Genomic DNA, 54,371 nt, shown 5'->3' on the forward strand with positions numbered 1-54,371 from the left:
AAAAGAAAGGATGCAAGAAAAATGATAGACCTTATCCAAAATCAGAATTGAAAAAAGTTGAAACACATCAGTTATAACTAACGGACCGCGTCTACATTTCTACTATGGACATTGCTAAATTTCCAATAATAGTAGCAATCGTAGAACTCAACCATGAATTTCCGAAGGTGGCTGTAATATAATTAGACATTAGTCACATTTTTCAATTTTGCAAGAACGAATACACACGCATCTCTGATGGACACAGGAGTTAACAATGTCATTTCCAGGAATGGATATATCAATGCAACAAGAGTCAGATCATTAAAATATGCAGAACAAATTGAACTAAGTGCACCAAGAGATGATCAATACAGAAGGCGAGATACTGAAAGTCAGGAGGCAAATTTGAATAATAGCAATTTAAAAATACTTCATGGTCCAACTTAACTTTAAAAAAAATTAATCATTTGATCCTTATAGTTTTATTGTAACTCAATCCCTAAATTTTACCTCTTGCAATTCAGTTTCTATAGTTTCAACCATTAAATATCGGTTCATATATTTTAAAAAAAATAAAATTATAAAGATTAAAAATATCTTGAACTTTTAATATTTAAAGATTAATTGGCCAAAAAAAATTAAAGATTAAAAGATTAAAATTATAATATTTTGAACTTTTAATATTTATAATATTTACAATATTAGTAATAAAATATTTATAATATTTTTAAATTTTATTACTAATATTTTAAATTATTAAACCCTTTTAGTCTTTATAAATATTATAAATATTATAAAATTTTATTTTTTAAAAATTTAGGAATCAATATTTAAATGGTTGAAATTATAGTGAGTCAATTGCAAAAGACAAAGTTCAGGGATTGAGTTATAACTTAATTAAAACTATAAAGATTGAGTTACAATGAATCAAAATTTAAAAATTGAGCTACAAGTAGGTTAAAATCATAAGAATTAAATGATTAATTTTTTTCATTTGAATAATACCAATTTAAGAACACTTCATGGTCCAGCTTTGTTTTTCATATAGCAAAAAAAAAAGTAAGGAAAGAAAAAATGACAAGAGGGAATGGAATGTACTGTACTTATAACAAAAACAATAACAGAGAAAGAGGACGAGGGTTTGGTCAAAAAAAAAAAGAGGACGAGGGAAAATTTAAATCAATCGTGCAAAAAGTTGCCATGTCCCCACTGGAGACTCTAGTAGTAGTATTACATAAATGGACTGGACCTTAGACGTAGCTTGAAAAATGAGCCTCTTCCCCATTACTTGGAAATTAAATCTCATAAGGTTACTAGCCTAAATACAAAAGGCATTCTGGCAATGTATTTTCAAAAGAGTTACAGGGAAGGAGAATAAGATATCCCATCAAAGCAAGTGATAAAAAAAAATATAAAGGAAAGAAAAAGAAAGAAAGATGCTAAGGAAATAAAATAATCCAACTCATACGATAGAAATTGCATAGATTGCTTTAATAGACTTGCAAGAAAGAGAGAGAGAGAAACTAATGCAACTCAATGAGCTGCAAAAGTAATAGGAGGTTATATTGTAACCATACACTTCCTAGCTTTGACTTAGATTAAAGAAAAAATGAGAAAATGGACTTTGAAAAAGTGCCTTAGATTCGAAATTCTTAAAATGTGGAAAATAAATTTTAAAATTTAAATTTATAGTAACTTAAACCCTATCATTAACTTTTTATTGACGTCATTATTGTTTACCATGGCGCCCAATCAAATGTTGACATGGTAGTCTCTTATTGATGTGTTATTTGTTAATTAGAGTTACAAACCTTAAACTATTACATGAGGATGACCTAGATATGTGCCACAGCTTACTACAGGTGCGCCACCACTTGTGTTTTTTTGTGCCATACTCCGCAGTGTATTGCATGAATTTTGATAGCAAACTTTATTATCATATGACAGCACCTAAACGAACTTCCAATATGTCCTATTTCTTCATCCGACGTCTAATTGAAGTGATCTAGGTGTCTACAGAGAGCTTTCTCTTCACTCTAACTAATGGCATAAGTTTTACAATCAAATTATATTTCTATCAAAAGTTGGACACTCTTTCCAAAACTTACTCCTTTTTCACAACAACTTACAACTAGGGTTCAAACCATAACACATGTGCCTAAAGCCAACACCTACCCTTACACCTCACTCAATGGACCATTTTAGACTCATGCAACACACCACAGCCATTCCAATACACATATTACACAAACTCATCTCTCAACCCCTTGTTTCACAAAAATAAAAAGGGGGAGATAACTTGTATAAAATCATTAATTTTCATCCAAAACAATCTAAATGTACTTTACCCTACTTGCACTAGTACTTCGGCCTTATTTAGACTTTACAACCACATATCAATAGCTCAGGGTACAAAATACACTAAACATTCTCTCAATCATAATGCAAGTAATCAAAAGAATAGAATGACATCCTAGTTAGCAAATTAACTATCACAATACACATATAAGTAAATTGAGAGGCCTATTGATATGATTTTCACTCGATCCTAGGCCTCTGCTCGTTTTTTCCAATCCTGATACGATTAGCTAGGCCTTATAAAATTAAAGAATAAGGGGTGAGTACAATCACTTAGTAATTAAGGTCAACCTAGCCTACAGTAATAAACTCACTCATTGTGCATAAAATTACATATAGCCTCAGCCACAAAGATAATAATCATGTGATGAAGCATGCAACACATATCATTGGAACATATTGCAATTATGCACTTCTTGGGATCACAACAATAATAACCATGTGCCCCTGCAACATACTGAATCACAATAATAATAACCATGTGACGAGAACTAAATGCATGATCAATGCCAATCTTATACCCCATGTTACATCCAACGTGAAACCAGTGGTTATCAATAGTTGTATCCTTAACTTAGACTAAATCAACCTTCCACTTTGTGAGGAGCTGCCAGGCTAGGATTAACTTACTCACTTATTTACAGCAGTTTCCCTAATACTAACAACCATAGGGTGTCGTACCCTTAATCTAGCCTTCTCATGAAACGATAGAGACTAGTTAGGTTCTAGTCCCTTAAAGAATAAGTAAGACAGTTTTAAATCAACTATGAGACAATGGCTACCTCTCAATTCCAATGGTCGGTGCCAAGGTAAGCTTTCAATTCTAACGATAAGTTGCCACTACCATGCGGATTTACCAATCTACTCCTCTTCTTAGGAAAAACTCTTGTAAATGATCATGTTATACACATATTGACATATACTATGTCATTTTTAACATAATTCAACATATTACATTAACTCACACAATTTTCTTTCAGTCACCTAATTAATCCACTTATCAAAAATCACATACACATCACACTCCACATGCCAAATACCACATATCTCTTATTTTCATAATATCATGTTCTCATCATCATTGCTAGTCAAATATATATATATATATATATAACATGCATATAGTTCTCCATAATGCAAGACAATTCCACACATATACATCATCACATTACCAAAATTTGTATCAATAGTTTTCAAACACCAAACAAGTTCTAAATCACTAAATTCAACAAATAACTAATTATAAACAACTATACAAATTAGATTTTTTCCCAGCTACCTTAAACCTTTGAGAGATTAAATATTTACCCTTAAAACACAACTTCCAAAGCTTGCCAAATAGCTTGAATGGTGCATAAAATTAGATAATTTACAACCAAATACAAGGACATTCATCAATATCCCCTTATGAGTAATTTCCAACATTCAACTCGACATTCTTCCTTTCATCAAAATTATAAATTCACTTATAATTATATCCATTAGGTTTACTAAGTTCTAATAATCCATATTGTCATTACTAAGTTAACAATCACCATTAATAGCCATTAAATACTCCTAACAACCCACATAAATACAAATTTTTAGATATTAATGGCCCTCAATGTCTAACAACTCACAAAACTATTTATATGAATTTAAATACGTTAAACAACTTCCATTATATCTATTTTAGTCAATGGGTTCGGACCCATGGCTCACATGGACTGAAAATCATTATTTCAACTCAAACCTAACTTAAATCCTCATAAAATGGAAGGAAAGGGATGAGGAAGGCATAATATACTTGCCTTGTATGTTATGAAACTCCAAATTGTCCTCAATGGTCTAAGTTCATGCCCTAAAAAAGCAATGGGTGTACTCTTTGTTCCTCCCTCTTCTCTCTTCTATTTTTTCGAACAGACATGAACTGGTTTAAGTAGAACATCTTTTGTTGGTTGCCTCTATGCGTCGTGATGGACATCCCTCACGCCACGACATGTGGCACATAGGACTTTACTTTAGTTCTTTCTCACCTTTTGATGCCTAGATGGCCCGACTTCACTTTGGACTCGCATTTAATGCTGAAATTACAATCAAACACACTAATTAGGCCTCTTTGACCACACAACATATCAATAAACTTACTTACCCTCATTAAGCTTAGTTATTCGAGTTAAATTTCTAGAATGTTACACCATACTAAAGCTAATTTAGTTTATATAATAGTCAATGTTCTATACATAAATAGTAGGAGTAATTTGCTCGAAATTTCAAAGTTTAAGGTCTAGAACTACTCATGTAATAGTATAGGGTTTATGGTGTTAATTAACAAATGCACATCAGCAAGAGACCACCACATCAACATTTAATTAGGGCCCATAAGGAATAGTAACGGTGAACAATAGCAACATTAACAAAAATATAATTCTAGGGTTTAATTTACTATAAATTTAAAAATTTAGAGTTCATTTTGTATATTTTAAGAGTTTATATCCAGGGCACTTTTCATGCAATACTTAAGAGTCTATTTTGCTTATTAACCCTATATAAAAATTAAAACAATATATTTTATTACAAAATGTATGGCAACATACACCATAATTAATTTTACATTATTAAAATGGTAATAAATAATTTTAAAACTGCATAAATAAAAATATTTAAATTTATATTTGGGTAAATAAACAAATTATTTTCTAAATTTTAGATCTAAATGCACCATAGACCTTTAAACATATTTAACGTGCAAATTGTTCTCTCGACTTTTGAAAACAATGTAATTTGAACTCTGTCATTAACAAAGTTAAATTTAATAATTAATTAATCAAAAAATGATCTAAAAAATTACAGAAAATGACTAAAAAATTTTTTAGTTATTTTTTCTAATTTTTTGTATCACTGTCTATAACTTTTGGTCTTTTATTGAAATTTTTAAGTCTTTTTTTTTATAATTTTTGAGGTCATTTCTATAATTTTAACAGTTGAAGTTAAGTTTTGTTAATAGTAGGGACCACATTACATTATTTCAAAAATTAAAGAAATAATTTATATAATAAATGAGTTCAAAATCAATGGTACTACTTGACCTAAATTAGGGGCAAATCATTCCTCTGTCATTTATAAGTTGTTACTCCATTGTTTATTAAAAATTTAAATAATGCAATAAAAATATAAATAACATATTTTATTCTCCCAATACCATGCCTTTTAGAAATTATTTAAAAATTCAAATCTAATTTGGTGATATCTATCTTTATTATATGTTGCATTTTTTTAATAATATGTCATTCACTAGTTTCAAATAATATAAAAAGGTATGGTTGGTCAAAAAAAAAAGGCTATGGAAGTAATTCCCATAAAATTCTTAATGCTTATATTGCTGTGGAATTATAATAAAAAGCTGTGGAATTAATAGCACCTTCATAAAATTAAATTTAATAAACAATATAAAATAAAATGAATGGATTTATAAACTCAAATATTAATATTTTGATTTAAGATATGATATCATTCATTTCTGGTCACAGGCTTTGTACCTTGTCATGTGCATCTTGTTTTGATTGAATTCTTTATTCCTCTTACATGCTTGTAGAAGAAAATTGATGGAGGAAAGAGACTCAGAGCATCAAATTGCCACATGACACTCCAAGAGACGATTATGAATACAAATGGGTTCCATCAGTGCAAGGTACACTCAAAATAAATATTGATGCTTCCTCAATTTAATTTCAAATTTGTTCAACTTGTGGTGGATTAGCGCAAAACCTTGAAAGCGAGTGATTGAGTGGTTTTCTTTGCAATTTGGGCCATCTACTAATTATTATTGGAAAAATCAAAGCTATTAAATATGGTGCAAAACTGCATTTGAGCCTGAATCTTAAACAAGCGGTTATATATTTTGATTCTCTCAATGCCATTCTCTATGTCTATGGAGGTGTTCATACTGATCATCCATATTATGAGGACGTGTCTGAAGTACAAAAAATTGATTGCTAATTATAAGAGTCTTGAGCTTTTTTATGCTCCACGCAAGGCAATGTCTTGTGAATATTTTTTGGCTCGCATGGCTTACAATTCTTTAAGGAGATGTTGTTACTCCTTAATCCCTTAGAGAATGCGAAGATTTACTGCTACTTGGCCATAGTGGGGGTTTGTCTCGCTAATCTTTTGTTTGCTTCTTACGTTATAACTGTATCCCTCTGACTTTGGCTAGCGTTCCTGATGAGAAAAAACTCAAAAAGAATTCCCAATTCCATCACGTTTTCAAAAACGAGACTTTAATAAGAAATAAGAAAATATCATATCCGTGACAAATTTCAAAGATGAGTTGTGTAAGCCGGATTGCTCCGCACTTTTCAACAAAAAGACTTGAAACACAGGTTGAACAGTTCCTGAATGCTTTAACCTCACAATAATTTTTAGAATTTAAATTCACTAAAATTACAGTCAATAAATTTCAGTGAAGTTTGCCCTTTTAAAAAAATAAAAATATTTTATATTTTATAAAAATAAAATGATAAGAATATTAAAAACTTTTTACAGAAATTTACACACCTCAACTGAAGATTCAAATCCTAATTTTTATGCCACTTATATTGCTTGACTTTTTTGTTGACCATACGATTTTGATTATTAGACACGCCACTTCTATTGCTCGACTGGCCCTATGTTTACGCGGTGAGACAGTCACAGAAAACTCCCTTGCTGATAATACTTTTCAATATTTTATAAAAATAATGATCATATCAATAATACTTGTAAATAAAGGCACAGTTCTTCATCATGGCATGTGACAAATATATATTAAATTTTCTATATTCATACATTTAAAAAATACACAAAAATAAAAATTTTTGTGAAATATATTTGAGGGCATTTTACTAACCCCGCACCAAAATTTTTGGTTTTACACTTATTATCTGGATGACAGGGAACTAGAGAAGTCAATCTACAATAGTCAATAATATCGGTTAATAGATTGTTGAACCAAACCATACACATTTTATGTTCCTATTTTAATTTTTTTTTCTGAGTTTGATAAATAAATTACCATATTTATGACTTCTTCAATACTTTCTACGGTGTAGATGGTTTTTATTTTTTTGGTACATTGTTTGACAGGGACATGAGTTTACGCGGCAAGACAGTCACAAATAACTCTGCCTTTGGCATCCGAAAATGTGGCTCCACCAAGAAAAAGTCAAGTCAAATCTGCAATGATAAAGATGTTATTAATGAAATTGATGGGTGCTTTACAAGAACCCCCCCCCCCCCCCGGCTGAAAGAGTTTAAATTTACCTGAAAGCTATAATACTCAGACAAGTTCAATGGCCAGAGCTACTTATTTAGCATTGTTTCAATTTCTGTGTGTTCTTGTCACTCAAGTATATCAAGCCACCAGCCAACCAGAATTTCGATACTATTATTGCAACACCAGCAGTAACACCACAGCAAACAGCACCTACCAGACCAATCTCAATACCATTTTATCAAATCTCACTTCCAACAAACAAATAGATTATGGCTTCTACAATCTCTCTCATGGTAATTACCCAAATACAGTCTACACTGTTGGGTTATGCAGGGGAGATGTTATGTCAGATTTCTGCCATAGCTGCCTTAAAAATGCATCAGTCCTGCTGCCACTTTTATGTCCAGATCAGAAGGAAGCTTTTGGGATGTACGATGAATGCATGTTATCTTACTCAGACACCTCAATATTAGGCAATAAGGTAGATCCTATAGTTACTGTCCATATGTGGAGCGTGAACACTGCAACAAATTGGAACAAGTACAATCAGGTCCTAACAGGATTGCTGCGAAATCTGAGTAGCAGAGCTGCATCTGGTGAGTCAAGTCTAAAGTTTGCTGCAGGAAATGAAGACGGACCTGACCTTCAAAAAATATATGCTGTCGTTCAGTGCACACCTAATTTGAATGGGTCAGAATGCAACAACTGCTTGGTTTGGGCTATCTCGCAAATTCCAAATTGCTGTAATAACAGGCAAGGTGGTAGGGTTATTACGCCAATCTGTAACTTTAGATATGAAAGTAGCAGATTCTATGCAAGTGCAGCTGATGCACCATTATCAGCACCGTCGCCGGAAGAGTCTCCTACTCCTCCTCCTCCTCCTCCTCCTACATCTCCATCAACTCCTCCATCCAACAACACTACATCTCCATCACCTCCTCCATCTGCTGCCACAACGTCCTCAAAAGGTGCTTTCATTAGCAGATAAACCTCCAAAACTTTCCCTTTGTTGAGATTTCCCATTCCAGCCGGGAGGAATGGGTAGTTTTTACTTTAGCAGAAACCTGGAGAATAAGTAAGGCTTCAAAATCAATGTTCTTTGCCATTATCTCTCTCAATGAACAGGGATTTTATTTTTCCAGGAAAAAAATCAGAGATTATCATTGCCATTGTTGTGCCTACTGCCGTCTTGGTTGTGCTGCTTGCGTTTGTTTGGATCTGTGTGAGAGTGAGAAAGCAAGGAAGAAAATTTCCAAGTAAGTACAAGTCAATTATTGCTGACAACTTGACAATGTTGAGCAAAGTCAAAATTTATTAAATTTCTTTTGACTTTTTGAAGCCATTTGTTCTGCTGAACTTAATTACAGCTTTAATTAAATAATATCTAAGGAAAAAGGCTTAAAATCATTTTGCATAGGTGAGACTGAAGCTGATGATTCAATTGAGCATACTGAGTCAATAAGATTCGAATTTGACACCATCGAAGTTGCTACAAATAACTTCTCTGATGCAAATAAGCTCGGACAAGGATGATTTGGACCAGTTTACAAGGTAGACAGATACACCACTAACATTATTATGAACCCATCATCTCCAGTCAAATTCTGATACTTGTTGGCCTACTTTCAGGGAAAGCTCTCCAATGGACAAGAGATTGCAGTAAAAAGGTTGTCTAGGGATTCTGGACAAGGGGACATTGAATTTAAGAATGAAGTACAATTAATGGTCAAGCTTCAACACCGAAATTTAGTTAGACTCCTTGGTTTTTGTTTGAAACAAGAGGAACGGCTTCTAGTATATGAGTTTCTTCCTAATAAAAGTCTCGATCACTTTATATTTGGTAAATTAGACATTCTATTTCTACATGGGAAACAATGTTCATTATCTTTTTTTGCAGACTAAATAAGAAAATATTCTGACTCTACTTTGCATGTTTCTCTTGGACTGAAATATAGATCCTATCAGACGTGAACAATTGAGATGGGAAACGCGCTACACAATTATAAAAGGAATTGCCCGAGGCCTTCTTTACCTTCATGAAGAATCTCAACAACAAATTATTCATCGTGATCTTAAAGCAAGTAATATTCTCTTAGATGCAAGCATGAATCCAAAAATATCAGATTTTGGCATGGCAAAACTATTTGCTATGGATCAAACTCAAGCCAATACGGATAGAGTTGTGGGGACCTAGTAAGTATCAAAACATGGCATGTCTAATTAGTTTCTAAGTGCCCTAGACCAGAAAGAAGAAAAAACTTGAATATGATAGTCAAGAGAAGTGTTACTTATTGTATGTGATCACTTTAACATATAGTGGGTATATGGCACCAGAGTATGCAAGGCATGGACAATTCTCAGTGAAATCTGATATCTTCAGTTTTGGCGTGCTAATTCTAGAGATTGTGAGTGGCCAGAAGAATGGTGGCTTACATAATATGGAGAATGTCGAGCATCTACCAAGTTTGGTATGTTTTCTGCCTTTTCATTATTTATCCTCCTTGTCTTAGAAATTGAGTTTAAGAAATTACTCATTATCGGTCTACATGAAACATAAATTAAGCTTTGGACTAATACTTTCTAAAATTGAGGAACTTGTTGCTTGCAGGCATGGAACAGCTGGAGGAAAGGGACAGCCTCTAACATTATAGATCCCACATTAACAGATGGCTCAAGAAATGAAATAATGAGATGCATTCACGTCGGTTTACTGTGTGCTCAAGAAAAAGCTGCTAAGAGACCAACCATGGCTTCTCTTGTACTTATGCTCAGCAGTCACTCTTTCTCACTTCAAGCGCCCATGAAGCCTGCATTTTTTATGAATGACACAAGTTTATCAGGAAGACAATCTGGGAATTACAGATCTATGTCAACAAGTTCCGGTGAGAAAAAAAGAAAATCTGTAGAATCATTATCAGTAAACGAGGCCTCAATAACTGATATATGTCCTCGATAATTTGAGTTGTAGAGGTGACATTCTTGATCATAATTGCTGGTATATTTGTTATTCCACCAATATAACAGTGCTTTATTTTTAAAAAAAGAAAATCATAGAATTTTCAGTGCATAAACAGGAAAAGATGCAAGTAATGTATTTTAATTCAAAAGTTCTCTGTATTGTAAATAAAGAATTTCATATCATGGGAACAGTGCAGAAATTATCTCTTTGCAGGTTGGGTATACTAAGAACTCCATCCATAACAAACTCTACTAGGTCATCCAGTGAATAAAAACAGTAGTCATTCTGATTATTCAAGGTTAGTTGACTTGCAGAAATTGTCACTGTCACTTTCGTTTGTATGCCATGCCAACAACATTCTGTTATCAAGTGAAGTTGTTATTCATTACCAGATAGACACCCATAATTTAGCAAAGGCACTAATAAGAAACACGCAGTCCTCTGAAAAATTGACAATGGTCTCCAAAATTTCTCCTCTGCCCGAAAACTAATGTCAAAGCAAATGAACGAAACATGAACGCTAAGATAGATGATTGTCATTGGCTCCTCAACAAATCTATCAATGTGTCGTGACCAAAAGGAGACAATCATGAGAGAGAGCTTATCTGAAAGACTAGATTGTTAAATGAGATTTAAGAGAGTTCTTTAAATTTATAAGCCCATTTCATGTGAGAGCATGTATTGCCACCTTGAAATCACAAATTGGATAGCATGCCTAGGTTCTTAGACTAAATGTTTGCTCTGTTTAGGGCCCGCTAAAGCGCCTACACAAGGCCACGATGCTTTGTGCTTTGGAACCGGCGGAGCTTACTCAGATTTGATTTAAAATACCCCAATTTATATTTTTAAAAAAACACAAAGTAAATTTGAATGTTACAACTAAATCAATTCTGGACTGGTTCGGACATGGCACAAATTTGTTTGAGCTCATTTGCATAGCCTGAATAAGTTAAATAAGCTTGGAGCAAAGAAAATTTTCTAAACTTTCAAGTTTGACTTTAAAATTTTTCAAACTTATTTGAGCTGACTCATCAAGTTTGGCTTGAATTACCAATTAATATACTCAGATCCTTTAGTATAGGAATATCGTGGGGAGAACCTTTCTTGCAACATGATGGAAATTTTAAAATAAAAATAAAGTATAATGTAATTTTTAAACCCTCAAATTTAATTTCTATTAATTTAGTTCCTTAAATTCGAATTCAATTCAATCCCTTTAGTTTAAAATGAAAATGAATATAATTATTTAGGTAAAAAGATAGGCTCCGAAGTGTTAAAAAATTAAAAAACAAAAATATATTATAAGAAATTATATTGATAAAAAGCAAACTTTGTTTTCATACAAACAGACAAATTGATATATGAATTTTAATTTTAATTTTATTTTTTAAGTTTTGATTCTGTTATTGGCTTAAAGTCATTATTAATTATGAAATGGTTAAAATATCATTTGATTAGCAAATAGTACATCGAACTATTGCCACAACGAGAGAAAGCTGAGGAGAATAAAAACAAAACAAGACGATTTTAGATGTAGTTTTGGTTTCTTAGCTCATCACAGTTTACGAGGATGAGCATTATGTGATAAAATTTAGACCATCTGAATGGTCCAAATGTAAAGCAGCATTATATATTTTTATTTTATATTTATTTTGATTTAAATTTAATTTTAAGAGATTAATTTAATATTAAAATTTTTATAATTATATATTAATTATTTAAATTAATTAATTTAAACTGTATGGAGTACAACTAAATAATTAATATATATAAATTATAACATTAAATTAGATCCTTTAAATTAAATATAAATTATATTAAACATAAAAAATTTATTAAAACTATTTTATAAATTTTTATTTTAATAAATATAATATATAATACTACCTTAAATTCTGAATGTGATCGGTAAGCAAGCTCAAAGCAACTTCGCTGCAGACAACCCATCCAATGAATGACACCCATCCAATGAAAGACGGTGACAATGGCTATCAAGTGTCCGGAAAAAGTCTACGAGAGAGAAGCAGTACATTTCTCCGTTGAAGTGATGAAAGCTCATTTTTTTCACCCACTCTATATGGAAATTTCTACCATTTCCGTTACCCTCCTTTCTCATCTTCCCTTTCTCGTCGCCGGCACTCCCGATTCCCGAGATAGCCACTGTTTCGATTCCAAAGATTACTACACAAGTACAAGCACCTTCCAAACAAACCTTAATATCCTTCTTTCACAGCTCACTTCCGACGCAAAAATCAACAGCTATCACTTGATCAATATCTCTCACGGCCTAAATCCTGACCGAGTTAATGCGATTGGGCTGTGCAGAGGTGGGGTTACGCAAGACGAATGCCGTAGTTGCCTCAGGAATGCCTCAATTCTTCTCCCAAAGTTGTGTCCAAATCCGAAGGAAGCTACGATACTCAAATTGTTCAATATCAGAGGCGTTGGAATCTGATTCTCTGCTCCATTTGGTATCGCATTACCTCTTCTATGATCCTGTAACTGATGGTTCGCCAAAACCTTCTTCTCCGTCGTCAACCTCACAAGGTATGTACCAGTCAACCTACCCTGCGAAAATTTGGTCCCCTGGCAAGATGACGAGAAGTTTGATGGAGAAAGATTTCTGCTTCGTCAAGTCTGCTTTCATCTCTCTGTTTTCTTGTAATCATCATCTCCACCTCAAATGATAACTTTCTGCTGGGGCTTTCCTTTCCATTTATGAAAGGAAAGGGTGCATTTTTTTCACAGTCAGACATTAAATTAGGCTTCAAAACTTTTGTTCTTGAAGATTTTCTTTTGGCAACCTTTTCTTTTCAGGAAAGAACAAGACATTAATAACAGTTGTCGCTATAGTTGTGCCTTTTCTTGCCTCTATCGTGCTGCTTTATATCGTTTGGGTCTTTGTAAGAGAAAGAATGAACCGAAGAAGACATACTCAAAGTAAGTTTACATATTGATTTTCTTATTGCCCACAATCTAGATGGAAATCAAAGCGTGGTTAAATTTCTTTCAGCTTTTGAAAAGAGATAGAAAGAGGAGGAAAGTAAGACCTACTTGAGGTTCTAATTTCTCCCTCTTCCTCGTCCATTTCATTTGCAATAGCAAATTTCAGTTTTTGTGACCATGAACCTTCGAGAAGTGGGGTTCGCCTTTTCTTTTACACTTGTCTTCCATTTTTTCCTCCTGAACATCTGGGAATTCAAATCCACTATTTATTAGGATCCTGTTTCGAAAGGGAAAATAGAAAGAAGAGAAAGAGTTGAATCTCACTTTTTTATCTCTATTTCATTTATTCTCATGCAAAAGTTAATCTTGGTACATTCTGAACTAAATTTCATTTGAAGAATAGCTTAAATTCCTATTTCTAGGCGAATCTGAAGTTAACAATGCCATTGAACTTGCTGAGTCAATACAATGTGCATTTGAGACCATCGAAGCTGCTACTGATAACTTCTCGGATGAAAACAAGCTTGGACAAGGTGGATTTGGACATGTTTACAAGGTATAGAGAGAGATAAAACTCGCGTTGAGGGGTGTGTGTGTGTCTGTGTTCTCAAGGTTGAATATTGATGTATCCTAGTTGTTGGTCGACTTCAGGGTAGGCTCTCCAATGGACAAGACATTGCAGTAAAAAGATTGTCTACGAATTCTGGGCAAGGACATATTGAGTTCAAGAATGAAGTGTTATTAATGGCCCAACTTCAGCATGGAAATTTAGTAAGACTCGTTGGTTTTTGCTTAACACAAAATGAACGGCTATTAATTTATGAGTTTCTTCCTAATAGAAGTCTTGACTACTTCATATTTGGTGAGTCAATTTTCTTGAGCCAAAAATTCGTTACTTCTTTTCTTTCATACATGACTTTTGTAAATTGTTATGCTAACTATACTTTTAACTAATTTATTTTAACTTGACTGTGTAGATCCTTCTAAACGTTCACAATTAGATTGGGAAACTCGCTTCAAAATAATAGAAGGCATTGCTCGAGGTCTTCTTTACCTTCATGAAGAATCTCAACAACGGATTATTCATCGTGATCTCAAGCCAAGTAACATTCTCTTAGATCTAGAGATGAATCCTAAAATATCTGATTTTGGCATGGCACGACTATTTGCTTCAGATCACACTCAAGTCAATACAAATAGAATAGTAGGAACACGGTAAGTATCAAATTATGGCATGGGTATATAGATTATTATCCATAACAAACAAGAAAGTGTTGAATATGATTGTCAAGGGATATACTAATGATTATATTGATGACAATGACATACAGTGGATACATGGCACCAGAATATGCAAGATACGGACAATTCTCAGTAAAATCAGATGTCTTTAGTTATGGTGTATTGATTCTAGAGATAATAAGTGGCCAAAAGAATTGTAGCTTTCGCTGCAAAGAAAATGTGGAGCATCTACTAAGTTTTGTACGCCTTTCTACCTCATTATCGTGATTTCTCAATGTTACGTTAGAACTATCAGTTTAGAGAATCAGTCATTACATATATAAATTTATGCTTAAGGAATAATTGAAAAGCTTTGAACTAATTAAGCAACTTCATGCAGGCATGGAAAAGCTGGATGAGAGACACTGCCTTTGATATTGTAGACTCCACATTAAAAGATGGTTCAAGAAACGAAATAATGAGATGCATTCACATTGGCTTACTTTGTGTCCAAGAAAAGGCTTCTTGTAGACCAACCATGGCTTCCATTGTTCTTATGCTTAACAGCAACTCTTTTTGTCTTCCATTTCCCATGCAACCTGCATTTTTTATTAATCACAGAAGCTTCCCATCAGATGTCCAACATGTGGAGTATGGTTTTCGTTCAACAAGCTCAGAAAAGCAAGGAAGCAAATATGATGAGACACTATCAGCAAATGAGGTCTCCATAACTGATCTATACCCTCGATGAGGATGTAGCAATTGTTATCAGAGATACTGAAAAGTCAGATCTGGATATATTTATTCAGGATATGGATTTATTTTTTTTCATATCTTTGGGAAATCTTTCTACAATCGGATATATGTTTTTTTGTTTTTTGTTTTATACAATTGAATATATGTAAGAAGGATTTTGTTTATCTGATTATAACAAATTTTATCAAAAGGTTTCAATAATCTAGTTCATGTTAATTGCATCTCTAGTTGAATTTTTCAAGCATGTTACTTGCTTGGTAATTAAATTTTGGAACTTTATTGATATCTTAACATTACTTTTCTTATCAAATTCTATGGTGCCTTCTAGAAGAATTTATTATTTCTCAATGTAAGTCACATAAAAAATTATTAATTAACATTTTCCTCTTTTAACCCCTTGCAAATTACTTGAAGGAAAATTTCATTCTAATTTAATTTTTATATGATTTTTAGAATATTTTGCTTTTCTCTCTCTCGCATTCCAAAACTTTGTTTCCCATGAAAGAGAATGAAGCATATTCCAAAAAAAATTTCTTTATTTTTTAAACTTATATTTTTTTAGTAGTGGTAAATTTAAAATATTTTTAATTTTATGATATACTCCTTTCAACCTTAATTATAAAATATTTTTTAAAAAAATTTCACATACTGATATATTTTATTAAATATATTTAACAAATTTATTTTTTAAAAAATAAAAATGTCTTTTATTTAATAATTTTGAATATACACTTAATAAATAAAGAGAGAGAAAAGATAATATTAAAATAAGTCTATTAAAATGTTTTATATTTTAAAAGATTAATTTTTTTAAAAGTAATTTATAATTTAAGATGGAGAAAATATTTAACAACTTAATTATCTTAATTGAAGGTGTTTATAAAAGATAAAAAATGCTTTTAAAGACCACCCATTCTAAAATCTAAATCAGCAAATTCAAGTCAATGAATTTAGAATGGCAGTGGTCTGGTCCCTCCACTCAGTTCGGAGAAGCTATTTCGTGTCAGAGGCCCCTCCTGATATTTTTCTGAACCAAATGACAAGGAGGTAAAAGTCCATGCACGGACGCGGAAAGCTCATCATGTCCTTTCGTTGACTAAAGGCTCTCGAGTCTTGACTGAAGAGAAGCTCCATCTTCCATTTTAGATAAGGTCTCCTCAGTACCCACAACACATATCACTCAGAGAAGCGCCACCCATCCAATGGCTATTGCTTCTTTCAGACACATTTCCATTCTCTGTCTCTTCCTCATTCTCGTTTCCAGATGCACCAGCCAATCAGATTACCCAGAAGATTACTGCTTCACTTCCTATGGAACCTACGCCCCAAACAGCACCTACCAGTTCAACCTCAATATCCTCCTATCAAAACTAACTTCAAACCCTAACGTCAACTATGGCTTCTACAATCTCTCTTACGGCCAATCCCCTGACACAGTCTACGGAATTGGACTCTGCCGAGGAGATGTTACTCCCAGCACTTGCCGTGCATGCCTCAGAAATTCCACAACCATCACACAATCGTGTGATAAATACACCACCGCAATTGCAATCCATGATGAATGCCTATTGTTCTACTCAGATTACGTGATATTCGGTGTCGTCCCCACTCTTGATTTCACTATCTACAATAGGAGCGTAACGGATAATATAACAGATTGGGAGCAGTACAAGCAAGTTCTGAATGGCTTACTTGGGAGTCTGACACGGCAAGCAGCGTCCGGTGACTCTCGCTGGAAATTCGCAGCCGGGAATACTGATGCAGGATCGAGCAGGAGAAAGATATACGGTGTTGCTCAGTGCATGCCTGATTTGAATGAACCGGAGTGTCGAAATTGCTTGGATGGGGCGATCTCAAGAATCCCAGAATGTTGTAAGGGTAGCACAGGAGGTCGAGTTGTTAAACCGAGCTGCAGCATCAGATTTGAGAGCCACAGGTTCTATGAAATCGCGGCTGATGTACCAATTTCGGTATCAGTATCGGCACCGGCACCGGCGCCGGCGCCGCTGCTTTCTGCTCCTTCCGTCAATATAACGACGTCACAGGGTACTTTTCAACCTTTCTAAAATTACTTTGTTGGTTATTCAAATTTTTGGTTTCTCCTCGTTCGACCTATGTCAAGGTATCATTTCTTGTTAGGCTAAACTGCAACAATATCGGCTAAAAATACTTGGTAGCTTAAAATAAACAAATAAAAATAAAAATATTCATAATATTATTAAAATTGGTATAAAAATTATTAAACTGTTAATTTTATTCTAACGTCATTAATTTTCAATGTTAATTGTTGATTGTGCTTATCACATGTCAATCTTTATTGATGTAGATTAAAAAAGAGAGTAATAATGCCCACAAAATCATCGGCCAGAAACATTAAGTAGTCTAAAATGAGAAAAAGATAAAAACACCGATAATATTGTTGAAATTAGTGCAAAAGTGACAAATATATCAAATCTCTTAAATGTTGACCGTTTAGCTAACACCTAAGCAAAAGTTGACCATTTTTTATTAAAATAGACAAAAAAATATTCCTAAGTGAATTTTTACGAAGGTTGATCGATTATCGTATAAATACTTATAATGTTATTTTTATAGGTGCAATAGTGATCAATTCATTAAAATTCATGTCACATGATTTTTATTTTATCACCATGTATCCCACCCCTTCCCTCCCCACTCATTTTTATTGTTTGTAAAATTTAATATTTAATATAATAAGATAAGTTATACACAATCAAAAATTAAGACTAAGCACACCTCCTACATTGCCTACTTTAAGAACATTGACACATTAAGCAATTTCATTTATGATAGGTTCAAAATTCTCAAATGATTTTTGTCACTGTTACAAAGAAGCAAGCGATTTAACTTGATGTTTGATCAAAATGATATTTTTCACATGATATTCATACAGTGATCGATCAATTTTCATAGAATTTTACCTGGGAATATTTTTTGTTCATGTCAGTGAAAAATGGTCAACTTCTGTTTAGATGTCAACTAAACGATCAATATTTAATGGATTTGATAGATTAGTCACTTTTACACCAACTTTGATAACGTTATGAGTATTTTTATCCTTTTTCTCACTTTATGCTAATAAATGCTTTGGCCAATGACTTCATGGGTATTTTTGCCCCCTTGTTTAGTCAATATCAGTAAAGACTGACACGTGGTAAGCATAATCTGCATTTAACACAAAAAACTAACGACGTTAAAGAAAAGTTAATGATTTAGTCATTTTTATACCAATTCTGATAACGTTATGGATATTTTTGCCATTTTTTTCAATTTAAGCTATTGGATACTCCTGACCAATCACTTAATGAGTATTTTTTACATTAACCCTTTTTTTCTTTTCTCCCCATCCTCTGTTTCTTATCATTGCAATCCATTAATCTAATTAATTATGTATTATTTATAGATTTTGAAGATGCCTAATTTATTAGTAAGTTAATGGAATCTTACTTGAGGAAAGGGTATTTCAATAGTGAATAAAAATATATAAAGACAAGAATACCCTCTAGTATATAATTTTTGTTTAGTTTGGGGCCTAAAAATTTCAAAAGGCTGGTAAAGGACTTTTACTTCTTAATAATCATGTTAAATTATGTACTACTCTTCCTTCTAAAATGTTCCATGTAAAAAGTTAATATTAATTTGAACTCTGGATTATAAATTCAGGGGCCATTTGAACCCCATACTTATAATTAGTATATTTTAAAACTTAAATAATTAAATTTGAGGTATTATCACCCCGTAGTGTCACTTTAGACAGTGTGCTGCCCATCATTTCTGCTTCTCCAAACTTCTAGTCCTCTTTTTCCTTCCATGTCTCACTCTCTTCTCTCCTCCGCCTCCTCCCTCTCTCTTTATAGTTAATATGTTGTTTCTTACAAGGATTCATGCTTCAACTTGGCCACCTTGGAAAGTGTGTTTGAAACATCCCTCAATCATATATCAAATTTATTTCATTTTAGATAATAATATTATTGAAAAAACTCAAAATTTAAAAAATACTTCTATCATGATAGAAAAAATATCTATCATGATATTAACAAGTGAAAGATATTTTTTTAAATACTATCATAATAATGAAAAGGTTTACCATAGTAAAAAAATAGAACCATAAATTAAAAAAATTTACCATGATAAAAAAGAGCTTACTGTGGTTAGGTTTTTTATTAAGAAACAAAATAATAATTTAGAAAATATATCATGGTAGAACTAAAATTTTTTTATAATTAAAACATTTCATAAATATCAACTACCATGACAATAAAATAGTTTTACAAATCCAAGAAAAAATCTACCATGATATTTAAGAACATAATTTAACTAAATAAGAAGTGCTAAAATATGCTCTTATTGAACAAGTCTTTTAAAAAGGATATACAACATTTAAAATAATATATTATAGTTCCCAACAAATTTTAAAATAAACAATTTAAAAATTAAATCATATCGAATTTTCTAAATAATTAAACAATAATCCTTTAAGAGCATGAGGAGTAATCAAAAGTTTCATGACCAATAAATGTAACATAAAATAAATTAAATTCTAAATGTTCATAATAACCAGACTGTCATAAGTTGATATTTTATACATTGCTTCAAAAAAAAAAAATAGAGAGAAACCACATCGGTCAAGGGTGTCAATATGCACCTAATGACTCTCTTGATACTTATTTGGCTAGACCTTTTCCTAAAAACAATAACTATTGGGAATGAGACGCGAGGGTCGTAATAACCAATTTTTGAATGAAACAAAGCATGTAAAGTTGTCACATATATGGATTGCTAAGTGGGAATAAAAATACATTTTAAACAGTTATATATATTCAATTTGTAAATACACTTATATGGTATGACAACTCCTTATCTCTTTCATACCCCATGCTTAATATTCTAGTTCACCTAGTCAAAGATAAATTAATCCAAGCCATTTGTACCATCCTTTGAACCTAATAGGAGTATACCATGTGGTAAGATTTATTCAACACATGACTCTGTGTATCATGTACCAACAAATCATGCAATTAATAACAGTGCCAATGCACATAAATACATCACACATTAAAACTCATGCTTTTCAATATACATTTTACTCTAAACACTTTATCATAAACAATTAATATCCTACTTGGCAACATGTGTTCTCAACACAATAGAGTTTGATCTAACACATGGGTTCTCAATATATATATTTCATAATTCAAAATTCATATAATTAATTACAAAACACATGATATAACATCAAGAAGTGATTGTCTCTACTCTTTGATAGTCAGGTTCCTTGAACACACAAGTGATCATTTATTTTGTCTACAACACAATTACGATAATTAATAGTAACACATATTAATTATAACTAATTACTATACCTAACACTAATCTCTTACTAATCCTAGGATTAGATTAATCAATCTTGTTAACGTAGGAAAATCCCATACAAATAACGAACTGAATAATTCTCACATTAGGCAACGGATCAACGATCTAACTTTTGAAAATGATGAGTTGGATGTTATGAACCAACTGACCAAATTTCAGCTTGAAATTATCAAATGCCAATTTGATACTCATTATCCACAATTGTATTAAATAATAATTTACAACTGATCTTCCAAAATTTAACATGACGCATTTTAAGGGGAAAAATTGGGATAATGAAACTTTTAATTTCTCCATATTGTAGAAAAATTGTTTAACTAATGAGATCAAATAAGAATATGAAATTTTTAGTGAATTAATTGATAAAAATTAAATTTAGAGACTAAATTGATAACTAAGGCAAACTTGAGAGATTGATAGTTTCATTATCCTGAAATATTTAATTATGTAATTTTTTAAGAATATCAAGTATCCAAGGTTCTTAACTAAATTTTTTTTTAAAAAAAAATTATCTCATACTAAAATTAAGTTGAAGTATTGGTCCTAAAATGTCATTCCCCCCATTAATAAATGCCACACGTGGGAGGTCTTTGAGTTTAAAAAATGTAGTAGTTGAGTACTTGTCCTGCAGAATAATTAGGCTCCAAAGCCTAAACATCCAACATGCTTCATTATAGATCTTTTTTTGTTTTTTGGTCCGTTCAATAACCAGGGTTTTCTTTCTCAGGAAAACACAATAAATCACGACTTTTCATTGAGATAACTGCGCCTGTAGTTGGCTTTGTGGTACTGCTTAGCCTTATTGGGATTTATGTTGCACGAGGATGGAAGCTGAGAACAGCTTTTCACAGTAAGTGCACATATCGATCTAATGGTGAGAGTATGCCATGACATTTTTTTTTTTTTGTGATTTTTTAATTAATCAAGTGGGGCCAATCAATATGATGGCCATGAAAAATCCAGGGACAAAAAATTTTATGAGCTGACTAATGACTCTCTCTCTCAAGAAAAATGACGGATAAAAGAAGATAATTGTTGAACTCAATGGCTTAAATTCCTCTCTACCAGATGAACTTGAAGCTGACGCTGAAATTGAGCCTGTTGCATCAATGCAGTTCAGCTTTGACACCATCAAAGTCGCTACAAATTCCTTCTCTGATGCAAATAAGCTTGGTCAAGGTGGATTTGGACCTGTTTATAAGGTTAGGATAACACTGTTATGCCAAGATAAATATCAGTTCTAAGTCCAATCCTAATAAATCTTGGTTCTTGATCAATTTCAGGGTAGGCTCTCCAGTGGACAAAATATTGCCGCCAAAAGGTTGTCTGGGGTTTCTGGGCAGGGAGATACTGAATTTAAGAATGAAGTGCTATTAATGGCTAAGCTTCAACACCGAAATTTAGTTCGCCTGCTTGGTTTTTGCTTGGAAGAAAAAGAGCGACTACTTATCTATGAACTTCTTCCTAATAGAAGCCTTGATCACTTCGTTTTCGGTATGAAATTTTCTTTCAACAAAAATCACCTCAGTTTTTGTCGTGTGAATAAATAAGGAACAATCTTAATAATTGTTTATATGATTATAACTTGACTTGAAACATGTAGATCCTTTTAAGTGTGTGTGTTTGGATTGGGAAGCACGTTTCAAAATTATAGAAGGCATTACCTGTGAACTTAATTATCTTCATGAAAAATCTCAACAACGGATTATTTATCGAAATCTTAAAACAAATAATATTCTATTAGATATAAACATGAATCCTAAAATATTAGATTTTGGAATGGTAAAATTATTTGCCATTGATGAGTCTCAAGCCAAGACAAATCGAATTGTGGGAACCTTGTAAGTTTAACAATATGATGAAGCTACTTGCCATCTAAAGACTCTATCTCTACAGGACTATAACAAAACAAGCATGCTCTTGAATATGATTGTGTTTTAATGTGCAGAGGGTATATGGCACCAAAATATGCAAAGCATGGACGATTCTCTGTAAAATCTGATGTATTTAGTTTTGGTGTACTAATTCTAGAGATTGTAAGAGGACAAAAGAATGGTGGCATCCATGATGAGGAGAATATTGATCACCTTCCAAGCTTTGTATGTTTTCCTTCTTTTCATTATTTATCTCATTTTCTTTTACCATATTAGATTACTTAAAATTTTCTGCAATTGAACAACTTCTTGCAGGCATGGAAAAGCTGGAGGAAAGGGACATCATCTAATATTGTAGATTCCACGTTATCTGACGGTTCAAGAAGCGAAATAATGAGATGCATTCACATTGGCTTACTCTGTGTTCAAGAAAGGGCTGCTAATAGACCAACCATGGCTTCGGTTTTGCTTATGCTTGACAGCGACTCTTTCTCTCTTCCAGAACCCTTACAACCTGCATTTTTTATGAATAACAAAAGTTTATCACACATCAAATCTGAGGAGTACAATTCTGTGTCAGCAAGCTCAAGTGAACAAAATAGTAAAACTGCTGAAATATTATCAGTTGATGAGGCCTCAATAACTAAGCTATATCCTCGCTAAAGGTAAAGGATCTACATTTAATACTCATTATGTGCTCTTTGTTGTGATGAGATATAAGCCGTCCAATTTTTTTTTAAAAAAAAGTGGCAATTATATAAATATCCTTATTTTAGATTTTGTGCATATTAAACTAAAAAGTTAATTAGAATACAACAACAACAACAACAACAAGTCTTTATCCCACTAGGTGGGGTAAAGTTAATTAAAAAGTTAATTAGAATATTAAAAAAAATTAAATTAGATTTATTCCACCCAAAATCAATCTAAACGGTCCAAATTGATGATGAAAACCCCTTGATATGCTCTGTAAATGTAAATGTCAAAGTTAAACCCATGGGCATCAATTACCGGTTTACAACTTGTTTTATAAAGAAAAAAATAATACCCGATGATTGTCCAGATAATTAAAAAGAAAAATTCTTCAATTGCATCAGCATGGAAAGAGTGAGCCTTTTATTTTTATTTTGAACCCAGTGGCTCATGTGTTGTCAATAGGGATTTTGATGGATGATGAAGGATGCGGTAAAGAAATTAACTTTTCTTGCAGGTTTAGGCTGTCAAAGGCTTGAAGCACTCTTAATCCCACAATACCACCATAGGTGGTGGTGTACAAGTTTGAATGCAACTTTGTGAACTTCCAGAATCTTTGTGCCACTTGTATGTTTGCCAACAACAGCGTTTGTGGGTTGACACTTGGTTGATTGAACTTGCAATGAAAAATATTGTCAACTCTAACAGTCACAATCCTCTGACAAATCCCTATCTTCCTAACTCTTTTTGTTACCCCTTATCACTATTCAAGTAATCAAGCATGCCCCAAAAGAAAAATAAAAAATAAAAAATAAACAGCATAATAGCTACTCTCTCATACTTCCTGTACCCTTGTGAACTGCATTTTCTGCATGCTTCTAGTTTATTTTTCGATGTCCATTCTTGGAAGTAAAACTCAGTTGCAACGAGTTCATGTGAATCTGAAAGTATCTTGCGTAACTATCAATTCTAACTTGTAGATAAAGCATGACGGGCGTCATCTTGTAATATCCAGTAGAGAACATATCTTGTACCCCTAAAAGAACCTTCTCAACTGCCAAGCCTTAAAAATTTAATAAAGAAATAATGTTGCTACAAATTGATCTAAAGAAAACAACTGATTTTAGAATCTTCTTTCTAATAAGGATGATTATTGTCCAACCTGCATGGATGGATCTCTAATTAGAGAAATTCTCTCTTGACTCTCAAGTATCTACCTTCTGTTCTTTGCCCCTCCTTCCCTTGAGCCAATCATCATTTTCTCCTTCAAGATAGCTTAAGCTTCGTTTTCCCTCCTCTTCCCATTGGCTCAAGACCTTTCCGTTGGTTGTGTTTAATTGTTTCTGCTGCTCTGTATCCTTCTTTCTTTTGTTTCCTTATCACTCTATTCCCCCATGCACTTACAAATCTCAATTCCTCAATAGAACAAATGGGAAATGAGTGATAATTTAATACCATGTGAGCCAACAGACTATGGGTCAGAAATTAAATTTATAAGAACAAATACTACACTTGATCTTAGCCAAAAGGCCTAGAAGGCATTGATAATTTTATTTTTGTTGTTTCCACCCTTCAAGGACAATCTGGTGGTGTTTGCCCCCAACCAAAGTTCTGACTGCAACCATGTTTTAAAGACCATGCGGTTCACCATATTGATTTTGACCCCGTCAATATCCAAAGGAAATAGTATTTTCCTTTTCCTTTTTCTTTTTATTTTTGGTGGGATAAACAAGGGAAACAGTGATATTAAATATCTGAAATATTAAAATATTAACATATTTCAAAACAGAAGCCAAGAGAAAAGATAATATTAAAATATCTGAGAAGAAGGTCCATTTAGATTGGTTCAGTTCGTATTCAATGAAGCATTGGCTGTTGCATGTACTATAAATAAACACACAACAAACACTTGGGTGTTTCCTAAAGGCAACATGGAGCTGAAAGAAACATACATGCATTCCCTTTACTTCATCTCATTAGTGAAAAGCTTCACATTTATCCCAACAAACTAGCCAGGGAAGCCTAGCGTGAAAATGTTTCACTCCCTAGACTGCAGAATTTTCTTCTGGTTTTATTCTCAGTTTCTTCGTTTATCATCCGCTGTAACTCCCAGATAACCTACCTCAAAGAGGCCTGTAATCATCCATCTAATAGCAGAAATTATGCAAAATTCAAATCTCACTTTCCTCTTGAATTCTTTGTCGTCTAAATCATCCCTTCACAGCTTTTACAAAGGTTTTTCACGTAATCTTTATGGTCTCTACCTCTGCAGGGGTGATGTTTCCCTTCAAACCAGCCAAAACTGCGTCAAAGTTGCAATTCGAGAAATCAAAATCTGGTATGATCAGTGCATGCTCAGATACTCTCAAAGGAAGTTCTTTGGAGTGGCTCAAATTTCGCCAGCAAAATTCATGTGGAATCAGAAAAATAGGACTTCAGTCAGTCAACCCGATGTTGAAGCGCTAGCTCTGATTTACCAACTCATAAAAGAAGCCACAAACACATCTATGCTGTTCAGAGCAAACGGTTCGGAGGTGGTGGCAAATAGTTCTGAGCATCGATATGGGCTTGTGCAGTGCACAAGAGACTTGGACAGTAGTTCATGCAGCTTCTGTTTGTCACAATTGATGGTAGAAGCACAGAAGTTTCCCCGGCAGAAGGCTCGTTGGCACATATTGGGTCCAAGTTGCAATATAAGACATGAAAATTATATCTTCTATCAGCAAATTGGCGGACCAGATATTGCCCCTGTATCACCAATTTACCCGCCAGATGATGCAGGTAGATGTATTTTCTTTTTCCGATGTTTTAGTTTCCTCAGAAATTTGAGTCATCTCTAGACTTGAACTTTCCAAGTTTGAATCTCAGTCCCAAATTCAATTAAAAAAAGCATGAATTTGTGAATACTTACTGTAACTAACCACTTTTTTCTTTAATTTTTAATTAAGAAATGGTTTGCGCTTAGAGTTGGGTCTGATTCCACACCTATACTAACACAATTCTTGTAAGAGCAGGTTCTGCTGAAGGATTCACATCCAAAGTTAGAGCCAGTGTAGTTATGCTTGTCCCGATTGCAATGGCTGCAGCTTTTTTGGGTTTTGCAACTTACGTATGTTTTCACTGGAAAGGAAAACTTAAAGGTATGTGATGAGAAGAATCAAGCCCCTCTGAAGTTTATTTTACTTGAAGTTTGAAGAGAGAAAAAGAGGCGGTGGCCCTTATATCCACCATGTTTGTCCTACATGAGTGGGCCCCATTTCTTTCCTCTCTTCCTCTCTCTGATCCTAAGGCCAAAGGATATGTTACATGATGAGAGTGAGAGCCTGACTATATTTTTCTACTTTTCACGCACTAAATGTTTTATTTATTTGCAGAACTTTCTAACTATTTTTTTAATATCCAGGGGGAGAAACAATTGATGAAATTCTGACACAGAAGTTGGAGAATTCAAAGAAGCCCCACTTTAAAGAGAAAGGAACCGCGAAAGATGAGTACAACAATGGAGAAGTTCAAAACTATCGTTTGAAGACCATTAAGGTCGCAGCAGACTATTTCTCAGAAGAAGCCAAGCTAGGGAAAGGAGGATTTGGACTCGTTTTCAAGGTTGGAGAGCAAACTTTCTTACCTGAGTTTAGCATATTGAGTTCAAGTGCATGATATGGAAGTTGCATTAGAAATGATTAATTTTCATGGAATAAATGGAGTATTCACCTTAATCAACCATCTGCCATCCTGACACTCTAAACATGCACAATTTATCATCCAACTAACTTAACAAGGGAGGCATCCAATTGCATAGATTTAATTACAAACTTTTAAACTGAAAAAATCAAATTGAAATTTGAATCAACCATCAAATTGTATGATAATTATTTTGATAACTCCTCCAGGAATATTTTGCAAACTTTAAAATCAATGATTGTGAATGAACTACACTTTCCTAAGATATATCAGTTCTCATTTTATACGGAAAACTAGCTTTTTTTTCCCCTTCATATTTCTTGATTGTGATTAAACTCTAGTATACATCCAGGGGAAGTTGAGTAATGGCAAGGAGATAGCAGTTAAGAGGCTTTCATTCAAATCAGGGCAAGGCCTTGAAGAGTTCAAGAATGAAGTGACATTGATAGCAAAACTCCAACACAAAAATCTTGTGAGCCTTTTGGGGTTCTGTCTGGAAGAAAATGAAAAGCTTCTGGTCTATGAATACATGCCAAACAATAGCCTTGATACCTTCTTGTTTGGTTTGTTTTTTCTCTCCCTCTTTGATTACACAAATATCTATATCTTCTTCTTATTCATAAGGAGTTTCCTTTTAAGCAGATCCAATAAAACGTCAACGACTAGATTGGTCTAAGAGGAGGAGTATTATAAAGGGAATTGCTAGAGGACTCCTGTATTTGCATGAGGACTCAAGGCTAAAAATTATCCATAGAGATCTAAAAGCAAGCAATGTGTTACTAGATGAAGAGATAAATCCAAAAATATCAAATTTTGGAACCGCTAGAATTTTTGTCAGCAATCAAATTCAAGCTAGTACTGAAAGAGTTATTGGTACATAGTAAGTATTTATGATTCTCACTGCTTCCCTTATAGCCCCCTATGTGACACATGCAATATGATGTTTCTTCATATTGTTCACCATTGCACTGTTCCTTTCAGCAGAATCGATATTAACCTTACACAGAAATTGAATTTGCATAACATTGATACTTTTTCATCGCTAACTTTCTCTATGCTGTAGACTGAATATACCTAAAAGATGTTTACTCTTATTTCCTATCCTTCTTACTTGATAAAGGCTTCCTAAACATTCTACAGTGGATATATGACACCTGAATATGCTTTAGAGGGATTATTTTCCATCAAGTCAGATGTTTACAGCTTTGGTGTCATCATGCTAGAAATTATCAGTGGAAAAAGAAACACCGGCTTCTACCAACCAGAACGTGGTTTGAGTCTTCTCTCCCATGTAAGGCCCCCCTCTTTTGCCCCCATATTTTACATGGAGGCTTTTCATGATAGTGAGATAAGGTTAAAAATTGTAATATAATATTTACGATTCGTGGAAAAGAAAACCTCATTTCGCCTCTGAAAGTTTGAACAGGCATGGCGACTCTGGAATGAAGGCAAGGGACTTGAACTTGTGGAGCGTCACTTGGTCAACACTTGCCCGGATAAGGATGAAGCTTTGAGATGGATCCGCATCGGGCTTCTGTGCGTTCAAAATATTTTTATTTGACTATAAAAAATATTTAAATAAAAAAGACATCAATCTTCAAAATATTATATAAATTAAAAATATTATTTTTAAAAAAATATAACATTTTATAAGGTGAAATGTATAAAATGTATAACATGTAACAAAAAGTAATTTTAATTTTTTACATAATATCATTTAAAAAATTACTTCCTCCATTAAAAAATGTAAGACTTTTTTTAAGAGTTGAATGTTTAAAAATATAAAAGATTTTTAATTTTTTGAGATATAATTATTGTCTTTTTTTTAAAAGTACCCCTATTGACAAATGAATTTATATTTATTGTAGAGTGTTTAATAGGGATAAATATGGGAAGATAAGGTTAGTTTGAAAGTAGATAGTTATTTTATTGGGATGTGAGATTCGGTTAAAAATGTATTATATTTTTGAACGAAGGGAGTATAATAAAATAAAAAATATAAAGATTAAATATTTAAATGTATAAAATGTAAGGCCTTTTTTTAAGGCCTTATTGGGGTGTGACATGTATAAAATATAAAGCATTGAAATGTATAAAATGTATAACATGTAATAAAAAGTAATTTTTATTTTTTACATAATATCATTTAAAAAATTATTTCCTCCATTCAAAAATGTAAGGCCTTTTTTAAAAGTTGAATTTTCAAAAATATAAAGTATTTTTAATCTTTCGAGATATAATCATTATCTTTTTTTTTAAAAGTACCCCTATTGACAAATAAATTTATATTTATTGTAGAGTGTTTAATAGGGGTAAATATGGAAAGATAAGGTTAATTTAAAAGTAGATAGCTATTGTATTAGAGTGTGAAATTCGGTTAAAAATGCCTCATATTTTTGAACGAATGGAGTATAATAAAATAAAAAATATAAAGATTAAATATTTAAATGGAAAAATAGCATCCAAAGACCACCATATGATATTTATATCAAAGAAGGACCAAATGATTTCATATTATCACTACAATTTTTTTGGTCCTTCTTACATATTAATTTCATAAGAAAAAAAACCAAAATGCCCCTCAATTTAAAATAATATGTACAACGCACGTAGAACCTTAAAGAAGGTTACTTTACCCCATTTGTCGGACGAGCTGCCCCCACAATCGTGCCCATGACTCCCCCACATCGATGACTGCAGGAAGCATTTTCTTCTCTAACTTCTGAGGACGAAATGGTTGTTCCTATCTGTGCATGACATTATAAGGGTGATTCTTTGATAACATTATCGGTGGTCGAAGGTTTGGCAGTGGGTCATTGTGAATTGTTGAAGGTGGTTGTTCTCAAGCATTGTTGGAGGTGAACAAAGGTGCTCAGTAAATGATAAGACGGATTTCATTCTTCTGAAGGTATTTATTGTCCTTTATCTCCATCTTAGTCGAAACAACGTAGTTGAGTGATTGGTTGGCATTATTTCGGTCTGCATGCTAAGTTTATGTCATTTATGTGTTTGTTGATCATTGCTTTATGTGCATGATAACAACTTCCATTGGTGGATTAACAAGCTCCCCTCATTGTATTGACAAGATAAGGACAGAGAAATGAAAACTTATACTAGAACAAGTTTTTTTAGAACATTAACAAGTAACCATGTTGAAATAACAAGAACTTTGACTATGATTAACTAGTCCCTTTAGTATATTGACAAGTGTATGATTTTATAACAACTCACAATCATTAATTAACAAGTCCCCTTACTATATTAACAAGTAGGCATAGGGAAATAAGAAGAGTGTTTAGTGTTTTGACAAGTGTTTAACTGAGAAACAACTTCAATTCGTGAATTAACAAGATCTGTTATATTTCTAACAAGTTGAGGGTAGTATATAATGATAAATATTCTGACAAATCCCTTTAGTATTTTGACAATTTAAATTGGTAAATTAACAAGATCCCTTAGATTATTGACAAGAGCAAGGTAGTATGCAATGATAAATATTTTGACAAGTCTCTTTAGCGTTTTGACAAGTTCAATTTATTAATTAAGAAAAAACCTTAGATTATTGACAAGTGATGGGTCGTATACAATGATAAATCTTCTGACAAGTCCTTTTACTACATTGACAAGTAGTCATGGAAAATTAATAAAAGTCTTTACTATTTTGACAAGTGTATGATTGAGTGACAACTTCAATTTGTGAATTAACAAAATCTCTTAAATAATTTACAAGAGCAGGGTATGATATATATAATGATGAATGTCCCGACAAGTGCCTTTACTATTTTGACAAGTAGCCATGAGAAATTAACAAAAGTCTTTACTGTTTTGATAAGTGTATGATTGAGTGACAACTTCAATTCGTGAATTAACAAGATCCCTTAGATTATTTACATTATAAGAGTATTATATATATAATGGTGAATGTTTTGACAAATGCCTTTACTGTTTTGACAAGTTTTCATGGGAAAGTTAACAAGAGTCTTTACTGTTTTGACAAGTGTATAATTGAGTGACAACTTCAATTCATGAATTAACAAGATCCTTTAGATTATTTACATTATAAGAGTATTACACATATAATGGTGAATGTTTTGAGAAATGCCTTTACTGTTTTGACAAGTTTCCACGGGGAAATTAACAAGAGTATTTACTGTTTTGACAAGTGTAGGATTGAGAGAATGGTTGACAAAGAAGGATAGAAGAGGTTGACAATGGATGGTTCTACAGTCATTTTTTCATCTACAAGCTACTATACTTTGCTTGCAGAGCTAGTTTAGAGAGAAGAAAAATAGGGAAAAGCTTCGACCGAGATAGCTTTCAGCTAGGAACACGTTTCCAACATTTGGAGGGGCATTTTGGTCTTTTTTCTTATAAAATTAATATGTAAGAAGGACCAAAGGACTGTAGTGATAATATAAAATCATTTAGTCCTTCTTTGATATAAATATCGTACAGTGATCCTTGGGTGCTATTTTTCCTATTTAAATAAATATATCAAATGGTAGCAAAAGTTACGATCACCAAGATAAATTCAAAAATAGGGTAATAATAATAATATTTTAAATGTTTTTTAGTTTTAAGTAATTAAATTAGTAATTACTGATATTAAAATTTAAAAAGCACCAGGTCCCAAGAAAAGTGGAGTAAGCATGATTTAATAGGATCAGGGGTTAGTAAATGGCGCGGGCTTTGTTTAGTCATCAGTATAAATGGCACAGGCACAGTTTCAAAAATAAATAAATAAATAAAGCTTGAAACTTCTCTCCTCCCCATCTTTTTCCTTCATCGTCTATGTTAGGGCTATGTAAAAGTCTTCTAATTCGGTCCAACTCAGTCCAATTTGAAATAATCTTGTCTTGTTTAATCCTTATAAATACTGGTCTTTTAGATCAAAAAGATTTAAAAAGATCAAATTATTTTTTCGGATTGGACTGGATAGGAGACTAGACATCTGGACCACTTAGTTCAATCCTATCCTATTAATTTATTTAATATAATTATAATTAATTTATTTTTCACAAACACTTCAAGTGTAATTGACGCTAAGAAGATGATTGTATGAAGATTTATTGAGTTTGTTTTTAAATTGTTGTTGTAATTTAGTGTTGTTGAAGTTTGTTGAGTATTATTTTTGTTGAAATTATAAATTTAAATCATTTGGATTGTAACTGAAATTTTTTTCTTGTTGTTGGAAATGATTTTTGATTTATTATGATTATAAGTGATTTTATTATTTTAATTGAGCTTATTAAGTTAAAATGGATTATTACCTCTCATACAGACAAAAAGAAAAAAAATATCTAAGTGAGTATTAAACTAACAGGACCAGTCTCCCAATTCTATAGACCAAGTTTGATCCTATTAATTTTCAGGTTATCACTAAATAAGACCAGACTATAAGTTGTCTAACCCAATCATTTTTATGAAAGAAATCAGATTTTGAGTTAGGTCAAAATTCAATATTATCTAATCTTTTGTGCAACCATAGTCTGTGTGCACTTTGAAACTTTCATCCTCCTTAAAAATAAATTGCAGCGAAAATTGCAGATGGAAGATGTTGACAGCTTTGGTATACAATTTCTTTACTTTTTCAGTTTCTTTCTTCATTATTTTTCCCCTGAATCTTCTCATCTTCTTTTTCCTTTTTTTCCCCTTCCTTCTTCTTCATCCCTCATCTTTTATTCATCCATATTCTTTGTCTCTGTCTTCTAATGATTAGTTTTTTCATTTTAATTTTGTTCCCTACAACCCGATGACTTGATTAACCTAACAGGTTGGCCCTTTTTTCTGGGTTAATCTCGAGTTAATTGAGCTACACTAAATTACTATGATTCTGGATTATTTTCTTGACCAAACTAGCCAAGAGACTTGTTCATCAATTTATCAATTTGACCTGGTGGGCCGGTCTGGGTTTAAATACCATTTATAAGACAATTATAGAAAACTACCTCACTGATAATACTTTTTAATATTTTATAAAAATAATGATCGTATCAATAATACTTGTAACTAAAGGCACAGTTGTTCATCATGGCATGTGATAAATATATATTAAATTTGGGAGAATAATAAAGAAATTATAAAATGATTAATCAATTCAAGTGAAGTGTCAGTTGTCAAATTTTAAGAATTTATCACTCAATAAATTTGTAATTTGTATTTCAAATTTAACATAACAATGTTAAAATTTAAAAAATAAATTACAAATTCATTATAACGCAATTGTAAAATTAAGAGATTGAGTTGTACATTTCTTAAATTTAGCACTTAAGACCTAACTTAAATTAATTGGTCCTTTTGAGACTTCTTCATCATTCTCACATTAAATTTTCTATATTCATATATTTAAAAATACATAAAAAATAAAAAATTTTGTGAAATATATTTCTCATTTATATTTTTATATATTCCTTATATATATATATATATATTATAAGTTCATTTTGGAGGATAATAAAGATCTCGATTGGTAAAAGTTAATTTGAAAATGCTTGGTCTGTGTAGAGGAAATTTTACGAACCGCGCACCAAAATTTTTGGTTTCTACACTTACTATGCGAGGACGACAAGGAACCAGAGAAGTCAATCTACAATAGTCAATAATATCAGTAAATAGATTGTTAAGCCAAACCATACGCATTTTTTGTTCCTATTTTAATTTTAATTTTGTTTCTGAGTTTGATAAATAAATTACCATATTTATGACATGACTTCTTCAGTACTTTTTACGGTGCAGATGTTTTTTATTTTATATTGATGATTAGTATCGATACCAATGATATTGATTTTTTTTTTGGTACATTGCTTGACTGGGACATAAGTTTACGCGGCAAGACAGTCACAAAAGTCAAGTCAAATCTGCAATGATAAAGATGTTATTAATGAAATTGATGCGTGCTTTACAAGAACACCCCCGGGGGGCTGAAAGGGTTTAAATTTACCTGAAAGCTACAATACTCAGACAAATTCAATGACTAGAGCAACTTACTTAGCATTGTTTGAATTTCTGTGTTCTTGTCACCCAAGTACATCAAGCCACCAGCCAACCAAAATTTCGATACTATTATTGCAACACTAGCAGTAACACCACAGCAAATAGCACTTGCTGGACCAATCTCAATACCATTTTATCAAATCTCACTTCCGACAAACAAATAGATTATGGCTTCTACAATCTCTCTTATGGTAATTACCCAAATGCAGTCTACACTGGTGGTTTATGCAGGGGAGATGTTCTGTCCGATTTCTGCCATAGCTGCCTCAAAAATTCATCAGTCCTGCTGCCACTTTTATGTCCAGATCAGAAGCAAGATTTTGGGATGTACGATGAATGCATGTTATCTTACTCAAGACACCTCAATATTAGGCAAGAAGGTAGATCCTATAATTACTGTCTATATGTGGAGCGTGAACACTGCAACAAATTGGAACAAGTACAATCAAGTCCTAACAGGATTGCTGCGAAATATGAGTAGCAGAGCTGCATCAGGTGAGTCAAGTCTAAAGTTTGCTGCAGGAAATGAAGACGGACCTGACCTTCAAAAAATATATGCTGTCGTTCAGTGCACACCTAATTTGAATGAATCAGAATGCAATTGTTGGCTACACCGGCGGCAGAAGTGTACAGCGACACCTGATTGGTTGCTTGAGTCATGCCCGGAAGGACACTGTCCTTAAGAACTATTCCGGCACACCGTCCGACGTCCGACAGTTCCCCAGAATTAAACAAGCACCTCCTCAGTGGAACGAGGGAACAGAACAATGGAGACCAAACGTAAGCACAGACGAACACAGACAGATTTACAGAGGGAGGAAGAGAGAACCGTGAGAACTCAAGAGGCTTGTGTATCGCTCTGTCTACACCCATGGCTATATATAGCCCGAAGGTGGACATGAACGTTGGGGGGTTACCACCGGATTAAAAGCTCGATTACAGTCTCATAAAAATTGTTTAAAAGCTTGTCTGGAAACGTTGAGGTTACACAAACGTATGGAAAACGCATTCAACCTCCTGTCTGGAAACGTTGGGAAGACAAACGTTTAGAAAAATTAATTTGTTTAATGATAAAAAACGTTCTTGGTTTGACTTCAAACTCCAGATAGCCAAAATTTGAGTTTCTCTGGCAAGCCAAAATAATTATTTATTTGTAAAAATAATCCGATAAAAGAAACCCACTACCTCTTGAACTCACGCGCAGGGGGGGCAAATCGGCTGATTTCAACTGCGATTGCCCTGAGTTGGCCTATCTCATGTGCGCGAGGCCACTTCTCTTCCAAGCCCATTTTACTAGCCCACTTCATTCCTTAGTATATATACACTAGGAGAGTCTTTCTTTTAATCAATGTGGGACTTTGATACACACACACTTTTGACACACATACAACAATCCCCCACATGTGTCAAAAGGATCTATGTTCATCTGAGTTATTCACACGGAGGATAATCACTTTGAATTTGGTGTCTGTCGACTTGAACCAAACCTAGACTAATAAAACTTAGCACATAGAAAAGTCGGTGTAACTTCGTTATTGAATCAACAGATCTTGAGCATGTGCTAGAGGTCTTATTAATCGGATTATACCCCCACAGTCTCTGCTATTAACGACAGTTTTGCACGTTATCGGCCATGCGCACGCCTGGTTTTAACAAATGCTCTAGAGATTTTGCCACGATCTCATAGGAGCAGCCTCACTCCACATTTGTATAGGTGTTTTTATCAAGTGTATCTGCAATGAATACACCATCCGTAAGGACTATGAAAATATTAAGAGCTATCGCTCAACCTCTGTTCAATGCATTTTAGCACTTTCTCAAGCCATAGGAAGGGACAAAATTCAGTGCTAGCAGAACTAACAAGTGACTTGTTCTTACCTATTGAATCTTCTTCATGGGATCTCCAATCACAAAGGTTGGGTTGCCATCATCGTTAATTTCAAACAGGCTTAAGTCCCATTCCCCTTGACGTTTCAATAATAAATTTCTTCCCTAGGGGTTTAGTTAACGGATCCGCCAGATTTAACTCTGATCTCACATAATCGATTGAGATGACCCCATCTTTAAGCAGCTGCCTTATAATATTATGTCTCAATCGAATATGTCTACTTTTGCCATTGAAGGTCTTATTTTTAGCCGTTGCTATTGCAGACTGGCTATCACAATGTAAAGACACTGATGGTATGGGCTTTTCACCTATTGGAATACTTGCTAAGAAGTTTTTCAACCACTCAGCTTCAGTCCCAGCCAGCTCCATTGCAATGAACTCAAAATCCCTTGAGGATTTTGTGTTGATCGTCTGTTTTGCAGACTTCCAGGTTATTACACCACCACCAAGAGTGAATATATAACCACTAGTGGATTTTGTCTCTTCTGAATCCAAAATCCAATTAGCATCACTGTATCCTTCCAATACAGCGGGAAATCCACTATACAATATACCATAATTCATGGTACCTCTCAAATATCTCAAGACTCTCACCAGAGCCTCCCAGTGTTTACTGCCTGGACAGTGAGTATATCTACTCAATCTGCCTACAGCATAAGCTATATCAGGCCTAGTAAAGTTCATCAAATGCAACAGACTCCTAATAATCTGTGCATACTCAGATTGAGCAACTGGGTCACCCTTGTGCTTTTTTAATTGCACACTTGAATCATAAGGAGTACTCAAAGGAGCATCTTCAAGATGTCCAAACTTCCTGAGGATTTTCTCAACATAATGTTCTTGGGAAAGCAAGATTTCATTTTCATTCCTTATAATTTTTATACCCAAGATTACCTTGGCTTTACCCATATCTTTTATGTCAAAATTTGAAGAAAGAAAATTTTTTGTTTCATTAACAACACACATACTAGAGCCAAAAATTAGCATATCATCCACATACAAGCATATAATCACACAATCATTATTTACAAACTTTGTATAAACACATATTTCTACTTCAACAGTAGAAAATCTACCAGTTGTCAAAACTTGATCAAGTTTCTCATGCCATTGCTTAGGCGCTTGTTTTAAGCCATATAAAGACTTCACAAGTTTACAAACTTTATTTTCTTGCCCAGGAATCACACATCCTTCAGGCTGTACTATATATATTTCTTCTTCCAAATCGCCATTTAAAAAAGCAGTTTTAACATCCATTTGGTGAACAAAAAGTTTGTAAATTGAAGCCAAAGCAATAAGAACTCTTATAGAAGAGATTCTAGTCACAGGAGAAAATGTGTCAAAATAATCTATATTTTCTTTTTGAGTAAAACCTTTGGCCACAAGCCTTGCTTTATACTTATCAATTAAACTGTCTGAAAAATATTTTTTCTTAAAAATCCATTTACACCCAATAGCCTTAGCTCCTTAGGGCAAATTTGATAAAACTCAAGTTTTATTTTTCCTTAAAGAATCAATTTCAATTTCAATTGCTTCTTTCCAAAATTTGGCATCAGGAGAAGAAATAGCTTCATAAAAATTTAACGGTTCATCTTGTACTAAATAAGTGTAAAAATCATCTCCAAAACTTGTTTCTTTCCTTTGTCTTTTACTTCTCCTTAAAACCAAATCCTCATTTAAATTTTGTTCAAACTCTGAATTCTCAACAGGTTTAGAAACATGCTTAATTTTCTAGGGAAAAATATGTTCAAAAAATTCAACATCCTTAGTCTCAACAATTGTGTTTTGGTCTAAAACATCACTTTTTAAAACTAAAAAATGATACGCTGCACTTTGTTCAGCATATCCAATAAACATACAATTAGAAGTTTTAGAGCCAATTTTCCTCTTTTTAGGATTAGGCAATAAAACTTTTACAAGACACCCCCACACTTTCAAATATTTTAAATTTGGGGTAAACCCTTTCCATAACTCATAAGGTGTTTTCTTTGATTTTTTATGTGGTATCCTATTTTGTAAAAAACATGCAAACAAAATAGCTTCTCCCCACAAGTTATCAAGGGCAGAAGAACTCACAAGTAAAGCATTCATCATTTCTTTTAATGTTCTATTTTTCCTTTCTGCAATACCATTAGACTCGGGAGAATAAGGAGGTGTTATCTCATGTATAATTCCTTCTTTTTCACAAAAATCATTTAACAAAATATATTCTCCTCCTCTATCCGATCTAACCCTTTTAATTCTTTTGTTTAACTAATTCTCAACCTCTGCTTTATATAACAGAAATTTTTCAAAAGCCTCATCTTTGTTTCTTAACAAGTATACTTTAGTATATCTTAAAAATCATCAATAAAAGTGATATAATATTTTTTACCACCTCTAGTCATGGTTTGTTTTAAGTCACCTAAATCTGTGTGAATTAAAGATAGTAATTCAGATTCTCTTTGACTAGAAAAATGAGGTTTTTTACTTTATTTAGTTTCTGCACATACTTCACATTTTTCAAAAATATTGTTTTTAATTTCAGAAAGTAATCCAAGTTGTCGCATCCTATTTATATAACCTTTACTAGCATGACCTAGTCTAGCATGCCACAGGTCAAAGGAATCAACCATATAAATAGGCATATACTCAAAAGATTCAATCTTATTCATTTCATCAACATTCAAAACAAACAGTCCCTGATTACAATACCCTTTGCCTACAAACACATTATTTTTTGTCATTACAATCTTATCAGATTCAAATGACACTTTAACCCCAGCTTTTCCTAAAAGAGGAACTGACACTAAGTTAGCTCTAACTTCAGGCACATGCAGAACATCGTTCAGAGCTAAAGTCTTTCCTGATGTGAGCTTTAAGACCACTTTCTCTTTTCCTTGAACCTTAACAGTTCGGGAATCAGTAAGGTAAATATGGTCTTCCCCTTCCTTTACAGGATTATAGGTGGTAAACATCTCTTGGCTAGCACATATGTGCCTGGTAGCCCCGGAGTCTACCACCTATTTCTTCACATCAGAAATCAAGAGAGCTTGTGACACCACTGCAGCAATGATGTCATCATCACTGTCACCATCTCGTTGTACCAAATTTATATTTGGCTTTCGAGGCTTATCACAAGTTGCTCTCTTCCTACACTGTGCTGCATAGTGTCCTGGTTTGCCACAGACAAAACAGTCTCCTTTCTTTTTAAAAGAGGGGTTAGAAGCATTGGGTTTGTAATCAGATTTTCTATTCCTCTTGTCTTTAGTTTTAGAATCATACCTCTTACTGTGAGGCTTTGTCTCCACTAAGTTGGCTTTAGATGTCATTTCTCTGGTTCGAGCTGCACGTATTGCCTTGCGGTTGATGTCTTCGATGATGATGTGAGTGATTAAGTCAATCAAGGATAGCTGCTTCTGTTTGTGTTTCAGCTGCTGTTTATAGTCAGACCATGATTCTGGCAGCTTCTCAATTAGTATCCCAACAACGAACTCGTCTGGAAGGTTGATGTTTTCAGCATGAAGCTCCTCCAGCAGCTTATGATATTTATTGATTTGCTCCTTCACATCCTTGTTCTCGGTCATCTCCCATTTGTAGTAGTTGCCCACAATGAACTTTTGTTTACCGGCATCCTCAGCAGTGTACTTTGTAACCAGGGACTCCCATATCTTACAAGCTTCCTTGTAGACACAGTAGACATCGAACAAATCATTAGATAAAGTGCTAATGATAGTGTGTCGGCATACCTTATTTGCATGAGTCCATGCAACTCGCTAGGCTTGATCAGTATCAGCAGGAGGCTCGGATTGAGCAAGAGCAGCAGCCACACCATACATGTCAAGGACGGTGAAGACACGTTCTTGCCAGCGTTTGAAGTTCCAGCCATCAAAGACTTCTATCTTCGATATGTCTGGAAACGGCCTTGGTAAAGGGACGGCAACAGCGGCAGGGACGTACTGACCTCCGGCCGAACCACTCGGCACACCTTCAGGAGTGACATTCTCAGCATTGTTGGTCGCCATTGGGTTGAATAGTTCTTAAGATTGTTGGCTACACCGGCAGCAGACGTGTACAGCGACACCTGATTGGTTGCTTGAGTCGTGCCCGGAAGGACACTGTCCTTAAGAACTATTCCGGTACACCGTCTGACGTCCGACAGTTTCCCAGGATTAAACAAGCACTTCCTCAGTGGAACGAGGGAACAAAACAATGGAGACCAAACGTAAGCACAGACAAACACAGACAGATTTACAGAGGGAGGAAGAGAGAACCGCGAGAACTCAAGAGGCTTGTGTATCGCTCTGTCTGAACCCATGGCTATATATAGCTCGAAGGTGGACATGAACGTTGGGGGGTTACCACCGGATTAAAAGCTCGATTACAGTCTCATAAAAATTGTTTAAAAGCTTGTCTGGAAACGTTGGGGTTACACAAACGTATGGAAAACGCATTCAACCTCCTGTCTGGAAACGTTGGGAAGACAAACGTTTAGAAAAATTAATTTGTTTAATGATAAAAAAAACATTCTTGGTTTGACTTCAAACTCCAGACAGCCAAAATTTGAGTTTCTCCGGCAAGCCAAAATAATTATTTATTTGTAAAAATAATCCGGTAAAAGGAACCCACTACCTCTTGAACTCGCGCGCAGGGGGGGCGAATCGGCTGATTTCAACTGCGATTGCCCTGAGTTAGCCTGTCTCATGTGCGCGAGGCCACTTCTTTCCAAACCCATTTTACTAGCCTACTTCATTCCTTAGTATATATACACTAGGAGAGTCTTTCTTTTAATCAATGTGGGACTTTGACACACACACACTTTTGACACACATACAACAGCAACAACTGCTTGGTTTGGGCTATCTCACAAATTCCAAATTGCTGTAATAACAGGCAAGGTGGTAGGATTATTACACCCATCTGTAACTTTAGATATGAGAGTAGCAGATTCTATGCAAGTCAAGCTGATGTGCCATTATCCGCACCGTCGCCGGAAGTGTCCCCTCCTCCTACATCTCCATCAACTCCTCCATCCACTAACACTACATCTTTATCACCTCCTCCATCTGCTGCCACAAACATCCTCAAAAGGTACTTCCATTAGCAGATAGGCCTCCAAAACTTTCCCTTTATTGAGATTTCCCATTCCAGCTGGGAGGAATGGGTGGTTTTTACTTTAACAAATACCTGGAGAATAAGTAAGACTTCAAAATTGATGTTCTTTGCCATTATCTCTCTCAATGAACGGGGTTTTTATTTTTGCAGGAAAAAAAATCACAGATTATCATTGCCATTGTTGTGCCTACTGCCGCCTTAGTTGTGCTGCTTGCGTTTGTTTGGACCTGTGTGAGAGTGAGAAAGCAAGGAAGAAAATTTCTAAGTACAAGTCAATTATTGCTGACAACTTGACAATGTTGATCAAAGTCAAAATCTATTAAATTTAGTTAGACTCCTTGTTTTTGTTTGAAAGAAGAGGAACGCAGTTAGACTCCTTGGTTTTTTTTGTTGAAAGAAGAGGAACGGCTTCTAGTATATGAGTTTCTTCCTAATAAAAGTCTCGATCACTTTAGATTTGGTAAATTAGACATTATATTTCTACATGGAAAATGGAGTTCATTATTTTTTTTTTGCAAACTAAATAGGAAACTATTTTGACTCTACTTTGTATGTTTCTCTTGGACTGAGATATAGATCCTATTAGACGTGCACATTGAGATGGGAAACGTGCTAACAATTATAAAAGGAATTGCTTGAGACCTTCTTTGCCTTCATGAAGAATCTCAAAAGCAAATTATTTATTGTGATTTTAAAGCAAGTAACATTGTCTTAGATACAAGCGGGAATTTAAAGATATCAGATTTTGGTGTAGCAAAACTATTTGTTATGGATCAAACTCAAGCCAACACGGATAGAATTGTGGGGACCTAGTAAGTATCAAACATGGCATGTCTAATTAGTTTCTAAGTGCCTTAGACCAAAAAGAAGAAAAAACTTGAATATGATAGTCAAGAGAAGTGTTAATTATCATATTTGATCACTTTAACATATAGTGGTTATATGGTACCAGAGTATGCGAGGCATGGACAATTCTCAATGAAATCTGATATCTTCAGTTTGGTGTGCTAATTCTAGAGATTGTGAGTGGCCAGAAGAATGGTGGCTTACATAATATGGAGAATGTAGAGCATGTACCAAGTTTGGTACGTTTTCTGCCTTTTCACTATTTATCGCCCTTGCCTTAGAAATTGCGTTTAAGAAATGAATCATTATCAGTCTACATGAAACATGAATTAAGCTTTGGACTAATACTTTTTAAAATTGAGGAACTTGTTGCTTGCAGGCATGGAACCGCTGGAGGAAAGGGACAGCCTCTAACATTATAGATCCCACATTAGCAGGTGGTTTAAGACATGAAATAATGAGATGCCTTCCATCGGTTTACTGTGTGCTCAAGAAAAAGCTGCTGACAGACCAACCGTGGCTTCCCTTGCGCTTATGCTTAGCAGTCACTCTTTCTCACTTCAAGCACCCATGAAACCTGCGTTTTTCATGAATGACACGAGTTTATCAGGCAGACAATCTAGGGATTACGGATCTGTGTCAACAAATTCCGGTGAGAAAAAATGAAAATCTGTAGAATCATTATCAGTAAACGAGGCCTCAATAACTGATATATCTCCTCGATAATTTAAGATGTACAGGTGACATTATTGATCATAATTGCTGGTATATTAGTTATTCTTCTTCCACCAATATAACAGTGCTTTATTTTTTTAAAAAAAGAGAAAATCATAGAATTTTGCAATGCATAAACAGGAAAAGATGCAAGTAATGTATTTTAATTCAAAAGTACTCTGTATTGTAAATGGGGAATTTCATATCATGGGAACAGTGCAGAAATTATCTCTTTGTAGGTTTGTGATATTAGAGAACTCCATCCATAACAAACTCTACTAGGTCATCCAACGAATAAAAACCGTAGTCATTCTGATTATTCAAGGTTAGCTGACTTGCAGAAATTGTCACTTTTGTTTCATGCCATGCCAACAACATTATGTTATCGAGTGAAATTGTCAGCACGTCTATTCATGTTAGGTCGTTGCTCTGATGGTATGTAGGCATGTCTAACATAAAAAGCATTTCATTAAAACTTGCAACAAAAATGGCCATTCAATAGCCATTACCAGATAGAAACCCATGACCCATAATTTAGCAAAGACACTAATAAGAAACACTAGTCCTCTGAAAAATTGGCAGTGGTATCCGAAGTTTCTCCTCTGCCCGAAAACTGATGTCAAAGCAAATGAACGAAACATGAACGCTAAGATAGATGATTGTCATAGTTTCCTCAGCAAATCTATCAATGTGTCGTGACCAAAAGGAAATAATTATAAGAGAAAGCTCATCCCAAAGGCTAGGTTGTTGGATTAGATTCAAGAGAATTCTTCAAATTTATAAACCCCATTTCATGTGAGAGCATGTATTGCCACCTTGAAATCACAAATGGGAGAGGATGCCTAGGTTCTCAGACTAAATGTATCCTCTCCTTAGTGCCCGCCTAAATGCCTACACAAAGCTATAATGCTATAGGCTTTAGAATTGGCCGAGCTTACTTAGATTTAACTTAAAATATCCCCAATATATGGGAAAAAAAAAACTCATATAATGAATTCGAGTATTTCGGCTAAATCTATCTGGTTTAGACATGGCTCAAGTTTCTTTGAGCTTATTTGTATATCTAAATAAGCTTGGAATAAAAAAATTTTCTAACTTTTCAAGCTCAACTCTAAAATTTTTTAAGTTTATTCAAACTAACTTATCAAACTTGATCGAAATTACCAACTAATGTACCCGAATCATTTAGTGTAGGAACATCGAGGGGAGAAACTTTCATGCAACATGATGGCAATTTAAAAAAAAAAAGATATAATGTAATTTTTAATCCCTCAAATTTAATTTCTATCAATTTAGTCCATTAAGTTTAAATTTAATTTAATCCCTTAAGTTTAAAATGAAAATAAATATAATTATTTAGGTAAAAAAATAAGCTCTGAAATTTTAAAAAATAAGAAAACAAAATAAGTTGCAAGAGATTACTCCTCTTGTCTTATTTATAAGGGGGAGAGAGAAAAAAAAATTTAATTTTATTTATAAACACTTATCAATTCTTAATGTTTTACCGTTACATTTTTATTTTTATTAAATATTTTAAATAAAAATATTAATAATAAATTTTAATAATATCTATTAAGAGTAAAGATAAAAATTTATTAAAATTTAAAATAAAATTAATAAAATTTAATATTTTTTTTATTATAGTAAAATAGTAAAATATGTTGAGAATGACTTTTGAACAAACTCAAATCGAATATATTGATAAAAAGCAAACTCTGTTTTCATTCATTCCGAACGATCTGATATACGGATTTCAGTTCCAATTCCATTTCCAAGTTCTGATTCACTTGTACCAAATATGGCTTAAAGACATTATTAATTATTAAATGGTTAAAATCTCGTCAGATCAGCAAATAGTACACCGAACTACGGCCCCAGTGAGAGAAACCCGAGGAGAAAGAAAACAGAGCGAGATGAATCCAGACGTTGATAAAATTTCACAAAATATGAAAGAAGGAACTTCCACGCAAGCGGTACTGCCGAAGATAGCCGGCGTTCCTGTGGACGTGATCCGTTAGCGAGCTCAAAGCAACTTCGCTACAGACAAACCATTCAATGAATGACGGTGACAATGGCTATCAAGTCTCTGGGAAAAGTCTACGAGAGAGAAGCAGTACATTTCTCCATTGAAGTTGTTATGAAAGCTTATTTTTTCACCCACTGTATATGGAAATTTCTACCATTTCTTTTACCCTCCTTCCTCTCCTTTCTCATCTTCCCTTCCTCATCGCTGGCCCTCCTGATTTCCGATGTAGCCACTGTTTCGATTCCAAAGGTCACTACACAAGTACAAGCACCTTCCAAGCAAACCTTAATATCCTTCTCTCACACCTCACTTCCGACGCCAAAATCTACAACTATGGCTTCATCAATATCTCTCATGGCCAAAATCCTGATCGAGTTAATGCGATTGGGCTGTGCAGAGGTGGGGTTACGCAAGACGAACGCCATAGTTGCCTCAGGAATGCCTCAATTATTCTCCAAAGTTGTGTCCAAATCAGAGGGAAGCAATGGGAAGCTATGGTGAATGTACGCTACGATACTCAAATTATTCAATATCAGAGGTGTTGGAATCTGATTCTCTGCTCCATTTAGTATCGCACTACTTCTTTTATGATCCCGTAACTGATGGTTCGCCAAAACCTTCTTTTCCATCGTCAAACTCACAAGGTATGTACCCGTCAACCTACCCTGAGAAAACTTGGTCCCCTGACAAGATGACGATAAGTTTGATGGAGAAAGATTTCTGCTTCTTTAAGTCTGCTTTCATCTCTCTGTTTCCTTGTAATTTTCATCTCCACCTCCAATGATAACTTTCTGCTGGGAATTTCCCTTCCATTTATGAAAGGAAAGGGTGCATTTTTGTCACAGTCACAGATATAACATTAGGCTTCAAAACTTATGTTCTTGAAGATCTTCTTTTGGGAACTTTTTCCTTTCCGGAAAGAACAAGGCATTACTAACAGTTGTCGCTATAGTTGTGCCTATTCTTGCCTCTATTGTGCTGCTCTATGTCGTTTGGGTCTTTGTAAGAGAAAGAATGAACCGAAGAAGACATACTCAAAGTAAGTTTACATATTTATTTTCTTATTGTCCACAATCTAGATGTAAATCAAAGCATGATTAAATTTCTTTCAGCTTTTGAAAAGAGATAGAAAGAGGAGGAAAGTGAGACCTACTTGAGGTTCTAATTTCTCCCTCTTACTCATCCATTTCATTTGCAATAGCAAATTTCAGTTTTTGTCACTATGAACCTTCCAGAGGTGGGGTTCGCCTTTTCTTTTACACTTGTCTTCCATTTTTTCCTACTGAACATCTGGGAATTCAAATCCACTATTTATTAGGATCCTGTTACGAAAGGGAAAATAGAAAGAAGAGAAAGAGTTGAATCTCACTTTTTTATCCCTATTTCATTTATTCTCTCATACAAAAGTTAATCTTGGTACATTCTGAACTAAATTTGATTCGAAGAACTAGCTTAAATTCCTATTTCTAGGCGAATCTGAAGTTGACAATGCCACTGAACTTGCTAAGTCAATACAATGTGCATTTCAGACCATCGAAGCTGCTACTGATAACTTCTCAAATGAAAACAAGCTTGGACAAGGTGGATTTGGACATGTTTACAAGGTAAAGAGAGATATAAAACTCACGTTGAGGGCTGTATGTATGTGTTCTCTAGGTTGAATATTGATGCATCCTAGTTGTTGGCCAACTTCAGGGTAGCCTCTCCAAGGGACAAGGCATTGCAGTAAAAAGATTGTCTAGGAATTCTGGGCAAGGAGATATTGAGTTCAAAAATGAAGTGTTATTAATGGCCCAACTTCAGCATGGAAATTTAGTTAGACTCGTTGGTTTTTGCTTAAAACAAAATGAACGGCTATTAATATATGAGTTTCTTCCTAATAGAAGTCTTGACTACTTCATATTTGGTGAGTCAATTTTCTTGAACAAAACATTTCATACACGACTTGCGTAAATTGTTATGCTAACTATACTCTTAACTAATTTATCTCAACTTGACTGTGTAGATCCTTCTAAACGTTCACAATTAGATTGGGAAACTTGCTTCAAAATAATAGAAGGCATCGCTCGAAACCTTCTTTATCTTCATGGAGAATCTCAATATTGGATTATTCATCATAATTTCAAGGCAAATAACATTCTCTTAGATCTATAGATGAACCCTAAAATATCTAATTGGTGTGGTATGACTATTTGTTTGAGATCACACTCAAGTCAATGCAAATAGAATAGTAGGAACATGGTAAGTATCAAAATATGGCATGGATATATAAATTATTATCCATAACAAACAAGAAAGTGTTGAATATGATCATCAAGAGATGTAATAATGATTATACTGATGACAATGACATGCAGTGCTGACACCAAAATATGCAAGATATAAGCAATTCTCAATAAAATCAGATGTTTTTAGTTATGGTGTATTGATTCTAGAGATAATAAGTGGCCAAAAGAATGGTAGTTTTCACCACAAGGAGAATGTGGAGTATCTTCTAAGTTTTGTACGCCTTCTACCTCATTATTGTGATTCCTCAGAACTATGAGTGTAGAAAATCAGTCATTACATTTATATATTTATGCTTAAAGAATAATTGAAAAGCTTTGAACTAATTAAGCAACTTCATGCAGGCATGGAAAAGCTGGATGAGAGACACTGCCTTTGATATTCTAGACTCCACATTAAAAGATGGTTCAAGAAACGAAACAATGAGATGCATTCACGTTGGCTTACTTTGTGTCCAAGAAAAGGCTTCTTGTAGACCAACCATGGCTTCCATTGTTCTCATGATTAACAGCAACTCTTTCTGTCTCCCATTTCCCCTGCAACCTGCATTTTTTAGTAATCACAGAAGCTTCCCACTAGATGTCAACATGTGGAGTATAGTTTTGATTAGGATTGCAAAAAAAAAACTAATAAGATTAAACTTTGGCATAATCCAAATTCTGATTTCTTTCATGGAAAGAACTAAATTAGTCAATCTCTAATTCAGTTTAATCTAGTTGTAACTCAAAAATTAATAGAACCAGATTTTGATCCGTAGGAGTGAGAGAGTGATTAATCTAGTACTCACTTAACTTTTTTCCCCTTCCTTTCCTCTATGAAAGACAATAATTTATTTCAACGTGTGGATTCAATTAAGATAATAAAAATACTTATAATCATAAAAAATCTATGACAATATCCAACAAAAAAAATATTTTAATTACAATCAAATAATTCAAATTCATAACTTCAACAACAGTAACATTCAACATACTTTAAATGTCTAATTATATTGCAATAATGATTTAGCAACAAACTAAATTAAAATTATATTAAATAGAAATATGAAGTGTCAATGAAGAAAACACTATGTTGAAATTTTAAATATATTAAAATAATTAAAATTAAATTAAAATAATTTCATAATATCGGAACGGACAAAGTGGTATGAGAACTTGGTCTTGTGTCTAGTCTAATGAGGAATTAATTTGGTGTTTTTTGCCTCTTTGGTCTTTTGAACCAATTTTTTACCAAACCAAATAAGATTAAATTTATTTAAGTTGGATTATGTTGGATAGGACAACTGGACTTTCATACAACTCTAATTTTGATTCAACAAGCTTAGAAAAGCAAGAAGAAAACATGTTGAGATGCTATCAACAAATGAAGTCTCCATAACTGATTTATATCCTCCACGAGATATTGTTCATCACATTTCTAGAAATGTCAGATCTGGATATATGTATTCAAAATATGGATTTTTTTTTTTTCCCCATATCTTTGGCAAATCTTTCTACAATCGAATATATGTAGGAAGGGTTTTGTTTATCTGATTATAACAATTTTTATCAAAAAGTTTCAATAATCTAGTTCAAGTGCATCTCCAGTTGAATTTTTCAAGCATGTTACTTGCATTTTAATTAAAATTTGGAACTTTATTGATATTTTAACATCGTTTTTCTTACCAAATTCTAGGGTGCCTTTTAGAAGAATTTCATATTCCGCAATATAAGTCACATAAAAGTTATTAATTAACATTTTCCTTTTTTAACCCTATTGCAAGTTACTTGAAGGAGAATTTCATTCTAATTTAATTTTTATATGAATTCTCGAATTTTTTTTCTCTCTCTCTTCTTCCAAAACTTTGTTTCCCATGAAAGAGAATGAAGCATATTCACAAAAAAAAAAAAAATTCTTTTCATTTTTTAAAGCTATATTTTTTTAGTAGGGATAAAGTTAAAATATTTTTAATTTTACAATATACTCCCTCCGTATTAAATTATAAAATACTTTTAAAAAAATTTCACATACCAAGATACATCATTAAATACACTTAACAATCTTATTTTTTAAAACAAAATATGAACTTCTAAAAATGCTATTCATTTAATAACTTTAAATCTATACTAAATTACTAAATAGAAAGGGAGAAAAGATGATATTAGAATAAGTCTATTTAATAAAATTTTAATCTTCTTAAGGTTTTATATTTTAAGATACCAAATTTCTTTCAAAAATGTGTTATAATTTAGGATTGAGGAGATTTCATAAGTTAAGTGTCTTAATTGAAAGTGCTTAACTGCTTATAAATATAAGAAATACCTTTAAAGGCCACCCATTCTAAATCTGAATCAGTAAATCAATTCAATGAATTTAGAATAGCGGTGGTCTTGTCCCTCCACCTAGTTCGGAGAAGCTATTTCGTGTAAGAGGTCCGTCCTAATATTTTCTGAACCAAATGACACGGAGGTAAAAAGTCCAAGCACGGACAGGAAGCTCATGATGTAAGGGGGTGAAAAAAAACTATGTCCTCGTTGACTAAAGACTCTTGACTGAAGAGAAGCTCCACCTTCCATTCAGACATTGTCTCCTTAGTACCCACAACACAGATCACTCAGAGAAGCGCCACCCATCCAATGGCTATGCTTCTGTCAGACACATTTCCATTCGTTGTCTCTTCTTCTTCTCTTCTTCTTCTTCATTCTCATTTCTATATGCACCAGCCGATCAGAATACCCAAAGATTACTGCTTCACTTCCTTTGGAACCTACGCCCCAAACAGCACCTACCCATTCAACCTCAATACCCTTCTATCAAAACTAACTTCAAACCATAACGTCGACTATGGCTTCTACAATCTCACTTATGGCCAATCCCCTAACACAGTCACGGAATTGGTCTCTGCCGAGGAGATGTTACTCCCACCACTTGCCGTTCTTGCCTCAGAAATTCCACAACCATCACACAATCATGTGATGAATACACCACCGCAATTGCAATCCACGATGAATGCCTATTGTTCTACTCAGATTACACAATATCTGGTGTCGTCTCGACTCTTGATTTCACTATCGACGATAGGAGCGTCATAGATAATATAACAGATTGGGATCAGTACAAGCAAGTTCTAAACAACTTACTTGGGAGTCTGAGTCGGCAAGCAGCATCCGGTGACTCTCGTCGAAAATTTGCAGCCGGGAATACTGATGCAGGATCGAGTAGGAGAAAGATATATGGTGTTGCTCAGTGCATGCCAGATTTGAATGAATTAGAGTGTCGAAATTGCTTGGATGGGGCGATCTCAAGAATCCCAGAATGTTGTGAGGGTAGCACTGGAGGTAGAGTTGTTAAACCGAGCTGCAATATCAGATTTGAGAGCCACAAATTCTATGAAATCATGGCTGATGTACCAATTTCGGTGTCAGTATCAACACCGGCACCAGTACCACCACTTTCTCCTTGTTCCGTCAATACAACTACGTCACAGGGTGTTTTTTTCTTCCCCTTCATTTTGATTTCCAGATGCACCAACCAATCAAGCTACCCAGAAGATTACTGCTTCACTTCCTCAATCTTTGGAACCTACGCCCCGAACAGCACCTACCAGTTCAACCTCAATACCCTCCTATCAAAACTAACTTCAAACCCTGACGTAGACTATGGCTTCTACAATCTCTCTTACGGCCAATCCCCTAACACAGTATACGGAATTGGTCTCTGCCGAGGAGATGTTACTCCCACCACTTGTCGTTCCTGCCTTAGAAATTCCACAACCATCACACAATCGTGTGACAAATACACCACCGCTATTACAATCCATGACGAATGCCTATTGTTCTACTCAAATTACATAATATTCGGTCTGGTCCCAGCTCTTGGTTTCACTATCGATGATAGGAGCGTCACAGATAATATAACAGATTGGAATCAGTACAAGCAAGTTCTGAACGGCTTACTTGGGAGTTTGAGTCGGCAAGCAGCGTCCGGTGATTCTCGCCGAAAATTCGCAGCCGGGAATACTGATGCAGGATCGAGTAGGAGAAAGATATACGGTATTGCTCAGTGCATGCTGATTTGATTTGATTGAATCGGAGTGTCAAAATTGCTTGGATGGGGCAATCTCAAGAATCCCAGAATGTTGTGAGGGTAGCACAGGAGGTAGAGTCGTTAAACCGAGTTGCAATATCAGATTTGAGAGCCACAGATTCTATGAAATTGCGGCTGATGCACCCATTTCGGTATCAGTATCGCCACCGACACTGGCACCGCTACTTTCTCCTCCTTCCGTCAATATAACGACGTCACAAGGTGCTTTTCAGCCTATCTAAAATTACTTTGTTGGTTATTCATAAATCTTTTTGGTTTCTCGTTGTTGGACCTCTGTTTTGGCATCATTTCTTTTCTTTTCTCCCCATCCTCAGTTTTCTTATCATTGCAATCCATTAATCCAATTAATTACGTATTATTTATATATTTTGAAGATGCAAAATTTATTGGTAAGTTAATGGAATCTTACTTGAGGAAAGGGTATTTCAATAGTGAATTAAAAATATAAAAAAACAACAATACCCTCTAATATATTAATTTAAGTTTAGTTTGGGACCCAAAATTTAAAAGTCTGGTAAAGGACCTTTACTTCTTAATAATCATGTCAAATTCTAAAATGTTTTAAGTAAAATTTTGAAAAATTAGTTGTAAATTAATATTAGAGTAATAGTTAATTTGGACCTTCGATTGTAAGTTTAGAAGCCATTTGAACTTCATACTTATAATTAATACATTTTAAATTTTAAAAAATTAAATTTAGAGCATTCTCCCACCATGGTATTATTTTAGATAGAGTGGTGCTCATCATTTTTGCTCCTCCAAACTTCTGGTCCTCTCTGTCCTCCCATGTCTCACCCTCTCCCTCCTCCTCCCATTTTATACGTTAATATGTTGCCTTCTTACAAGGATTCATACATGAACTTGGCATCTTGGAAAGCTTGTTGGAAATGTCCCTCACTCATATACCAAATTTATTTCATTTTAAAATAATATTATTAAAAAAAACTTAATTTTTTTTAAATCCTATCATGATGGAAAAAATCTACCATGATAGTAGAAAGTGAAAGATATTTTTCTAAAAACTACCATGATAATAAAAAGACTTATCATAACAAAAAAGATAGGATCATAAATTTAAAAATCTTACCATGATAGGAAAAAGTCTACTGTGGTAAGGTTTTTAATTAAAAAGCAAAATGATAATTTAAAAAATAGATCATGGTAAAATAGAACTTTTCTATAATTAAAACATCTCATAAATATCAACTACCATGATAATAAAAGATGGTAGTAAAAGAGTTTCATAAATCCCAAAAAAAAAAATCTACCATGATATTTAAGAACATAATCTAATTAATTAGAAAGTACTAAAATGGTTTTCATTAACAAGTCTTTTAAACAAGATATAAACGTTTAAAAATAGTAGATCATGGTTCCCAACAAACTTTAAAATAAATAATTTAAAACATAAATCATATTGAATCTTTCAAATGATCAAATAATAATCCTTTAAGACTATAAGGGATAGACAGAAGTCTCATGACTAATAAATGTAGAATAAAATAAATTAAATCATAAATTTTAAATGCTCATAATAATCAAAATGTCCTAAGTTACCATTTTGTACACTACTTCAACAAAAAAAAAAGAGAGAGAGGCCAAATATGTCAAAGGTGTCAATATACACCCAATAACTCTCTCGATACTTATTCAACTGGACCCTTTCCCAAAAACAATAACTACGAGGAATGAGACACGATAGTCCTAATAACTAATTCTAAGATGAAATAAAGCAAGTAAAGTAATCAAATATGCAAATTGCTAAGTGGGAACAAAACATATTTTAAAAGTTATATATATTAAATTTGTAAATACACTTATATGGTATGATAACTTCTTATCTCCTCCATACTCCATGCTTAATACTCTAGTTCACTTGGTTAAAGATAAGTTAGTCCAAACCATACATACCACTCATTGGACCTAAAAAAGGGGGATAAATAAACTTTTATTTTCTCCACATTGCAGAAAAATTGCTTGACTAATGAGATCAATAACAATATGAAATTTTTAGTGAATTAATTGATAAAAAATTAAATTTCAGAGACTAAATTGACAACTGAGGCAAACTTAAAGATTGAAAATTTCATTATCTCGAAATATTAATTATGTAATCTTTTAAGAATACCAAGGATCCAAGGTTCTTACCTGAAATTTTTTTTTTAAAGAAAAAATTGTCTCAGACTAAAATTAAGTTGAAGCATTGGTCCTACATTGTCATTCCCCTATTAAGAAATGGCGCGCGTGGGAGGTCTCTGAGTTTAAAAAATGTAGTAGTGAAGCATTTGTCCTGCAGAATAATTGGGCTGCAAAGTCCTAACATCCAACATGCTTCATTATAAGCTTTTATTTATTTATTTTTTGTCCGGTCAATAACCAGGGTTTTCTTTCTCAGGAAAACACAATAAATCAAGACTTTTCATTGAGATAACAGGGCCTGTAGTTGGCTTTGTGGTACTGCTTAGCTTTATTGGGATTTATGTTGCAAGAGGAAGGAAGCTGAGAACAGCTTTCAAAGTAAGTGCACATATCGATCTAATGGTGAGAGTATGCCATGACATTTTTTTTTTTTGTGATTTTTTAATTAATCAAGTGGGGCCAATCAATATGGTGGCCATGAAAAATCCAGGGACAAAAAATTTTATGAGCTGACTAATGACTCTCTCTCTCAAGAAAAATGACGGATAAAAGAAGATAATTGTTGAACTCAATGGCTTAAATTCCTCTCTACCAGATGAACTTGAAGCTGAAGCTGAAATTGAGCCTGTTGCATCAATACAGTTCAGCTTTGACACCATCAAAGTCGCTACAAATTCCTTCTCTGATGCAAATAAGCTTGGTCAAGGTGGATTTGGACCTGTTTATAAGGTTAGGATAACACTGTCATGTCAAGATAAATATCAATTCTAAGTCCAATCCCAATAAATCTTGGTTCTTGATCAACTTCAGGGTAGGCTCTCCAATGGACAAAATATTGCCGCCAAAAGGTTGTCAGGGGTTTCTGGGCAGGGAGATACTGAATTTAAGAATGAAGTGCTATTAATGGCTAAGCTTCAACACCGAAATTTAGTTCGGCTTCTTGGTTTTTGCTTGGAAGAAAAAGAGCGACTACTTATCTATGAACTCCTTCCAAATAGAAGCCTTGATCACTTCATTTTCGGTATGAAATTTTCTTTCAACAAAAATCACCTCAGTTTTGTCGTGTGAATAAATAAGGTACAATCTTGGTAATTCTTTATATGATTATATCTTGATTTCAAACATGTAGATCCTATTAAGCGTGTATGCTTGGATTGGGAAGCACGTTTCAAATTATAGAAGGCATAGCCCGTGGACTTAAT

The 54,371-nt window shown here is 33.7% G+C and overlaps 5 protein-coding genes, 1 long non-coding RNA gene and 4 pseudogenes across 6 annotated transcripts; 9 read left to right on the top strand and 1 right to left on the bottom strand.

Annotated features, from left to right (window-relative positions):
* The first annotated feature begins 7,649 nt into the window (after positions 1–7,649).
* Positions 7,650–8,561, top strand: LOC129296508 (cysteine-rich repeat secretory protein 38-like). Its single transcript, XM_054935107.1, has one exon. It carries the CDS (start codon positions 7,650–7,652, stop codon positions 8,559–8,561), a length of 912 nt encoding a protein of 303 aa, XP_054791082.1.
* On the top strand, positions 7,669–10,589 carry LOC129296505 (cysteine-rich receptor-like protein kinase 29; annotated as a pseudogene).
* A 1,907-nt stretch (positions 10,590–12,496) lies between these two features.
* On the top strand, positions 12,497–15,671 carry LOC129296504 (cysteine-rich receptor-like protein kinase 44). The gene is made up of 7 exons (XM_054935105.1): positions 12,497–13,079; positions 13,350–13,472; positions 13,901–14,034; positions 14,130–14,340; positions 14,456–14,693; positions 14,810–14,960; positions 15,100–15,671. The coding sequence occupies exons 1-7, from the start codon at positions 12,839–12,841 to the stop codon at positions 15,448–15,450; spliced, it is 1,449 nt and encodes a 482-aa protein (XP_054791080.1). The 5' UTR covers positions 12,497–12,838; the 3' UTR covers positions 15,451–15,671.
* Positions 15,672–16,471: 800 nt separating this feature from the next.
* LOC129296506 (cysteine-rich receptor-like protein kinase 29) lies at positions 16,472–24,238 on the top strand. The gene is made up of 8 exons (XM_054935106.1): positions 16,472–17,501; positions 21,577–21,723; positions 21,918–22,051; positions 22,133–22,343; positions 22,453–22,690; positions 22,798–22,948; positions 23,039–23,388; positions 23,934–24,238. Exons 1-7 carry the CDS (start codon positions 16,658–16,660, stop codon positions 23,384–23,386), a joined length of 2,073 nt encoding a protein of 690 aa, XP_054791081.1. The 5' UTR covers positions 16,472–16,657; the 3' UTR covers positions 23,387–23,388; positions 23,934–24,238.
* Positions 24,239–24,851: 613 nt separating this feature from the next.
* Positions 24,852–24,958, bottom strand: LOC129296513 (U2 spliceosomal RNA; annotated as a pseudogene).
* A 297-nt stretch (positions 24,959–25,255) lies between these two features.
* On the top strand, positions 25,256–28,658 carry LOC129296509 (cysteine-rich receptor-like protein kinase 10). Its single transcript, XM_054935108.1, has 7 exons — positions 25,256–26,197; positions 26,431–26,556; positions 26,820–27,019; positions 27,450–27,660; positions 27,740–27,977; positions 28,238–28,388; positions 28,524–28,658. Exons 1-7 carry the CDS (start codon positions 25,579–25,581, stop codon positions 28,656–28,658), a joined length of 1,680 nt encoding a protein of 559 aa, XP_054791083.1. The 5' UTR covers positions 25,256–25,578.
* Positions 28,659–40,169: 11,511 nt separating this feature from the next.
* LOC129296510 (cysteine-rich receptor-like protein kinase 25) lies at positions 40,170–42,644 on the top strand (annotated as a pseudogene).
* A 2,498-nt stretch (positions 42,645–45,142) lies between these two features.
* Positions 45,143–47,538, top strand: LOC129296511 (cysteine-rich receptor-like protein kinase 10; annotated as a pseudogene).
* A 2,229-nt stretch (positions 47,539–49,767) lies between these two features.
* On the top strand, positions 49,768–51,001 carry LOC129296512 (cysteine-rich repeat secretory protein 38-like). Its single transcript, XM_054935109.1, has 2 exons — positions 49,768–49,837; positions 49,953–51,001. Exons 1-2 carry the CDS (start codon positions 49,768–49,770, stop codon positions 50,999–51,001), a joined length of 1,119 nt encoding a protein of 372 aa, XP_054791084.1.
* Positions 51,002–53,698: 2,697 nt separating this feature from the next.
* Positions 53,699–54,342, top strand: LOC129296503 (uncharacterized). Its single transcript, XR_008589812.1, has 3 exons — positions 53,699–53,898; positions 53,980–54,190; positions 54,299–54,342. It is a non-coding gene; the product is annotated as an uncharacterized LOC129296503 (long non-coding RNA).
* The last annotated feature ends 29 nt before the right edge of the window (positions 54,343–54,371 follow it).

The sequence above is a fragment of the Prosopis cineraria genome, unplaced genomic scaffold (assembly GCF_029017545.1).
Source record: "Prosopis cineraria cultivar Desert tree isolate PC_DT_omini unplaced genomic scaffold, ASM2901754v1 PC343, whole genome shotgun sequence".
NCBI lineage: Eukaryota > Viridiplantae > Streptophyta > Magnoliopsida > Fabales > Fabaceae > Prosopis > Prosopis cineraria.

Bases quoted from the DNA above. Each gene is read 5' to 3' on its own strand.
- LOC129296506 (XM_054935106.1), top strand. From the start codon at position 16,658: ATGGCTATTGCTTCTTTCAGACACATTTCCATTCTCTGTCTCTTCCTC. The intron at 22,052-22,132 runs GTTAGGATAACA...GATCAATTTCAG, and splicing joins GATTTGGACCTGTTTATAAG to GGTAGGCTCTCCAGTGGACA. The intron at 22,949-23,038 runs GTATGTTTTCCT...AACTTCTTGCAG, and splicing joins TTGATCACCTTCCAAGCTTT to GCATGGAAAAGCTGGAGGAA.
- LOC129296509 (XM_054935108.1), top strand. From the start codon at position 25,579: ATGCAAAATTCAAATCTCACTTTCCTCTTGAATTCTTTGTCGTCTAAA. The intron at 26,557-26,819 runs GTATGTGATGAG...TTTAATATCCAG, and splicing joins CTGGAAAGGAAAACTTAAAG to GGGGAGAAACAATTGATGAA. The intron at 28,389-28,523 runs GTAAGGCCCCCC...AAGTTTGAACAG, and splicing joins GTTTGAGTCTTCTCTCCCAT to GCATGGCGACTCTGGAATGA.
- LOC129296508 (XM_054935107.1), top strand. From the start codon at position 7,650: ATGGCCAGAGCTACTTATTTAGCATTGTTTCAATTTCTGTGTGTTCTT.
- LOC129296512 (XM_054935109.1), top strand. From the start codon at position 49,768: ATGGCTTCTACAATCTCACTTATGGCCAATCCCCTAACACAGTCACGG. The intron at 49,838-49,952 runs GTTACTCCCACC...TGTTCTACTCAG, and splicing joins TTGGTCTCTGCCGAGGAGAT to ATTACACAATATCTGGTGTC.
- LOC129296504 (XM_054935105.1), top strand. From the start codon at position 12,839: ATGCGATTGGGCTGTGCAGAGGTGGGGTTACGCAAGACGAATGCCGTA. The intron at 13,080-13,349 runs GTATGTACCAGT...TTTTCTTTTCAG, and splicing joins TCCGTCGTCAACCTCACAAG to GAAAGAACAAGACATTAATA. The intron at 14,341-14,455 runs GTGAGTCAATTT...TTGACTGTGTAG, and splicing joins TCTTGACTACTTCATATTTG to ATCCTTCTAAACGTTCACAA.